The 72089-nt window shown below is 44.4% G+C and overlaps 2 protein-coding genes across 2 annotated transcripts in view; one reads left to right on the plus strand and one right to left on the minus strand.

Moving 5' to 3' along the window:
- Positions 1–2393: 2393 nt before the first annotated feature.
- On the minus strand, positions 2394–42536 carry LOC119400384 (graves disease carrier protein). The gene is made up of 9 exons (XM_037667408.2): positions 42305–42536; positions 32645–32737; positions 32413–32546; positions 31135–31198; positions 30165–30286; positions 22145–22211; positions 10728–10890; positions 6065–6133; positions 2394–4323 (listed from the first exon to the last, which is right to left on the minus strand). The coding sequence occupies exons 1-9, from the start codon at positions 42363–42365 to the stop codon at positions 4149–4151; spliced, it is 948 nt and encodes a 315-aa protein (XP_037523336.1). The 5' UTR covers positions 42366–42536; the 3' UTR covers positions 2394–4148.
- An 879-nt stretch (positions 42537–43415) lies between these two features.
- Positions 43416–72089, plus strand: part of LOC119400394 (uncharacterized) — a 35975-nt gene continuing 7301 nt past the window's right edge. Inside the window, exons 1-4 of the mRNA XM_037667419.2 lie at positions 43416–43586; positions 47273–47394; positions 61241–61609; positions 70951–71016. Of these exons, the coding sequence (XP_037523347.1) occupies positions 43469–43586; positions 47273–47394; positions 61241–61609; positions 70951–71016 (675 nt within the window). The 5' untranslated portion in view covers positions 43416–43468. The remainder of the gene's footprint in view (positions 43587–47272; positions 47395–61240; positions 61610–70950; positions 71017–72089) is intronic.

The raw sequence follows: 72089 nt of genomic DNA on the forward strand, positions 1-72089 counted from the left end.
AATATTTAGGCGAGTTTGAGTCCGAGTGAGTCTGGTTGAGTATAAATTTTGAGAGTCTGAGTTCGAGTGAGCCTTAAGGGCAAAATATCACTCAGTGAGTCTGAGTGAGCTCCACATTTTTTGCCGACCTATGCTTGCAATACTGCCATTATGTTCTAAATTGATTTGCATGCTGTCCATTTACTGTATCATCTGTTTGATACTAATTTGGTCTTAAACTGATATTTCCATGATTTCGTTTTGGCTATTAATGGCCTATGAAAGAGAAAGCCTCCCGACTTGGTACAAATAGCTTCCGGTTTCTTACAACAAGTGTATTGAGTCGTGAAGGTAGGTTCCCTTGATAATTTGCCTCCCTCAAGGCATTGCCTAGGAGAGCATTATTGACTGTTTGTCCTTACCCGAGCCTTCTGATGGCAGTGAAAGTGCATCCTAATGAACTCTTTCTGTTTTCATTTCATAGTGCCATGCGAAAGCATTGCACTCATGGCTATGAGGTCCTCAGTTTTATTTGCACATTCAGTGGACTTTTCCTTAGAAATGCTGCTTCATTGTTAAAATTTTGGCTGTTCCCTCGTTTTATTATACCAAAGGCGGCATAATTTTAACACTTGTGTCTGCAGCAGGTGTGCTATTTCCTCTCTCTTGGTGTGCATTTATACAGATAATTTTTTTTCTTGGTGACTAAAACCTTATCCAAGGGTCAAGCTGCGAGGTGCAACACAAAAAGCCCTTCAGAACATTGCAATGTTGGGCGAGCTTTGTGGCTTAAGAGTGCAGAACCGCAAGCAGAGGCGGCCGCACTTTCCTGGTACATATATGCCCAACATCTGTTCCCACTCTTGCATACAAAGTGTTTTGCAAATCCTAACAATCTGCTAGTCGGGCTTGCAGACCTTAGAGGGCATGTTAAATTTTTTACTATGCTTTTATATGCAAGAGCAATCACGTCCCAAACTGGCAGATTTCTTTTAGGGTAGGGGATTCTGTGCCAGAATTTAAATGTGTGCCATAGGAGGAGAAATGCAAATTTTTTTACCATTTGATGTTCATTATATGCATAAGTACAAAGGTACCATTGTACATTGAGAATTAAACCAGAGACTTCGTGCTCAGCAGCAGGATGCTGTTTGGCACGTGTATATGAAGGAGAGAGAGGGACTATTTGTCAGTGCAGCGCAAGAGTCCTGACCCAAATAAGAGTATGAAGTTCGTTCAACTCGCTTGCACCAGTTCACGAATTGCTGCACCTTGCCATTCATTTTAGCAGTGCAGCACTGGTGTCCTCTGAACCATGCCATTAGTTTCAAAAGGTGCAGGACAGGTGCAGCGCTGGTTTGAAATTTTCATGCACCGGTTCTGCTGGTGGTGTCGGCCTGGTGCACATGCGAGTGTGTACACTTGCAGCACAGCAGACAACTCTGCATATGCGTCTCTACAGTTTAAACGCATCATGGGCTGTGTTTGCACCTCATAAGCCATCAAAGTTTTTCGCCTCTCAAAGTTACGTGGACGGCACTCGTTAGGCATACAAAAGTAAGGCCTGCACTGTGTTGGCACCATTCGTTTCTGGTGGTGCACTGTGCCTGCACCACTGAACTTGAGCTGCACAATTTCTCAACTTCTCGTGCACCACTGTGGACTGCTTCAGGTTGGTGCAAGCAAAATGAACAGACGCATGTTTCTTCATTCCCTTTTGAGGCCCCTTTTCCATATCTCTTCGCTGTCACTGGTGAGGGTAAGGGGAAAACGATTAGGTGCCTTGCAACCTAGAGGACTGACGTTTGGTGATGCATTCGCTCGGTCTGCCCTCAGCAGTGCCATATCCACTGTAGCAAATTGACCAAGAGGAAATGAACTCAACAAATTGTGTATCTTGTAAAGTCTTTATTGCTTAGTACAGTAGGAAACACTTCAGCAACTAGTATCATACATTGGCAAATAAACAAAATGTTGTGTATCACTAGTTACAGTCATTGTGCCTTACTACAAGCAGACATTAAAATGACGTTTGAAGGGTGTCAATATATATGCATTATATTAAAAATGGGTGCAGTGAAATGTGTGCATCTGTTAAAGGGGCCCTCTAACACTTTTCAATCTTCGTCTTTTATTCGCTGGTAATGCAGACTAATAAAGGCAAAGGTAAAAACATCGATATCAGAACATTTAGTATTTTAATCACAAAATCGCTGCCGACAGCATCAGTGCGTAGTGGCGCTCGCCAAAAGCATTTCTGAAGGAAGTAATGTCGCCAAGCGCTCATCCGAAATTGGTTAAGACAAAAGTTGTACATAATCGCTGTACTGCACCAAACTCTTGGTCACATTAGTTTCGTTTTATTTGCTCTACTAATATTTGTGTTTTATATTAACACAAACAGATGCAGTTGTAAAAAAAAAAAAAAGAGAGAAGCTCTGCGACTACAAAACTGGTGCTGGCTACTTCTTTAGCCAGAGGTTTGTCTCTGCTCTCTTGTGTACCCTCGTTGAACAACAACATTTTGTGCGGGGTGTGGACTCTTGAATGTTATTCAAGAGGTGAATGTTTCTCGCCTCACCCCACTCCTTGTAGTGGGAGGCCAAATTGTTCGTTACTATGGCAACAGCGTGATCAGGCAACCATGAGACACCAACTTCAGCTATGCAGGTGCTTTGAACTCTGCCAGTGGCAGCGCCACGTTACATAGTGGGCATGAAAAGTGAGGACGCGCGATTTTGTGAAATCAGAGTTGAGGGCAGTCGGCTTTTTTTCTTCTGCTATTTTTGATTTCTACAAAATAACTTCGAACTGCATGCCGTTGTCGGTACCATTCTTGCTTTATCTATCTACCATTAATAGACTCATTCCACGAATAAAGGGGTTTGAAAAGTGTTGGAGAGCCCCTTTAAGGAAAACAGTTGCAAATTGTCTGTTGATGTTTGTATAATTATTATGCCTGTTTACCAATCTATATTAATACAACTTTTTGCACTGTCCTATCAATGTTACATCAGCCAACTTATTGCACGGTGCTATCAATGTTACATCAGCCTCTGTTTTAGCATGTCATTAGCCATTACAAAGTGTGGGAGGATGCGCTTGACAAGAACAGAAAAGAATAGCACTCCACACTTCACTTCATTGCAATTTTAATGCACAGGAAATGTGGACTTCGCCCACATTTCCTGTGCATTGATTGGTTCAAAAAGTAGTTGTGCTTCAGTACAGGGTACATGCTAGGACAATAAGTTGCATACTAATTTGAGAGTTCTGCAAATCAGGCCAACTAATGCACATGTGCTTTCATTCACTATAGTGTTCACCTGTTGATTCAGCATTTACACAGCTGTGCTGAAAGGTTCATGGCCATTGGCTTGCACCTTGATGCACATTGTTGCAAAGTAAAATAAAACTAAACTCAACAAGGACAAATTATCCTGATCAAGCAACTGAAGTGCGAAATTATGCTGTGTTAGTAGACTGAAATGCTTGTATTCAATGAGTCCCCAAGCTGTTCCAGAGAATGAGCAATGAATGCAGATACATTATCTCAGCAAAATATTTTGTGCTCCAATGCAAACATGAAAATTTCATGACTTATAAATTAAACTTCGTGAAGTTGGACAGCTCTTATATGGAAGCTCCTGGCATCTACCTTAAATGAATCTCGATGGGTTATGTGTTAAATCACAGCCGGGTTGAGTAGAAGCTGTGTAGGCATAACAGCTGGTGGGTTAATGATTAGGTGTCTGGAGTATTGCTGATACACAGAGACTTCCAGGCAAACTACTTCCTCCGATTTTTTAAACGTAAAAGCAGCAAGTGCACAACCAACTACACAGTCTTTGTGTACAGCTCGTAGTAAAACTTACTTTGGCCCACAGCTGTTACATCTTTAGGTGTACTGAAGGTTCAGAGCCCAGGTTTCACATGTGCACTTGCACTGTGCCACATTTCAGAAATGTGAGAAACGTGCTAGTGTGTGCATATTACAGAAGCTCAGACAGTCTGTACTCTGCAAGGCCTTCGCGTATGACAAATGAATCTCCTTGCCAAGAGCACCACGGAGATGGCTACACCATAACCTGCTGCTGACTTACTTTGATGCTTATGACTGGCTGGTACGGTTAGATGAACCATTGTTATTAAAAGAGCTTGAGATATGATCAGGAGTCGAGACCAGTGTCCAGACCCAGTAACTGTTTAGCAATCTCGTACGTAGAGAATGACACAGCCACCATGGGAATCGCACGCAGGTAGTTGACACTCATACCACGGTACAGTCCTCGGGAGATGCCGTGCTCACGAAATGTCAAGGCCAGCGTGCTGAACAGGCTCTTGCTGCACAGAAAGAACTTGTTTTACTGTACTGGCCATGCTAATTAGAGAAAGCAGACATGTTGGCAACATGAACCAAATGAACATAGTAGGTACATACAGTTGGTATAACTGTATAACCAGCTGTATACAGAATGTGAGAAGGGCTAGGGTGCCCACCTGCACCACTAAAGTATCGCAGGTAACCAGCTGTATACAATGGAATCTCGTTGATATGATTCTGCATAATAAGTTTTTTGGCCTATTACGTTTTTCTTTTTGCTCACAGCCAACATTACTCCCGGCCAACCTTTTTGGTTAATACGATTTTTGCATAATACATCTTATTTTCAGATTCCCGTGAAAAATGTATCAATGAGATTCCACTGCAGTACTATGCTGCAAATTGAATAACTTGTTTAGAAGAAGTTATAGGAAATAATCATGTGTTTTGTTATAGTACATAGTAGCATTACATCTGCTGAACAAAGAAAGTAGTGCTTTAAAGCAACTATTTTACAATCAGGTATGCTATTTAAGAACACCAATTTCAGTCAAACGTAGTGGCAAGCAATTGAAGCACACCGGTTCCAATTATATGCACACACACAAAATCCAAGATGCAAATATAAATGTTTTGTGATGAGTATTCAGCATGTGTAGTTTTTATTTGAAAAATTAGCATGATTTGATGTTCATATCACAGTATTAAATTTCATTAAATTCCTTGTCTTTCATTCACATGACAGCTTAGTTAATTTTTTAAACGTTCCTGTTTACAGCATTAGTTCCCTTTCTGTACAGAACTGTTTGTATAGCTGTTTACTTGTCTCAGTTATACTCATTTAACCATTAAAGTCAAAATAAGCTTTAAAGAGAGCTTGAGCATACTGAAGTCAAGCACTTTGTTTTCTTTTTCATACTTTCTTCTATTTCTTGAAAGGAAAATATCTTCTCTTCCTGTTCTCAGTGACCGTTCTCAGTGACTTAAAGGGGCCCTGCAACACTTTTTGAACATGGTGACAGAACGCTGCCAATCGGTAGTCTAGGCTCCTATGAACGTGTGAGCCAAATATAGCACTGCACGTGGCAAGGAATTTACAATTAGGTTTTAAAGACTGCTAGAAATCGCTCACTCTTCTCTCGGCAAATTCCGTGATACACTGGCCCGAATACATCATAGGTGGAGAGACAGCGCCATTGATTTGAGCATTCATGTGCTGCAATAGTTACTGCGGCCACCACGGGGTGCCACCACGTGCCCGTGTTGCACTCTATAATGCTAAAATTATACACTATACAGAATTACGCTAGTGCACTCGTGATCACGCCTAAAATGAGTCAACGCATTTGAAAAAAAAAAAAAGGGAAAATCAAGAGTTCAACATCATGACGCGCTGACATAGCTTTCCTCCACGCATTCCCCCCCCATGTAGCACGCTCGTTGGGACGCTTAAAGAGAAAGCGCTTAAAGCGTGTGACAAATTCCTGCGACTCTGCTCATACTTTACAGATTTGAAAAATTCTTGTGACAATCGATTCATGAATAAACAAACCCGACAGTGAGGTCATTCGATGATTACTTGAAAAAGTGTTGCAGGGCCCCTAGACTAGTCTTTTTTTTTTTCTTAATTGGATGATTTTCATGCCTGAGGTACTAACGGTAATTATAAAAGTGGCGTGTAGAATGACAGTACATCATAAGTTGGACATAATGTGCACACAAATTGTTCAGTCTGTATGAATACTGTGGTTATTCACTTACCTGTATTTATTCATTTCTGGGTGCATCATGCTGAGCTGCATTTGTCGACGTGCGACATCCAGAGGATAGCTGTAGACAAACAAAGAACACACAATTAGTACCATGTTTCATTGATGGTGAACAAGTGCAGCACACTAGAGGTGTGCACGGGCCTGGGCCCGCCCGAAGGCCCGGGTCCGGCCCAGCCCGTGTGCCAGGCTCAAGCAGCCCGGCGTAAATTTAGTCGGGCCCGGGCCGGGCTCTGGCTGGCAGGCATAAGTCATCGGACGGGCCGTCCTTGTTCATTTGTGTGCTTTCTTTTGAGGGTAGAAGTACACTTTTGGTGAAAAAAAAAAATATTTGTTTTGTCATTTTTTTCTGAGTTGGGCATATATGGGTTAATAAGCTGAAATTCACGGCTTTTAATACTAAGGGCTGAGGGAACAGCACAGATATGTACTAGAAGTCAAAGAACTGGCAAACGTTTCGTATATGTTTTGTTTTTTAGCGTATACATATTGAAAATAAAAGAAAAATGGGGGGAAGAGGGCACTTATCTCGAGTCATATACAATGTATTAATAATTTTTGGGGTGCCACATACCGTGACCACGATATGAACATGAGGCACATGCCTCATGTTCATATCGTAGTCATGGTGCGCCACAGTGGACTGCTCCTTTTGACCACACGAGGTTCTTTGACGTGCTCAGATCTCGGATCTGTGTTCCACCAGTTTGAAAATATAGAAGCTCTGCTTGAAACAAGGAATCCTGCCGCCACAGAAGCCATTAACAAGAATACGATAAGGGATTTGATCACTTTCCAGGAGCCATTTGAAGAAGCTACACAAGCACTTGAAGCTGACAGGTGTCCAACGTTGCAGCTTGCCATACTGCACGTGGCAAAAATTGCAAGAAGCCTTGATAGACCACGTAAACCTTCAGTAAGAACAATGGAAATGTCAAAGATTCAGTTATTCGCGCGGAATTTTTTGTGCACCGAAGTAAAATTGGCTATGTATCATAAAGTCGCCACATTTCTCTGGCCACAGTTCAGGCACCTGCACATGCTTTCTCCAGAAGAGCGCGAGGAGATGCACACACACGCAAGGCAGTTGATGGAAGCATTTCGATTTCCAACACCATGCAGCGCGTCTGAAGAGCGTCCTGCGAAAATTCAGCGCATGGAACCATTCAGTGAGTGGTGCGACATTGATGACGGCGCACATAAACGGGATGAAGTTAGCGAGTACATGCGTACTGAATCACTAAGCGCGTGCTCCGAATCAGAACGTTTTGAGTTCTGGAAAGGGAAAGGAAACGACTATCCGAAACTTGCCAAACTTGCAAGAAAGAGCTTGGCGATTCCAGCTACAAGCGCCAGCAGCGAGCGCAACTTCAGTGCTGCAGGCTACATAATGCAGGAACGACGCACTCGATTGAAGCCCGAATCCATGGACAACCTTTTGTTTCTGCACAATAATTTGTGAATGGTTTTGCACTCAGGCGGTCTCGACTTTTATCAACAATTAAAAAGAAAGCTACAGGGAAGGACGGCATGCTTTTTTTTTTAATAAACACATTTTCATTTTTCTGTTGCCATGTGCTTTATTGCATCGTTGATCGAGTCAGGCCGGGCCGGGCCTTGGGTATGACACGCCGGGCCGGGCCTGGGCGGCCCGTCCTCTATACATCACCGGGCTGGGCTGGCCCGCCTCCGGCAAGCATCAGGCCCGGGCCGGGCCGCGAAAGTGCGGCCCGTGCACATCTCTACAGCACACTGTACAGCAATTATCCTATAGGCCTTGAAGTGGTATGGTGGCATCTGTACAAAATTTACTACCTTTCTCTACAATCCTGTACAGCTTTCAGGTTTGCGCAGCTATGGTGGTGACGCAACTACACTGCATCTGCAGTAGAGCATTATTAATTCAAATTTGAAGAGATTGGAAAAGTGTCGGAGTTATGCACATGTTTAATTTCTAAGGGAATCAAGAAAACAACCAGATGCTTACTAAGTCTGTACTAAATCTGCACATTAATTTACTGTATGAATCTATAAATCCTGTTCTTACTTTGCACAAAAGCGGTACGAAAGCTGCAATTCTCATTATTCTTGGGGCACAGGACTCGTGTCTTCATTTGACACATGCTTGGCAATGAAAAAAGTTAGTTTCAGCTATTGATGCTGTCCCCCGATCTTTTGTATTTACAATGATTTGAGCAAAGTATTGCTCTAGGGTCAGTCTCTGATTAATCAGCGTCCATTATATGTAGCTAGCAAAGGCATGCACTGCATTCCTTCATGCACCTCTAGGTGTCCAAATTCTCACTTGGCAAATTAAGTCTAGCATGAGCTGGATGCAGGTAATGGAAACAATCAGTGAAAATGTTCCTCAGAACACACATTGTATGGTGCTGACACTTGCTCAGGATATTGGTGATGACCCTACTAGAGAGGAAGGAGAAACTTTCCTATGTGCATTTAACATTGAGGCTTTTTTTTGAGGTTTATAGCCTGTGGCTAAAAGAACAGGTCACTGACTGATATAAAAAAACAAACACATTTCAGCAAGAGTGGCAATGTGCACATGCTGGTGCATGTTGGATGATGATGCTTGAGCGCATTTCAGGATTTATAATGATTTCTTATTCAAAATGAGCCGGTTATTACAAAAAAAAATTTTATAGTATATGCTCGGACACTTGCCCTAAGTTCAAGGGTACATCCTCAGATTGTCTTCAATCCTTTTGGGTGTGTTGTTCATTGTTTATTAATAATAATAATTTCTGGGGTTTTACGTGGCAAAACCACAATATGATTATGAAGAACGGCATAGTGGAGGGCTCTGGAAATTTCTACCACCTTGTGTTCTTTAACGTGCACCTAAATGTGTACACAGGCCTCTAGCATTTCGTCTCCATCAAAATGCGACTGCTGCAGCTCGGATTGAACCCGCATCTTTTGGGTCAGCAGCCGAGCACTGCAACCACTGCGCCACCATGGCAGCCGATTCACTGTTTGGACGGAAAATGATTCTAGATGTAATCTTGCAGATAAATATCATTGAGTGACCATCGCTTTTGCTTCATCCACATTGTCAGTGTGCTCTACAATAACATTTGATGTCACACGGTTTTCAGTGACGTTGTTTCATCTTGTATTTAGTCACATTTTGAAGTTTTTGAAGTTTCCAGTTTTTCCAATGTGCACACCTGCACGGGGAATCCTGCAAACCACTCCAGTATACTTTTAGTGGGCCAAAGGGTCTTTTACGATAATGACTTCATTTCTTTAGATTGCTTTCTGGCAAAAGCACAATATGGATGGAATGTTTCATAAAAAATATCAATGGTGGTTCACTAATTCCACAAATATTGGGGATCACCGCATTTAGGTTTCAAGTATCCCAAGGTGTCTTCTGTTTGCTGCCACAGGTGCTGGGTTACGAACTGAAGCACTATTCTTTTGCTAATATGTCTCGAGTAGCCATTACATTTCAAGCGATTCCAGTCTAAATCCAGCTCCTCTTTCAAATAAGCACCCCGCGAAGCAATTGTTCATGTCTTGAGTGATAAGTGCCACAATGACTGATTCCATGCGCTCATCTGCACAAAATCGTTCAAAGGTTAGGTTGTTGGGACTGAGATGCCTTCTTGTGCAACGACCCCTAGCTCGTTCTCCAGGAACTTCTGCCCCACTAGCAACATGGCGTGCACAGCTAGTGCACCGGAGCTGCTTTCTCATGATAACCGTAAGGGAATGCAACATCAAGTCACCATGTGAGCATATGTCATTGGAGCATTCCCCCATTGAGCTTCCCTGTCATAACTTCCAGGTGCCCTTGCCACCTTACTTTAATTATGATCTTCATGTGCAATGTCAGAGATGTGGTGACCACATATACAGTTAAGTTAATTGCATATATCTTCATTTTTACTGGCAAAATTATTATTCTGGCTTTTTCAGAGCTGTGTAGCCACCATAATGATATTCTTGAGGTACCAAAGTGCAGCTTTGGTAACCGGCTCCAGACAAAGCAGTGCTAGCAAGCCAGTACTATTTTGTGAGTCGTGGCAAGCTCACTGTTATGGTAGACCTCACTGGGAAACAGGCCTGAGGTCACACACGTGAGCTATACCGAGAGCTATAGAAACTGACTGTCAGCGTGCATTAAATTTGTATGTGTGCGTACAGGACGAAATAAAGCTAGTGTCTAGCTTTGCACAACACAGCCTAATATAGGACATCATGCAGGGCAGGTTGTACGAGCAATATCAGAACAATGCACAATGAACATTCAGCTGTATTTCCGGCAAATGTGAAAAGTGGTTACTATGCCCAGCACTTGTACCTACAAAGGCTTCCAAATGATTCATTAGAATTCCAGTGCAGAAAAAAATGCTGGAAAGATTTTCTATGGCATCTACTTCAATATTGACAGTCACTGACACTATATATCTTGAAAAATAAATGTGAAAACAGGGATAATAATTTAAATGTTGCACTATAAAAGCCACTGACCTGTAATTTACATGGATAACGACAATTACATGGATAACGACAATTATAAGAACTGCTGCATAGTATGTAATTTCTCAGTGAACATTATACCTAAGTAAAACCAACAATTACAAGGTGAAAGCTCCTCAAAATAACAATGCATTCAGAGGAATACTCACGAAAAAGTCTGTGCAATGGCACCCGCAAAACCACCGCACAGGAGTTTGGCAGGAACGACGAGCACAATACCACCGGTGTTACCAGGGTACGGACGACCACAGGTGTTGGGAAACACTTCAAGGCAAAAGGCCTTCAAGCGCTCAAACACGTAGAAGGAGAGCCCTGCAGAGGGTGTTAACAGAGGTAAAGCACATTTTCAGTGTAATGCAACAAAAGTTACCCAAGTCAAACAGCTACACCTCTGTCAGCGATGAAAGCAAACCACCTCATGCGTTATTATATAGATTTTATTGTGACAGCAATCTGCCTCTGATTTTTCCTGTGCTGCCATCTGCGATTTTGGTAAAGTTTTGGTAGGGGCTGGGACAACCGGTATCACCAGAAGGAAAGCTTCAGAGATGACTTTTTGAGCCTTTTACGCTAAGGTATGGGCGCATGCACCAGGGCGTCGTGAAAAAAGGTGGATTATATGGGCACTGCAGGTGCACTTTTGCTATCACTGTGATGTTCCGTATTGAGTCCAAATCGATAACATTGCCCCATGTGTAGCATGTTTGATGTGAGAGAACATCCAATGATCATGGCTCAAGCGTACTGGCCATCTTTTGTCGTGCGAAAGGCCTATGCAGGGAGGTCAGGGTGGGTAAGGGGGCTGCATCGCTTTGCCAAGAACTGCACACTTTGATCAGCCAGCTGTCGTCATGCACGCTCTATCTTGAGGGAGATCAGCGGATGGCTGATATCTTTGTACGTGCTGCGTTCTCACAGCTATCCGCATCTGATGCACAGCTGATAGACTGCACGAAGGTAGCTTCGCTGGCTACAGTGGCTGTATTTTGTTGGGTTGCTCCAGATCGGATGCTGAAGGAGTTAGCTGCTAGCCTTACTTTGTATAACATTCCAATTCATAGCTAGCGCATTCATTGCTTTGCCCTCGCACGAAACTGACTTTTTTTTTGTACACTTAAAAGCAAAAAAGTTCCACCTGTTTTTACATGCATCCTCACATTATCACTATTGCAATGAAATATAATCTGTTCAAAGATCTTGCATGCAGACTTGTACACATCAAATTTGTTTTACAACGGAAGTAGACAATATACTATATATAGAGACTTAAGAAGATTGATCACTAAAGGTTTAACATTACAAAACAATGCATGGACTATTAGTGATGCTATAGCTCAAAGTTCAAGGATAATTTTGGCCAACTATGGTTATTCATTTTGAAAACAGCACAAATTATAACCCAGACAAGGACATGCCACAGTGCTGACCACACCACACCACAGTCCTTTAATCTCCTCTTGTCCGTGTCATTCATAATTTGCGCTGTTTTCAAGATGTTCAATAACTATTACCAACTAGCCCAGCTGTCAATTCTTCTATGGTTATTCAAAGGGAACACAGTTGGGTACAATGCAGTGAATCGACAAGGTGGTAAGGTATGTCCTTCTGATCATACATTTTAAATTCTCTGCATGAAGTATATGATTTTTTTATTGAGTTATAAACATCTGTAGTGTTAGCAGCTGTAACAATGCTGCTGCCCACATTTTGAGCCATGTCTGCCCTTCAACATTAAATGAGAGTGCGACATGACTGAAGCAAGCAATCTCGTTAGCCTCTCATGTGACGTCACGAATACATGAACTACAGTTTCCTAAAAAATTACTCAAGGGCTATGGCAGCAACAAGCTTGGAAGTTTAGCCAGCATAGAAATGATGGTCAGTACATGAAATAACCTAAACTTTGCCCTGGCTTCAAACAGCTTTGTGACTAAGGAAATTTATTGTTTTCAAGAAAATGTATGTTATAATGTACAGTAATTATGTATGAGCATGGACTACCATTATCTTCTGCACTTAGACCAATTAGTAAATTACTGTGAAAGTCAGGCAAATAATAAGAGATAAAGTATGGTAACAAAGACAAGAACATCTGACATGATAAGCACAAACATCATGCAACTATGCTCTATGTTAGCCATGGTAGGTAAACAATTTCGGCACTGGAGTTCTCTCTAGTAATTTTAGGAGGGAACTCTAACGAAGTATGTATGTCACACTGTCAAGCTTAATCTTAATGGCACGTATATGCATACCAATTTGTATACCTTTAAAAATAAATAGTATACGAATGCAATAAATGCAGATATTTCTTGAAACAGGTGGCACACTTCTGCTGAGAATGTGGATTGTTTGCCACATCTATTATCTGTACACATGAGTATGTAAAGAACAGAGTTATATCAACAGCGTCTTCTGAAAGGCTGCGCTCTGTGGAAGATTTAATAAATTATGGAGTTTTATCTGCCAAAACCACAACAGAATTATGAGGCACGCCATAGTGGGGGACAACAGATTAATTTTCACTGCCTAGGGCTCTTTAACATGTACCTAAATCTAAGTACAGAGGCATTCTTGCATTTCGCCCCGATCGAAACGCAGCTGCGATGGCTGGGAATCTAACCCGCATTCTCCAGCTTAGCAGCAGGACACCTTGCCTGATAAGCTTCCGCAATACTTTCCTGTGAAAGGTTTCAGAGGCCTTATGGAAGAAGACAAGGGGTGAGAAAGAATGCAACAAAGGTAGCGCTGTGTGTGTGTTTGTAGTTTTTTTTGCTTTTTTTCTCCTTGATTTTTATGAGCTATATATACAAAGTCAAGATGTGCAAACTTGCTCAAACCACCTTAATATTAATAGTACGGTAGTGACAGCTGCCGGTCGTATACTTTTCAGTAACTGAATCATGAATCGTGTAAGCACTGTACTGCACTCCCTTTTGCTCTGCAGGTGCAGGGAGAAAATGGCAGCACCTGAATGCTATGTACTAAAACACGAGCGCTATATGTTTTATATGTAGCATTTATATATGCCTTATTCTGAGTCCACCATTACCATATTGATAATAAAAAGTGTCTGAAAGAGATGCGGGAACACATTCTGTTCAAATCAAGTTACTATGTTCACATATTTATTTCCTCTATTCAGATTTTTTCCATCCTTTCCCGTTTCATCAGCACAGGGTAGCCAATGGCACATATGCTAAAACCAGCCAGCTTTAGCCATGTGTTGACGTCACTACATGTTCCAAGTTCGCTTGTTCAAATTGTTGTCTCAGAGGTAGCAAGACTAATGCAGTAGAACCTTGTTTTGTTTATTATGGGACAACAGAAAAAAAAAATATGCCACACATGAAAACGTACTGACATGGCCTGGGTTAGCACGGTGGTACAGAGGGCTTCTCTTGTATAAAAATTAATTTGAAATTGAGTGTAAAACCAACACACTATTGAAAAGCCACTAAAGCTCTCTTACAAGTTCTCTCGTACACGCCGCATGGGTTGTCATATTCCCCTTCAATGTCCTACTAAATACATGAAAGCACATTTGCTAAATTACATTTGCTATTGCTGTCCGGCGATTAGACTGCATGTTAAGCGCTTTTTTTAGAGTGGTCACTGCCTTAAATCATATAAAATGAAGCTCGAAGGGATTGCATCGAGGGTCTTGTTTTTTGTTACACACAACCATATGAAGCAAGCAGACAATGAAGCCAAGAAAAGCATAGCGGATGTTATTTGTAGTTTTTAATATAAATGTAGTAATTATGAAAAACAAAAAAATCAAAGTGGATGAGAAGAAAACGTCACAGTTTCACCAAAAGGGTGAAGCAGTGAATGCAATATCAACAAATTGGAATTTTATATTAAGTAAAGCTAGCAGCTAGCTCGTTTAGCCTCTGTCCTGACATAACTGAAAACGCTGGCATAAGGAAACGTTGCCGCTGCAGCGAGCGAAGCGACCTTCGTACTGTCTATTGCTTCAACGCAAACTTAGCGGTGAAAACACAGCACGTGCAAAGGTACGAGTAGTCTGCTGATCCCTGTCAAGATAATGCGTGCTACCACGCCTGGCCAAGCAAAGTGAGGAAAGAAGATGCTTTTAATGAGAAGAAGGAGGAGAGGTCGGCCTGGAAAGCGGGTTCTAGCCTGCTACTCCTCACGGGGGTAAGGGGAAAGGGGAAAGAAAGAGAAAGAGGGAGGTGTGATGATAGGCGACGATGGTATGGCAAATGAGTCACTGTACACACTGTTTTGCACGGGGACAGGGCACGCGCAAAAGTCTTTATGCCGCACATGCTCTAAAGACGAGCATCTAAACCTGTATCACTTAGAAATCTCAATAGGCACTTTAAACTTCGTTGGGCCTGGTCTGCATGCTCCCAAGCACCCAAAAGCTTCTCCTCCGAAAAAGGTCGGGAGTCCAGACGATCTACGACGCACTTAAGTGATTGTCTTTCGGTCGCGTACTGAGGACACACGCACAGGATGTGGTGAATAGTCTCAGACGTGTGACACACACTGCAGTTAGGGTTTCGCTCCTGCCCAATCTTGCAAAGGTATCTTCGTGTATACGCAACACCCAGCCGCAATCTATGTAGTAGTGTTTCTTGGTCTCTTCTTAACCGGAATGGAATCAGAAAAGCACGACCAGAGTCAAGTCTGTAAAGACGTTCTTGGCGATAATTAGGGTCATTCCATAAGCGTGTCATAGATGTTTTCATAGATTCAGACAGCAAGCCATTGATGTCATATCGGGAAAATTGAATTGATATGACTTCGCCGTTAGTGTGCGCCATTTTTGCTTCTGCGTCAGCTTGCTCGTTCCCAGCTATGCCACAGTGACTTGGAATCCATTGCAATGCAACGGTATGCCCGGATTGAGACGCCTCAGATAACATATTCATTATGTCACACACCAGAGGACTGTATGCGGTTCCTTGCTTCATGTAATTGCTGATAAGTTGAAGTGCCGGCTTGGAGTCACAAAATAATGTCCATTTCGCGGGACTCTGTTGTACAATGTAGCGGGCAGCTTGTCGGACGCCGGTCAGCTCAGCAGCAGTAGATGATGTCCGATGCGCTATCTTGAAGCGTTTCGTGATGCCCATGTGAGGAACCATGAAAGCTGCTGCTGAGGACGTCTGCGTGACAGACCCATCAGCAAAAATATGCACCGTATATCCGTACATATGGGCAATGTACGATAAAGCAAAATGCTTAAGTCCAGCGGTTGGTATTTTTGACTTCTTTGTTATCCCCGGAATCGAGAGTCGCACGATTGGTTTAGGCATCGTCCAGAGAGGTACTCCGGGAGTCGCTTGTGGTGCATAACTCGAGGGCAGCAGATCTTGCTGCGACATCACAGCTTCCGAGTATGCAGCATTGGGTCGTCTGTTAATAATGTCTCTCAGTGGATGGTCTCGGTGCCTTGTCAATAACCTCAGATGTACTCGCAGTGGCTCGTGTTTAAGATAAACGCGAGCTGGACAAGCGCGTGCTTCTGTAATAGTACCCCATGTAGAAGTACATCGAGGTACTCCTAGGCAAATTCTGAGGGCGCGGGCCTGAGCACTCTCGAGTGTACGGACAGCAGATGTGCAAACACGAGAAAGAACAGGAGCACTGTAACGGAGGTATCCAACAAAAAGTGCCTGGTATAGCTGTAGTAGAGATGACTTCGATGGCCCCCACGATTTTCCAGACATATGGCGAATGACATGGACAAAGCTGTCTAGTTTTTTTCTTAGTGCAGAGATGTGCTTCGACCAAGATAAATCCCGGTCGATGATAACTCCGAGAAACTTGTGGTGAGTTACAGAAGGTATGACGTTCCCATCTATCACTACAGGGTAGCAAGCCATTGACTTTCTCGAGAATGCCAGGATTGCACTTTTTGTCGGGGAGAGTTGCAGTCCGCGGCTATTAAGATATGTGGACGTTATCGATACCGCACGTTGTAGCTTCGTCTGTACTTGCAAACGCGTTAGACTCGTGGTCCAAATGCAGATGTCATCTGTGTACACAGATACCGAGATTTTGCCTCCTAACTTTTTAGCGAGGCCAACAAGTACAATATTAAATAATGTTGGGCTCAGGACTCCTCCCTGAGGCACGCCGCGATAGACGGGATGGTTGTTTGTATCACCGTCTACAGTTGTCATAAATACTGCTCTTTCTTGAAGATAGCTGGCTATCCACTGATGCATACGGCCGCCAATACCATAGTCTTCAAGAGCATTCAGGATCGCGTCATGCAGAACATTGTCGAATGCACCTTTGATGTCAAGGAAGACTGCAGCCGTCAATCGGTGGCGCCGTTTCTGGTGTTCAACGGTCGTTACTAAATCGATCACACTGTCGATTGATGATCTTCCCTTCCGGAAGCCAGTCATCGCGTCTGGATATATATTTTGCTTCTCCAGAAACCATTCTAAGCGCAACAGAACCATTCGTTCCATGAGTTTTCCTACACAACTTGCAAGTGCCACAGGTCTGTAGGAAACCATATCACGGGGAGACTTGCCTGGTTTCAGCAATGCCACGATCTTACTTGTTTTCCAATGTGCCGGCACAGTTCCAGATGTCCACGAAAGGTTGTACAAGGATAAAAGTTCTTCGGTCGCTCGAGGGCCAAGGTGGCGCAGAGTAGAATAGGTGATACCATCAGGCCCAGGCGCACTGGAGCGTTGTGAAATAGAAATTGCCGCACGCAGCTCCTGCAGCGTGAAAGGAAGATCGAGACGGGCGTCTGCTGTAGGGGGTGCGCATCGAAGCAGTGGAACGACCGTTGTTGCAGAGCCAGAGATGTGTAGGCAGAATTCTTCCGCGATCTGCTTCTCGCTGCATGACCTGATGATGGCCAATGCGCGGAAGGGACGTAGTTGCTGAGGAGAACATGGTAGAGCCCGTACAACGTGCCATATCTTAGACAATGGTTTTCGTGGGTCCAGGGTGGTGCAAAATGTCTTCCAGTTTTGCCGGCCAAGCTTTTCTAAGTGCCTCTGAATTTTCTTTTGCACATTGCGGGAGGTCCTCAGGTCTAAGATCGATCTTGTTCGCCTGTGTTTGCGTTCAGCTCGACGACAGACTGCCCGCAGCTCTTCATATACGGCATCAACAGGCTTCCTGGAATTAGATACTGTGACGACACGTGTTGTTGTCTGCATTGCGTTGGCAATTCGTTCTTCAATTTCTGTCGGAGAAACTATGGAACCACACGACTTTTCTAGCTCATCTTGAAAAGCCTTCCAATCTGTGTATCGCCTACGAATGCTTGCAACGCCGGTATACCATCGTAGTTGTACGTAAGTAGGTAGGTGATCACTGCCATATGTTTCAATGTCTGCGCACCAGGCAGCAGATGATGAAAGGCATCGAGAAGCTATAGCTAAGTCGAGACAGCTGCTGTACGTTGTGCCACGGAAATATGTCGGTGAGCCGTCGTTGAGAATATGAAGGCCATTATCACTTGTGAAATCTAGAAGTTGTCTTCCCCGAGTACTTATGACACTGCTGCCCCAAAGATGGTGATGCGCATTAAAGTCGCCTACGATGACGTGAGGTCCTTGGCTCGAGTCGATGACAAGTTTCAGGTACCCAGCGTCAAATCTTCCTCTCGGAGGAATGTAACCACCAATGACCGATATCGTGCGTCGTTTTAGCTTCAAAGTGATGGAAACGTACTCATTACTGTTATGCACAGGAATTTGGTTTTGGGAATACGTGAGGTCACAGCGTGAATTGTTCATATCCAGATAGCCTGAATGCTGAAGTCATATTCGGCTCGCATATCACAGCAACAGGAAATCGATATTTCAACATTCTCTGTTTAAAATCTGCGAGGTGACCTCGTAGATCTCGTGCGTTCCATTGAAATATAACAGAACGGTTGATCCTTTCAGTCAGTGATGGTGGTGAGGCTGCTGACGCCATGATTTTGTGGTGGTTTTTATATAGCACCAAGCACTGGTTCTAGTCCGTCTAGAATTTGCACTGCAGCCTTAGCAACGGGCGTCTTGACACCAACAAGTAACATTCGCAAGGCACGGATCAACTGCGTAAGCATTGCCTTGATTTGCCCATCCGATGACGAAGTCTCACGTTCATGCTGGCTTTCTGGCACCGGCGCTTCCGCACTCCGAGATGGCAGGGAAGGCCATGTGGTAACGTCCTTGTTGCTCTTCAGGCAGGATGTGGCTGGAGGTAGAGACCCCACTTCGGATATAACAGGAGCACGCGCTGACTCTTCAGGGAGTACAGGCTGTCGTACCATAGCCGATGTTGATCTTCTGCGATTACGAGAGCGCCTCTGGCGACGGTGCACCTTGGTAGCCGCTTCTCTGTGCGTGGAGTGATCTCGTACCATCTTCCTAAGTACGGTCAACTCAGTCTTTATTTTTGGACATTCCTTCGACCTTGACTCATGCGGGCCATCGCAATTGGAGCATTTTAGATTAGATCCCTCGCATATCGACTTATCGTGATCTCCACTGCAACGGGGGCATGTCAACCTGTTCACGCACACAGCGCTCACGTGCCCAAGTTTCTGACACTTGCGACACTGTAATGGCCTAGGAACATATGGGCGGACAGGATGCCTCACATAGCCCACTTTCACATGCGATGGCAAGTTGTTGCCCTCAAAAACTATCTTCACACATCGCGACCGTCCAAAACGGTGTATGTCTGTGATATGGGCAGTGGAGGTAATCAGCGTTGATAGATCGCTGTCATCAATATCCGTATCCACATCAGAAATCACACCAGCAATGGTGCAGCCTCCATGTACAACGAAGGAGCGCACAGGTATGCTGCCGAACTGAGTAACAGCTTTCAATGCGTTGAGGGTCGTTCGTGTATCCACATCAACAGTGAGTATGTTCCGTCTGGGATTAATACGGACCTCTCTTATTTGTCCTGGTGCTAACTTGCCAAGATAGGCAGTGAGCGCTTGCCTATTCAGTGAATTCAGGTTGCCTGTAGCAGCGACGGGGATGTAGGCGATTGTGTACGTCTGCCGAGTCTGTTGTGAGGACGGTGTATTGTAGTTGAGGTCACTCACGCTTGAAGTCCGGCGTAGTTTCCTTTTCAGCCGGCGGTTCGTGGCCTCGACATATCCACCTTCGGATTCCATGTCATCCACGTCAGAGCAGCTTGATGACCTTGGCAGAGCCATGTTCAGATGCCCAGGAGCACCAATCCGATTTGAAGCTTGCAGGTTGCCCCCTGGTCTTGACGGAAGAGGGTGTGGAGCGTCCGTCATTGCTTTCGACGTCGTACCCGCCACGGAGGCGTCGGTACGAGTAAATTTCAATAAAATGTCACAGTCGTACAGAAACAGCAACAGATCAGAAACTCGTCTTCTTCTTCTCTCCTTCAAGCAAAGTGAGGAGTTTCTGCCGGAGCCAGGTAGCCCCCTTCTGGGACACCCCAAGATGGCCAGCATGTTTCCTCTCCTCTTAAGCTGTGATCATCAGCTTCTTTCACTTGCATACAGAATATACGATGCATGGGGCAGTATTATCACCCTGAGACATTACGAGGGCGGTCCGATAAGTACTTAGCCTTCAAAAGAAAAACGAAAATTTTGGAATGGCGTCGATTTAATTCTCAACATCGTCCCCTTTCAACTCTATACACTTGACCCAGCGATCCTCCAACTTCTTGATCCCGTCAAAAAAAAAAGTTTTCTCCTGAGCTGCAAAGCAGGCTTCTGTGGCGGCGATAACTTCTTCATTCGACTCAAATTTTTGTCCGGCGAGTGACTTTTTCAAGTTGGGAAACAAGAAGAGATCACTCGGGGCCTAATCTGGAGAATACGATGGATGGGGCATCCCTTCCTAGCCCAGTTCGACCAACTTGGCCGTGGCGATGGCGCAGGTGTGAGCTGGCGCGTTGTCATGGTGGAAGAGCACCTTTTTTTTTCACCAAATGTGGCCGTTTTTTTCGCAATTCGGCGTCGAATCGGCCCAGAAATTCGGCGTGGTAAGGTCCTGTCACCATTTTACCCTTCTCAAGGTAGTCGACGAAGATCACACCTTGAGAGTCCCAGAAAATGGCGGCCATCACCTTTCCGGCCGATGCGACAGTCTTCACCTTCTTCGGAGCAGGTTCTCCGGGTGCAGTCCACTGTTTCGACTGTTCTTTTGTCTCTGGTGGTACCAGTGGAGCCATGTTTCGTCGACGGTCACAAAACGACGCAGGAACCCCTTTGGATTACGCTTAAACAGCTTCAAACACTGCTCTGAAGTGGTCTCACGGACGCGCTTGTTGTCCGGAGTGAGCAAACGCGGCACCCATCGCGCCGACCGCTTTCTCATGCCCAAAATTTCATGCAGGATATAATCCACGCGGTCTTTTGAGATGCCTACTGTCTCAGCTACCTCGCGCATCTTCAGCCGGCGGTCTGCCAATACGAGGTCGTGGATTTTTGCCACGTTATCGGCCGTGGTAGCCGTTTGCGAGGCCCCTGGGCGAGGCTCATCAAAAACCGACGTGCGACCACGTTGAAACTCGTTGAACCAATTTTTGACGGTTGCCATCGAATGAGAAGACTCACCGTGGACGGCATCTAGTCGCTCTTTGATTTCGCTGCGCGATTTCTCTTCCAAAAACAAGAATCGAATCACCGACCGATATTGCTCTTTTTCTATTTTTAACGGACACACGAAAATCACCTGCTTCCTCAAGCGGCCAAAACAAAACCGCGAGCCCTATTCGACTGGACCTTTGCATGTGTCCCTCTAAGAGAGCGTACTCAACCTCTGTATATGTCTCATGCGATAACTTCGCGCTCTCGCGGTGAGGCTAAGTACTTATCGGACCGCCCTCGTATACAGAACCTTACAGCGACTGTGATGGCAAAAATGCACTTGGAGGGTATACTTTCTAGTGCAATCAAACAACTTGCCACCGGTAAGAACTACACCCACAACCTTCGCATTACAAGTGCAGTGCTCTGCTAATTGAGCTACAATGGTAATCATTCCTTCATCCACTTTCTTGGGTATTTCTGTGTGTGCAATCCTGGGAGTGTTAGCCAACACCACTTGTAGCCATGGTGTCAAATGTGGAGCTTTACAGAAGCTCATTATTCATGCAATAGCACCATCAAGCTCCTGCACCTCTTCAGCAGACTTGTTGGTATTGTCAATGCATATACTTGCTACTACCACACTCAATATGAGATACAGTGTGATAGCGCATGGCAAAGCAGTTGTGTGTTGTAGCACGTACTGGATATGATGCAACATACTTAGTGGCAACATGTGGTAGTTAACATAGGCAACACCAACTGACGACATTATAGTGGTAGTGTTGAAGTTTTTGGATGTAACAACCACGTACAGAACCTTAACAAATTGGAGCCTGATACACTTTGCCTACAAAAACTACTAAATGGGACCAGTATTTCACAGCATAAGAGTAAGGAAAATGTAATGAACAAGAACCTAACAAGGAGGTTCTAGTGTAGTAACAGACATCCATGCAGCCTTAGAAGAAAATATGCACAGAATAAGCCTTTTCTCCATTAATGACCGCAAAAGGACATTAACAGAGTACATACCTGCATAAGGCACCATACCAAGAACTGTTGGAGAAAGACCCTTGTACAGTGCTTTGATGCCACCTTCCTGCAGCATTTATAGACATGAACTAAGTGTTTGGCAAGTAAAAATAGTCAGTAACCTATCATTTCTACATTAGTACATATGAAAGTTCTTTGGCTCTCCAAGGTAACTTTGTCAAAAGTGATTTGATTTGTCAAAAGTGATTCTGACTTAATCTAAATGACTGTTCATCTGTGGCAAATGGCTCATAACTTTTCAAGAAAAGTTTTAGAAGGTTATTTTTAGGCTAACTTGATCATTAAATGTTGTGTCTTGTATCAATAAAGTAACACTGCAAAAGTTTACTTTGGACTGAAACTTGGATTTCACACAGCACATGAAAATTGTCAACTAAAGTTTACTCTTCCTAGCCATCCGACAGAATGTTATTATTATTAACACCAAGAATTACATAATTTGCAGCCTGTTGCAAAAAGTGTAAGGGCAAATGTTCACAATCCAGCAGTACGCAAGTTCCTCTTTTGCATACCAGGACTTGCTTACAGTAAGATGTGGCTTTGATCCTACTGTGCATAAATGCTAGCAACTGTAACTCCAATGTACAGGGCTTGCATGCTCTGGCAAGTGACCTTGAAACCTTTGTAACTAACTGCAGATGACAACGGGGTTAAGTACTGAAAGCAGTCACAAGCAGCTAACAGTAACTGTGCAGGGCTGCAGGCCACCATACACCAGGAACATTGCAGCAACATGGTAAGGAAGCATAATTGAAATGAACACCTTCATGCATGCAACCATTCTTCTTAATTTCTTATTGTCATGAGAATGCATAAATAACAAGAGTTATGGAACAAGAATAGAACCATCTTTTCTTTGCTGCATTTACGAGGTCTGTTAGAAAAGTATCCGACCTTATTTTTTTTTTGCGAGCACCTGGTGGATTTGAAGCAAGCACGCTTGCATCAGCCAACCTTGAACCTTCGTGCGCTTGCATGAATTTTTTCGCGCCTGCCAATAGCGTCAGTCGCTGGGATGCAGTGTTTGAGTGAGGTCGTGCGCAGTGCTCTCGTCGGTTTTTCATTGCAAGGAAAATGACGGAGCGACTGGAGCAGCGCTACTGCATCAAATTTTGCCAGAAACTGGGCGACAGCCAAGTGGAAACCATTGGGAAGATCAAGACTGCTTTCGGTGACGACGCTATGAGCCGCACACAGATTAAGGAGTGGTACAACCGGTTTAAAGACGGCTGCACATCGGTGGAGAGCGAGCCACGCTCCGGTTGGCCATCAACATGCCGAAATGACCAGGTCATTGCCGAAGTGAACGCTGTGGTGATGCGGGACCGTCGTGTGACTATTTGGGAAATTGCGGAAGAGGTGGGCATCAGCACTTTCTCTGCATATTCCATTATGACCGAAGATTTTGCCATGAAGAGAGTTGCGGCGAAATTCGTGCCGAAACTGCTCACGGTGGAGCAAAAGCAACTTCCTGTTGAAGTCTCACAGGACATGCTGGATTTCACAAGCAGTGACCCTAACTTCATGAACGCCATTATCACTGGTGACGAGTCTTGGGTGTACGGGTACGACCCTGAAACCAAATCCCAGTCGTCACAGTGGAAGCATTCCACGTCACCAAGACCAAAGGAGGCCCGCCAAGTGCGCAGCAACGTCAAAGTGATGCTGAGTGCTTTCTTTGACTCCCGCGGTGAGGTACACCACGAGTACGCACCACAGGGTCAAGAAATCACCAAGGAGTACTACGGAGATGTCCTCCGTCGCCTACGTGATGCTGTGCGGCACAAGAGACCTGAGTTGTGGTCAACAGGAAACTGCCGCATCCATCACGACAATGCTCCTGCACATTCCTCACACTTGGTTCAGACTTTTTTGGCGAAAAGTCAGACTCCTGTAGTTCAACAGGCTCCTTACTCTCCTGATATGGCCCCCTGCGACTTCTGGCTGTTTCCCAAACTCAAGTGGACATTGAAAGGAGAGCGATTTCAGACAAGGGAGGACATCATGGCTGCAACGACAGCTGAGCTAAACTCCATTTCGAAAGAGGCCTTCTCAGAATGCTTCCAACTATGGCAGCACCGCTGGGAGAAGTGTGTGGAGTCCCAAGGGGACTGCTTTGAGGGGGATTAGATTAGGTTTCCAACGCTCCAATTATGCCAGTTTTTTTTTTCTTCCACCAAAGGTCGGATACTTTTCTAACAGACCTCGTATATTGACCTTTTGAATTGTGAAAGGGCAGCAAACAACAGCAACTAACATTATTTGATCTTTTAATTCAGCACAGTTACAATGATAGCCACATGGAAAAAGCACACTAGAAATGTGCTTTATGATCATTTGGAAACCGCAAAAGATTGTTATCCCTTAACTCTATAGGGTGTTGAACGCCCATCCATGTGCAGCAAGGTGCTTGCTTCACACGACATACACAGACTGCACCTGAGATTATTATTTAAATTATTAGAACAAAATCACCACTACATCATATTCCTTGAATGCATGCTTGGAATATATGTACTAGCAGGCCAAAATCAATGAAACTTGAGCAAAAGGTGTAGCTTGTATATACAATGAGAATTAAATAATGTATATAACAAGCAAATCGTAATTCCCCTTGAAAGTCCCCATAGAAACCAATCTATTCAAAACATTGTTTCAACGAGGTAAAATTTGCCTGTTACAAGATATAACAAACAAATTTTTTTAGGAAATAAAATTTTGAGCCAATGCCACAACAGTGCGCAACACGGATTTGAGACTGTGTGCGATGAGACAATTGTATTTAGCAGTTAAAAACTCCCGCCACGCATCCCCAAGCAATGTGTGCAAAGCTGGATGGCTCGCAATGCGCATGCTGCTGCGCCCGCAAAGCCATTCCCACCCATGTGAGTGCGGACTCTGAAGTGACTGTGTGCACTGTCAACGAACCTGACGAGATCAGCGATAATGAATCTGTTGACGAACTCCCAGGAAGAATAACATGCCGACGGTGTCCAAGGCAAGCACGGTGGACATGCTACGCTGCTACTTTGGCGTTCACTAGGGCGGCGAAGATTGCGTGAACGTAGCGGCCGCAGCTGAGCAAGCCATCATTCACACCAGGAAGATGCATCAACGTCTAATTACGGACTTCTTTGCAGCTAAGTCTGTTTGAAATAGGAGTAATGTATTATGAATTGCAAGAAAAAGCATGTTTGTGACTTTTCCTTTATATCTCCGGAATGCGGTTATTTTGTTGCGTACCGCCACATGGCGAGATGCTATTTTGCCCGCTACTTGTTTTGGGCAAGTACAGTGCCCCATATTTGCAATAAATTCTCACTGCGGCTGTAATGAAATATTGGTTATAACGAGCAAATCGTGGCACCCCTTCACTTTCGTTATAACGAGGTTTAACTGTGTGTGCATGTGTGCATGTTAATTAGTATGCCTTCTCATACATGTCAACCTCTTCAAATCTGTGGTCACACGTGGGACTTCAAACCACTGAAGCCACTTTGGAGCAGTGTTAATTCATGTTCTCTCCAAGGCAAGTAACAGTCAAATAATGGTTGAACAATTTATACCAGGGAAAAAACATAAGCTGAAATAGTTTATGGCAATGTTCCAGTTAAGACCAGTTGTTTCCTGCTATCTAAGCTGGTTTTGGGGAAAAACTAGGAATTTTATCATGAACCAGTCAAATTTGTTGGCCTCACTCAGTTCATTTTCATTAGCATTGTTAAAGGGGTCATGAAGCACCCCTAGGGCTGATTGAAAAAACACATCCTGCGGAAAGCTGACACGGCTATGAACTGCTCTGCCAAATATTACAGTCGTGCGCGCCGCGTAATGGCCACAAGCGGAGCGCGAAGTTGCCGTTTCCCCAGGCACCCTCTTTTCAAACAGAGGCCGGTTCTCACTCTCGTCGGTGGGCGGGGCGTCTGTCCGCTGTACGTCGCAGAGACATAGCACGCTTATTGGCCGATAGCCGACGTAAATCGAGAGCGGCGTTCGGATCAGATGCGCTTCTTGCCGCGGGGTGCCGTCACTTGCCGGCGCCCTCCTCAGTACACGGTAGCCGCACTCGCGCAAGCGAATCACAGCGGGAGAGCGATCGCGTTTCATGACGCGCGCTGGCGTAACTTCTTTCCCCCATGCCATCCCTCCCTGTCTAGCTTCCAGTGCGCTCGTCGGCACGAGAAAAGAGAGAAAGCGCTGGGAGCGTGCGCCAAACCCCCGTAACTCCGCTGATTCTTGACGGATTCGAGAAATTTTTGCGGCAATCGATTCGGGAGGCAGTACACTCCGATACTGAGGCCATTAGATCATTACTTGGAAAAGTGGTTCATGACCCCTTTAAACTGTAGCATGCACAAAAGATGAAGGACATAGGCATTGTCAAGAAACAGGTGCCAACTCTTCCACTCTTTCCCATGTCCTTTGCTCCTGTGTGCATTGCAGTTGGGTGCACATTTGGACACATTCGGTTATGGCTATCTCTTTAAGAGCAGAAAACAGCGCTAAGCGACGAGGCGAAAGAAAGGACATAAACCATGACGCCATCTCTTCTTTGGTGCTGTCATTTGGCGCAGTTTTCTGCTTTTAAAAGCTCCAGTAACAATGAATAATTGCCAACTCGCCTGACGTCCAGTTGTAACTTTATTAGCTAGCAAAGCCAGGTGAATGTACAGACCAGTTAACTCAATGAACTGTTTGCAATGGCTGCTTTATTTATTTTTTTTGGCACAATTGAACTTCTAACTGGCTATTAATGTCAATGGGACAATAATTCATAACAGTTAAACATTTTCATCTGGGCAGCTCAATAAAAAAACTAAAACCTCAAGCAAGTGCCCCATGCAAGCACCCCATTCTACATTTTCCTACGAATTGTCCCCAATTACACAGCAAGTACATCCCCCCCTCCCTCCCTCCTTTAAAAATTCACTCACATTCATTGGACCACCTAACCACGAAAGCTTAGCCATCACAAAACTGCTTTTCATCCTTGACGACTTTCCGCCATGTTGCAACAATGTATGCACACTGTGCAGAGTTAATACAAAACTGCTGTGAACTAAACCATGATTGCTATTGATGTGATCATGGAGGTGATCACACAGTTTTCAAGACGTGTAGCTAATGTAGTTCTGTGTGTGACAATAAATACAAGAATAAAATTTATAACAAGATGCAAAGCATTCCGAAATTCTTGTTCTTGTACGATTCCACCAATGGCGATGCTGGCTCTGCCACTGCATTTCGGTTGTACGCTAGTGCTTTTTTGCATCACATGTTTGGGGCGATTCACGCTCTCCATGCTCAGAAGATCATTTGAGCCAACTGGTATGTGGCCAAACATGCCCAGTAGACACTAACTTTATGCAACTTATATAAACAGATATGCTGTAGCCAAGGTTGACCAATTCACACAAGTTGCTAGGAAATTCAACCCTAGTCTATAAAAACTTAAAAATGAGAGAGAAGGAGACAGGCAAGTATGAGAGGAAAAAAAAAACTCCAGGCCTGCATAGAACATGCAGCACAGTCACAGCGATAGCTGGAGCAGCAGCCTTTCTGGAGCCACTTGTAAACGCTCTTGGGGAGACTACTGCAAGTACAGTTGCCAGATACCCACTACACCATAAATCATTAATTTTGTGAAGTACAGGTACTACCCACTATGCCATTATTCAACATTCTGCGGAGCAGCAAGGTACCCACTGTGCCTCCGCTAGGCATTATGTGCACTTTGTTGATGCTGTGGCTGACGACAATGAAGAATTACGGTTGAGCTCTTTGTAATGGGTAAGAAGCTTTAAAGGGGCCCTGCAACACTTTTTTAGCATGGTCAGAAAACGCTACCGATCAGTAGTCCAGGCTCCCGAGAACCCACGAGCCAAACATTGTAGCGCAACATGCAGCCTGGGATTTACAATAAATCCTCAAAGTCAGCTAAAGATCGCTTCCTTTTCTCTCGACAAACAATGCAATTCACTCAAAATCACTGCATCTTTGACTCAAGTTCCACGCCATTGGCTGATTTGAACATGACGCGCTCGGTAGTTACTGTGGCCGCTGTGGGAGGCCGCCACTTGCCCGCGTGCGTGATCGTACTGAAAGTATGCGGCAAGTTTGAAAAAAAATGTGCTCAAGGTCACGAGGCACGCGTGATGTATTTTCTTCCTCTGTGCCATCCCTCCCTGCTTAGCTTCCAGCGCTTTCGTCGGGACGAGAGAACAGAGAAAGCAATTTCAGCGTGCAACAAATCTTTGTAACTCCGCTCGTAATGGATGGATTCTAAAAATTTTTGCGGTGGTCGATTCGTGAAGCAATACCTTCCTTTAGTGAAGCCATTCCATGGCTACTTGGAAAAGTGTTGCACGGCCCGTGTAGATCACCCACTCGTAAGCAATTCACATTGTGCAACGCCGCCTGGTTGTTATTTTACCCTTCTACCACACCATATTACACCTGTTAATAAGATTCCTCGCTCAACATAACACCTGCATAGGGTCTTTTTGCGAAGGTGTTTCAAGCATTGGCATAGCTCTGTGGTAGAATACTCAAATGCCATCCAAAGGGCCTGCGTTCAAATCCCACCCGATCATGGATATTTTTTTCTCATTGTGTGCGATAGCAGTTACAGGCCCCGGCGGCAACAGAGGCTGTGGTGGACAACTACGCCACCAAAATCGGTTGCTGTAGTGATCTCATAACAATTTTTGCTGTAATAAAGGGTCAAGAGGTGGACAGGAAATCGTGACTGCCAATTTCTCCAGGATGGGTCAGTCTGCAGGTGCAGTCTATGTGAAGCAGAGGCAAAGGGGTATATTGCATCCGCCAAATGGCCTTAAAGGACCAAGCACTCTGCATCGACAACCCCCAGGGTCCCTTTTGTCTTGGGACACAACATAGCCACGCACGGCCATGTACAGGAGCATCCAACCCCCATGTACGTGGTGTCGCAATACACCACCAAACTGCTAGCGCAGATGCCCCTGCAGCGGTGAAAAATATGTTAAAGGTGTACTTGCTGTGGTTTATCGTTTGTCTTTTGGCCTCTTAAAGACTTTGTGCTGCACCTTAAATTGATGTTCTGCACTTAATTTTTGCATAGCTAAAATTTCGTGCAGATGTTTACACTTCTAGTTCAAAAAGTTTACGAATTAAATTACTAAAACCTATGATGGTTATAATTATTCCTGTATGCTCTAGCAAACATGTTTATATTGGAACAGCCCATGTTACATTTACATTTAAATGTAAACATTTCGACAGAAATCTGTCTGGCTGGGTGGAATATTTAGGAGGTTAATATGGCTCCAGACAAGTTTAAGAGAGAGAGCCCGACGTTTCGGGACCGATTCGGTCCCTTCCTCAGGGGTGACTGGTTTGTTAGCTACATAGGTGAGAGCAAATGCTTCCCAGAAAGATTACGCCAACATAAGAACGACGTCAGGAAGATGGAAATGCAACGCAGCGCTCTTGCAGAGCACTGCGAAAAGCACGACCATAAGATCGACTTCAACGGCGCTTCTGTTCTGGAAACAGAAAGGAATCTGGGAAGGAGGCTCTTGCTCGAGTCGTGGCACATTGAAAACACGCCGGCAAATGTGAACCGGCCCCTGGGAACAATGCCCTCGGTTTACATTCACAGCCTCCGAAACGTGAGGGAAAGGGAAATCCGGAGCCACGGTGGAACAAGTCGGGGAGAAGCTTCCGTGACCAAACCAGTCACCCCTGAGGAAGGGACCGAATCGGTCCCGAAATGTCGGGCTCTCTTAAACTTGGCTGGAGCCATATTAACCTCCTATACATTTACATTATATGAAAAAAAAATTACAGACATGCACATACAATTGCCCTTGCATTTAATACAGCCATTGTGGATACTGCCTTCCAGAAGCCATAATAACTGTCATATAGCTGACCAGGTTCTTATAATTTGTAGGGAAACTGGCTCAAAAGCAAACAAAATGAACAAATTCCTAATAAACAAATAAAAATGGCATACCGTCTTGACAATTGAGGTTACAACATGAACAATTCCATTGTAGATGTGGTGGCCATTTACTTGAAATGCCAGTCTTGCCCTGACCATGTCCAGTGGGTAAGTAGTCACTGCAGCAGTCACACCTGTGCATGCCATCGGGAAGTCTTTCAACCAAAGGTTCAAACACAAGCACATGTTGGAGTAGCTGCTGCAAGCATGTGAAATAGGTAGTAACGAAGTTGTTTGTTGTGCTGCTATCTGAGAAACACTTTTGACTGCAAGAGGAATCAAGCCACAAAAATATGGCCCTCACATTTTTAGCTGCCAGTGTACACGGAACACCTATAGGATATAAACTGATACAAAGTGCTAATGCGGGCTTCTTGGTACATACTGAACTACGGGTAAACAGCGCTACAACGGGACAAGCTTGGTCCTGTCCCTTCTTTCTTTGTCCCGTTGTAGCGCTGTTTACCCGTAGTTCACCTAAAGGATCTTCTGGGTATTCACAGTGAAAGCTGCTGTGCGAGTGCATGTATCAGGTGTTCTTTCTTTTTTTCCCTCCCTTTCTGCCTACCCCAGTGTAGGGTAGCAAATCTGGTGCAACCTGGTTAACTACCCTGCCTTTCCATCTCTATAGGTAGCAGTTGTTTGTACATACTAATATGACTGACTGCTCATACCTCATGGCACCATTCCATAAGTTTCTCGAGCAAAGTTGCTGTGTACTGCTAAATATACTATTGAAAAAACATCAGATGGCAAGCATCATTATGCAATCATGTGCAACCATGCTGAAGGCATACGCGAGCCTGTAGCTGCTTGTGCAACCAACTTGCTCAGTTCATTCCCAGTACAAGGTCAACACCCTTACTTCTTTGTTGACATCTTCAAAATTCTGACCAGTGCAACTAAAATGAACCACACCAGCACAAAAAAAAATGAACTGCTATCATGCATACGCTTAGTGGTGCATTATTACTGTACATACCTGCACACGAGCCTGCCACAAATTTGCTCGCATGTGAAGTATTTTCAAAGGTGTTTCGTATAACCTAAAAAGGATAAGACATTATCATAAAGGCATAAGAATAAGGCAAAAGATTATAAAGAGGCAGCAGTCACATACAATGATTTAGGAATTAAATTATCCTTTTTATGAGAAAGGATAACCATCTGGAATAAGAGACTGCTGTTTGTAGAAGACAATATAGGCACTTTAACAATATAGCTAGAAATTTTATAGATTCTCCTGTGACACTTCTAATAGATAGCTCTATTTTACAGATTAAATGATAAAATTAACCCTTTGCGGTCGGAAACATTTACCCACCTTCCATCGATTCCCGATCCGAAACTAAAGAAATCAAAGCTCACATAAAAGAAGTTTACTTACGCATTTAAAGATGACGCATAATACAATGAGAAAATGCGCGCGTGAATCAACCACGAAAGAACTTGGAGAGCAGTGCCCAACCACGGGCCATTGCGGTCGTGTTGCGTTGTTGGGAGGGGACCGAGAAATGACCGCAAAGGGTTAAAGCCTCTAACAATAAGAAAAATATCTATAAAAAGTGCAGCTTTATGAAATTAAACTATATAAAAGAGGAATAAACAAGAACTTTTATATTTTTCCCACCCTACTTCATCTGTATGCACTGTGACCACAAGTTTGGAATTATTGAAGTGCGCTGTCGTACTGACATTTTCCACAATTCATTTTTCCTGCATAGTTATACACAATGGAAGGCTGCCAAAGGGTACAGGGTTCAGTGTAAAACATGCTCACAGTTTCAATTGTTTTTATATTCCAATCTACTGTAAGCCCTTTCATTTTTCTGCAATGTGAGCATGCCTATCAGAACCTGTTGTCACAATGAAATTTTGGTGCTTGTATTTCTGCCTTGCAGTAAGATTATCTACAAGTTTTAATTTTTTTTTTGCATATGCTTCTTTTCTTCACTGAGTCCACCCTGCAAGAATACTCTTGTGGTGCTCCAGGTACTTGTATAGGTAAACAAAGTAGAGTAATTAAATAAATTAGTAAACCATTCTCACAAAGGTACTTCTGTGAGCTCTGTATTGATGTAGGCAAAGTTTTTCTGATTGTGAACATCATAATAAGTACTTAGGTGGGGTCACTGGTGAAATAAGCACAAAAGACTTTAAAAAGCAGCTAAGAGGTAGTTTCTATCACTTCAAATATTAAAGTGCTCACAAAACAGCTGATACATTAATTAGCTTGTTAACAAACAAGAGAAAAACTTACTCGTTTGTATGCTTCGAACGAAAGAAACTGTACGGCAGCATAGGGGAAAATACGGACCATCTGTGCTCCATTGCCTTTGTACAGGCCAAGAAACTGCTCTTTCTGCACTATGCCCTTGAGGCCTGAGAATACACCTGCAGTTGATTTAGAAAGAGTGTTAGCAAGCAGACAATAAGCCAGATTCCTTTGGTACAACAAACGAAGTTATTTTAACAAGTCAAATTAAGTGTACCATAATGCTTGTAGTGGCACTGGTGACCCTGAAGAAGTATCTTGATTCTATCCAGTGGAGCTACTGTTGTCTTAGCACACATGCCGGCCACACCTAAAAGAAATGAAAAAGAAACAGAAAATTATGCAATCACCACTGTAAAAAGACGAAGGCATTTGGCCCAAAGACCCCTTATGCTCTTGAACATGAAATTTTTTTATTGAACCACTTCTTCAATTTACGAGTTCTGAAGATATACAACTTTATATTCAGGATAAATCTTCTGCAATTTGATGTTAATTTCAAACAGTATTATAGGTACAGGTGGATAAGGTGCCTCTGCGCCTAGCTGATGTAAATACAAGAGCATAAAATATACAGGGTGTCCCAGCTATCACGCAGCACGATTAAAAAAAAAGAGGAACGGCGTTACGCGAAGCAAAAGTACTGAATATTGTTCCTAGTACACTGGAGTAGCCACTGCTATTTTTTTCGTTAATGAGGTTTAATTAATTAGTCATAATTATATTTGTAACTCGACAAGTACTCACCTAATTGTCAAAATGTCAATGAGGCGTATGTAGGCATGTTCAAATGGCATCTAACTGCGCTACTTCCAATAACGTGCTAATCGCGCGCTCATTTTTTCCGCTTGATCAAGAAAGCCCGCGAAATATGAAAAGTGACACGTGACTAGACTGTTGCGCGCGTCGGGAACCAGCGCCCTCATACAGGCTCCCTATGAGGTAGACAGTATCAAGAAAAAATGCAGAAAGAAAAAAAACGCATCGCCCTATCTGCCACTCCCCGGCCTAAGAAACGCACCGCTTGGTTTTACAGAGTCAGGCCATAATCAGAACATCTGCCGCGTTATCAATGAGAACAGTCGGCCGTGAGATATGGATTGCGGCGTGCTATCGAACGGAATGAATCCCAGCACAATTGCACGCATATCGTTGGCGCCCGACCTGTACCCTTGCCAAAATGCGGAACGCTGTCTCTCGCAACGGACAACAGGCAAAACGGTTGTTTGCAGTAAGCTTATTTGAGGGCGCTGGTTTCCTTTGCGGGTGGGAGCGTAGTCACGTGTTATTTTTCATTATTCGCGGGCTTTCTTTATCAGCCGGAAAAAATGAGTACGTAATTAGTACGCTGTTAAATATTGCGCAGTTAGATGTCCTTTGAACATGCCTACATACGCCTCATTGACATTTTGACAATTAGGTGAGTACCTGTCGAGTTACAAATATAGTTATGGCTAATTAATTAAACCTCATTAACGAAAAAAATAGCAGTGGCTACTCCACTGTACTAGGAGCAATATGCTGTACGTTTGCTTCGCGTAACGCCGTTCCTCTTTTTTTAAATCGTGCTGCGAGATAGCTGGGACACCCTGTATATACCATTTCTGAACCTGAACAGTGATAAATGAGTCACAAATGTGGCTTCCTTTACAGAGGTATTAACTGAATTTACTCCTTTGTGAAAGCTGTCCTAAAAGTGAGTTTATTTCTATAGGCCATCATCAAAGAAGTACAGAACAGCTGCTGTGACACACTCATCCTATTGGCATGCTAATAACCTTTATAGGGGCACTAATGAACAAAAATAATATTTTACGTCAGAGTGAAAGGTCAATGCTTGAGGACTTCTAAAAGATCAATAATATGCAGAGAAGCACTTTAGTAATTGAGAAATTGCAGTGGTCAAGAAAGTGCAGGACACGATTTCAGCCACCACTGGGATATTCTGTAACAAGAGCCCGATGATGTAGAACGTCCTCAGTGCAATTAACAACTAGTGCTTAAACAACTCGTGATTAAAAAGAGCATTGCAGTGCATTACAAGACGGAATAAAATGCAACTTGTATGTTTCAGTTTGATTAATGGAAAAACTAGGCAAAGCTTGCACTAAGTTGCACAAGCTTGAAACAGCGAAACTGGACAATTCTGAAGTATAATCTGGTTGCTTCTAGGTTGTTGCTGGGCTTTAGCTAGGTTAGTCACGACACTGATGTTCAAGCTCCAGAATCAAGTGTTCGCAACTCTCATAGATCTACGGGCACGTCCTCATTGGCATAGGGCTTCCATCGCTTCGGGCTCTTCTCGCAGCCGCCTTTGCCTTTCCCGTTTCCCTAGTATGGCAGCTTCACACAAGTCATGTTAAGCCTGAAGTAAGAGCACAGCTGGGTGGCCTTCTTTCTTCCTTTTCTTTATCTCTGCTTTTTTTTCTATCTCTTTCTCTCTCCTTCCATGTCTCGCTTTTTCTCTTTCCACATCTTTCTCCGTCTTTCTATCTTTTTATGTCTTTATTCCCATTATTTCTCTCAATTTTTCTTTCTTTCAATAGCTTTCTCTCTCTCTCTCAGTGAACCAGTAGTGAATGGTGAGATCTGGCCACTTTCTGTTGCACATACCCGTGATAATTGCCATTTCTTGGGCTAATTGTTGCCTTCTTCATTTTTAGTGGACCAGTGGCGAGTAGTGGGATTTGCCCAATTTCTTTGGCACATGCCCATTCATAATGATGATAGTTTTCTGATAGGCCGCACAAATTACAGCTAGCTTAAACAGCTTTGCTGTTAAAAGACCTTATTGGCGCTGCCCTTGAGAATGATGCAAGTTCCATTTTTGCCAGGCTGTGCTCCACTGTGTTGCAGCCCCAGCTGTTGGGCAGTAAAGGGCAGGCATGGAAAATGCTACATTACACAACCGCTCTCGGAGGCGAGCGGTCTGAATTGCACTAACGATATGCAGACCACTAAAACGCAATTTCCTTTCAAACTATGCATTCCTTCAGCACGAAACAAGCACTACGAGGTTTCTGGAACACTATTTCAACGATCCACATCGACTTAATATTTGCCTTTAGTGTCCCTTTAAGGATGTTTGCAGCAATAAATATAGAAATTACCTGTTTTGTCATATATTAGCACCGCCCCATGCATTCTAATAAACAGAGCAAAGATGCCTCCCTGAACGAACATCATCCATGATATACAGTGTTTTATGTTCAAGTGACAGTTGGGCATGCACATAAATGCACACATGCGCACATGCACACACAGTCTTGTATTACACATTTTCCCCACACAGATAGTCTATTCGTTTCCTCTTGTGTGCAGCTTATGCTTCTTCCTTGTATTGCCTACTGTATGTTTAGGCTAGCTGGTTGGTATATGGGGGCTTAATGTCCCAAATTGACAACTCGGGCTATCAAAGAGACCATGATGGAGGGCTCTGGATAATTTTGACCACCTGGCTTCTTTGAATGTGCACTCTCATTGCACAGTACATGGGCCTCTAACATTTCGCCTTCATGCGACTGGTGCGGCCAGGACTGAACCCATGTCTTTTGGGTCAGCAGCCAAGCACCGAAACCACTGTGTCACTGCAGTGGCTGTACATGTTGGGTCTCAGAGTACTCAGTATGGGTGTAGGGGTACTAAAGTACAGTCTACTCTCGTTACAACGGACCATCATAATCCGGCAAAATGAGTCCGTTTTATCCGAAGTCCGTAATATCCAAACTTCGCGGGGGGGATTGCGTTACCGTGTGACGATCGCTCCGATTTCGCTCAGCAGCAGGCTAGTTCTGCTGGTGAACGCTGAGTGCATTAGCAGCAGGCTAGTTCTGCTGGTGAACGCTGAGTGCATTCGCCAGCATGTTTACAAAAGACTTAATCACTAGCAACGGTTATTAACAAAATTGCAGCGCAGTGCCGTTACAGTAGATGCAGGGACGCCATGTGGCTCCTGCTCAGCAATGAAGCTTAGCCCGATAATAAAACGTTTCTAGTAGGCTTTTTCATACGCTCCTTTTGATCGGCTTCGAATAAATTCTTATTTGTGAGGACGGGAAGGCATATCTGCTGAAGTGGGGACGCCTATTGCCGGGAGCGCAGCCCCCCCCCCCCCCCCCCTTCCCCCTCCGTTCCAAGGATCGCCGGACGGCCCCAAGTTCATCTGAGAGTTCTCAATTGAGCAGCACCAAGGCACCTCTCGCATTAAAATTCTAATTTGACAGCAGAACTCACCTGCTCGGAGCACCGGAACGTCTTGCTTTCAAAACATAGGTCGCGATGTCTAACAACGTTACTGCAATGAGTGACGAACATCTAATACAAATCACAAACTTTTTATTTACAGTTACTTTGAAAAGAAATTAGTGATCAGCGATTGGCGAGCACCCTTAACGATGCTGTTATCACTTTGCGCCGCATTTCACTCAGCTGCAACACTTCAACACTGCGATGTCCGCCTGCTTCTCACCGTGAGCGACCGCGTTTACTATCTTGAGCTTGTCGGTCATCGATATTTGCTTCCGCTTTCTGGAGGCCATTACCTCAAAATTTGCGAACAGACAGAACAGTCATGCACGGGAACACAACGACAAAATAGCGTCAACTAGCTACGTCCGTGCATAACCATAGTCGCCAACGTAAACGTGCTCTCAGACTGGCTTGGCTGGAGGCTTGGCTTGGCCGGAAGCCACCAACGTTGCCAGCTGCCATTTAAAATTACCGTGGCTTTAGCTCGCGGAGAGCGGCGTCAGGCTAGTGAAAGAAACCCACGTGACTGGTATGGCAAATTGACCCGCCATCTATGGAGTGGGATCAGAGTTAAAATCTGCGTTCCGTCTCTTTTCTCCCAACTCTCTTCAACCCCCTCTCTGGCGGGATCAACTCCCTCTCCTCCGGGAGGCGCGCTTTCCGCCGCCTTGCTGGCGCCGCCGCGCCGACTTTGAAATCCGTTGGAAAGTTTCGTGTCTGGCGTTGGTAAGGCGCGCGTTAGCCGTCGTCGCTCGTCCGTTTGACGGTGCGCGCTCGCTGTGTGCTTGTGCGACGCGATGTTTTACGACTCGGGATGTTTGTGCATAGTGCTTTGTTGCTCGAATACTTCCAGAACAAGTCCCGGAATATATGTGCCGGCCCCCAAAAGAACAACAGGTGAGCGTGCCCTTTGAGTTGCGGCTTTCATTGTGTCAGTTTGAATTCACGTCCATACCGAGTAGCTGTTCTCTGCAGTGGGGCTACAGTTATTGTTTTCAAAAATGACTGATTCGAAAAGGGCACGATGCTGCGTTTAAATCGTTATACGAACAAGCAGCGGTACATGAAGCCCATGCGACGTAACTATATAGTTACAGGCTTACAACTATCACAGAACCGCGTGCTTGAATATGTGCTTTGCATTTATCTCCGGTTAATTACTCGCCATCGCCTATAACCGCGTTTCTAAGGCTGTAGGTAAATGTATAAAAACTTGTGCTGCTCTGGCACGAACAATCGACGGCGCTCTTTATCTGATTGGAACTTGTCCCTTTTCTTCAGGGCGGAAGCGTTTTTAAAGTACTCCGGAACGCCACACAGCTGATTGGTGCGCCCAGAGAAAAGCTGAAGAATTGCAGAATCGGCGCATTTCAAGAAGAGATGCCATGAATCCTCCGATATCATCTGTTCATTTTCTTCGCGTTTATCATCACTAGTTTTATGAAAATCAACGTTTTTGGAAATGTAGTCAATAAAGTGCGGCCAATATTAGTTGTGGTATATGTGGAGTTCGTTTTCACATCTTTAAAATGATCTTTACATGATTATTCTATTTTTAGGTATTCAACTGCTTTCATTGTTTTTGCATTGCAGTGAATGTTCAATTTTGTTAGTTATGATAATTTTGTGCAATATCGTGCGCATATATCAGAAGCTCTTCTGCACTTTTGTCAGTATAAAAATTGTTTTTTATTATGTGCCCTAATGTTATGCTGTTTTTTATTCCACTGTTCTTTAAGTTCTTAACTTTGCCGATACCTTTCGTGTTGTTTAGTGGTCATGAACACGTCTATGTGAATCTCCTGTTCATCACTTCTGTTAATCTCCTGAACCTCTGTCGCACCACATTTGATGAAAATGTTGATTTTCGGAAACGAGGACAATAAAACGAGACCAAAGATATTTTGTGTTGTGAGTGCAATTCATTCTTTTGCGTTCTGGCACATGCTGCACGACTGCAGTGTGTTCAGAATGCTTGATTGCAAATTGCGTACATTCAAACGCGCAACGAACGCGCGGCGCAGCACGCGCAAGCGGATGCAAAAAAAAAAAACGCCGGCGCAGCACGCGCGAGCGGGCGGGCGAGCGGGTTCATGAAAAAAAAGTGGGGGAGGAAGCTGCGCAGCACGCGCACGCAAACAAAACAAAAAGAATAAAACACGGCGATTGCGAGAGAGCTAGGAGAGGAGGTGCGAGGCGCGGCTGGTGTTGCCATGACGACGCATACCGTGTGCGCCGCCATTCTGCAGTTTGAGCTTCTGAATCCCAGCCGCCAGGATAGTAACTGAAGGGACGTTTGGCGCTGCCAGCGCTGACGTCATGAATTAAGACGTCCTATGGGAGGTATACGGAGTAACCTCCCCCTGGCGGCGTGGTGAAGTCTGTTATCAGCCCGCGTCAACATGGCAAAAGTCCGCTTTATGCGCCCAATTGCGACAAAAAGTGCCGGTAATTTCGTCCACTGTAGCCGATAGTCCGTTGTATCGCGGTCCGTTAAAACCGAACTTCGCTCCATTAATTTAATACACAGACCAAACTTAGGCTGAATAATGGTCCGTTGTATCCGAAAGTCCGTTGAATGCGGGTCCGTTATAACGAGCGTAGACTGTACAACCCATAATTATGCAGCCATTATCACACCTGCCAGTTGTGGTAAAGCACATACATAATGGCTTTAAGCTGTGCATTTATTAGGAAAGTGGGCCATATACGTGGGTTGGCCCAGTATTTCACTATCTCTGGAATTGGCCCATGCTCCGCTAAGATGGGAAGCCTGCTTTACCTCTGTCACTGGCTGACCTAGTGTTACGTTATCTTTGGGGTCGACCCACACTTAGTTTCTGGCCATGGACGGACAAACAGATATTTTTTGGACCAACTTACCGAATAATGCTATGCCTTTAAATATTGCCACCATAGACATGCACAATTCCCTTCTAACTTGAATTACTTATATGCATAGCATGCAACTAACTTTTACTTGCATACCATGATGCAATGCACTAGCATCGCCTTTGGAAATGAATGTCCAAGAAGTGCACAAATGGAGCAAACAAAAGCAGGATAGGTTCAGTTTAATGCATCCCTGTGGGTATGACAAAGCTGTTCTTTTTTCCCCTACCCGTACTTATACATATATCTTGTGCATACAGCACTTGACCCTTAGCACCCTTTCTTTCTGAAAGTAACCATTTTTTTCCAGCCATTGCCAAAAAATTTAAATGCAGTTATAAGCAATGATCAATGCATGGGGAATATGGTTAACCTTAGACGTCACATCCATACACCTGTGCATTTTACATTACTGCAAATACCATATCTCCAACAACCTAAGCACCACCTTGACCCTTCTCAGAAATCAACTACATACCAGAGAGAAAAAATAGAAACATGGGATGTCAGTGTTCACATCAACGTCGCCATTATAAGAAGTGCAACAATGCAAACAAGTCTGATAAAACAGAACGACTATTCATGACACACTAAGAGCAATAGGAGTAACCATAAGGGACTGTATGATATACTCCCTACTAAGTGACAGCATAATTAAGTGATGAAGAGTGTTGCGATGGCAACCAGCAATTTACCCAGGCAATAATACATTTCCCCTAGCACTCCAAGATGCTGTTTTATACCAGGTTGTCCAAAAAAATATTTTGCTATTAATCCCAAGTCTGCTTCAAATTTAAACATGTTCTTTAATTGGTATTGTATAGGCATGAACAAAGTGGGCAGGAAGTGTTGGGATAGTTGGTGAAGAGATGTCAATCATTTCTGGGGTTTTACGTGGCAAAACCACAATATAATTATGAGGCACACTGTAGTGGAGGGCTCCAGGAATTATGACCACCTGGGGTTCTTTAACATGCACCTAAAGCTAACTATATGGACCTCTATCATTTTCACCTTCACTGAAAATGTGACCGCGATCGATCAAGAGATGATAAACATTGATGCAAAGAATAATAATGCTACACATTAAAAAAAAAGGCTACGAGACACATACACATACCACTCCGTCCTGTTGCCTTTTTTTCCCCCTCCCTTCTTTTACATTGGTGCCACTTTACATTGTATCAGAATGTGAAGACTGCTGGCAGGCTAGTTGCATACTAGACAGTCTAAAGTCTTTCATTATTTCTCTGTATAAATGCTTGAAACACAGGCCAGCTGCTTTTTGTCTCCCTTAAAGGGAGAGATATACTTTTATTCTGATAGATGATGAAGGTTCTATGAAAAACCAGACAAGAAGAAAACACTGAAAAGAGGCAACAATCTCTGCATTTGTCAGTTTCATTTGATTTGACCTTCATAATATGACACAGTTGCATCTTTTTGTGTAGCTGCAGACGCAAACAGCCTTGTCTTTTCACAAGCTGGCAGAGGTGCTGCGTGCACACTGCATTGCAGACTGTTTGATGCTATTAAAATAGCAGATTGTATTTGTAGCTGTCAGAAGTGTAGTGAATGGTAGGGTAGCCAGAAGCATTTGATCACTTTTGGACGTGTTGCCTTATGTCACTTCCATGAAGAATGTGGGCAGCGAATATAGAACTGCAGAAAAATTTGTAGGGCTAGGGTAGCCTCAAATTAGTTGATGAATTATGCTTTGTGTTGTTCTTACGGGACTATGACTGTTTAAGTGTTATACGTGACAACTAAGCCCTCAGCAATAAACCTATTTATAAGCGTATTATCTTGTCACACTGATCGGCTGAAGTGCTTTCAATTACATCCATCACTAGGTGTGACGCACATCCTCAAAGGTAGTATGGTGGTACATGCCTCGCATGCAATTTGTCACAGCTATGAGGAATGTAATTTTCATCAGACTTTCACGACAATCGCCGCGCATGACTGGATGCATGTTTACTACGGAAGCACCATTTTTCTTTGCACAGCTACATATAAACCTCATTTACGCAGACAGCCTGACAGCCTGAACATCTGCCTCCATTTATATGCTGCTTCCTTATGCAGTGGGGCACGCACGAGCGCGAAAGCTACAATTCTTCGGCGGACTTGTTTAACGCTGCTCGTGCGCTAAAATGACGCGCAGCAACTTTCAACGAAGTACGTCTGACAAAAAAAAAACAAAAAAAAAGTGGGGGGGGGGATCTATCAGGTCGCGCGCGCTTACATATGCCCAAATTATCGACTGTGCCTTAAGGTCAATGACATGTACAGTTTATTTGTGTCATCCGTAAAAATGGGTGCGCGCGTTGACCAGCTGAGTTCTCGAAAACACAGAGTTCTCGGAATATTGTTTTCAGCTGCCTGTTCGCGTCTCGTAGCAATAATAATCGCAATGTTTTCACTTGTCTGTGGCACAAAATTCAAGGAGGAACTGAAGCCCACTGGCACGCTGACACAACTTAGCCGGCAGTTCAACGAACGCGCGGTCAAAAGGAAACGAGCTCCTCTGTATTCTCCACAAAAGGCACGCGGTTCTAGCACGCATTCTAGCTGCCTGGCCCACTGAGCGCCTGCAGGAATTTCGGCTCACCGAACGGGGTCAATGTTACTTTTCGGGTAAGGCCGTGAACTTGAAGTTCGAGGCCGCCGGCGTAAAACATGCAGGATGCAGCACGCTTGTCACACGTCTTACGAAACTTAATAGAATACTTACCACCAGCAAAGAAAGACTTGAGCAAGAAGTTTGGAGAGCGCAACTCAGTTTTGTCTGACATCGCAAGCCGAGCCGTGGGACCTGATGTGATACACAAAGCAAAGACTCAGGAAAGAAGGATAAAATGCATCTTTGACCGAATGAGAGAGGCTGTTAAATGCTGAAGGCAACAGGCTGGCTGGCTAGCCACCACTCGGCGCGTCTGCTACTTCCTCCAGCTGCTTAGGCGCCATCTATTGCAACCCTCTTGCCCGAAATACGTCCAAATAACGTGGGTATTTATTTTTATTAACTATAAATAACCGTAGATAAATATCACTTTGTTTAATTTCTTAAAAATTGGTGTCTGAATCATCATAAAAGGCGCTCTCGTCGGTAGCGGTTTACCTGGCGGCCATGATGCTTGCGTCGTCTGCTACAGTTCGATGCGACGATCCCGTATTTAGCAATTTCGTTTTGTCTGCTATGCTAAGTATATAACAGGCGAGCGTTAAACGTAGATACTGCAACGTACGGATCTATTACTTTCTAGCTCCTTTACGGTAGAGACTTTGGTGAAAAGGGAAGGAAACGGCGTTGGATCGATCGTTGAGATTTCCAGATGGGACCACTGTAAGTTCTGTCCACGTTCTATCAGAGTCCTTCAATGCAGTGGCCCAGTGCCGGTGGGTCCATGCAACCCTTTGGACCAGAAAAAAAAACAAGAACGAAAAAAGTCCGAGCTTTTATGGGTCATCGGTACTAACGACAGCGTCACCGCGTCGACCTCTTGCCTTTTTAAACTAAACCTTCTAGAACACTGTAACTAAAGTCCTTAGAGTTTTCACAAGAGAAAAAAATCTAGGAATTTTAGAGTAAACCACGAAGGCACCATAACTCCATAACGAAGGACATACATCACAGACTTTCTTACTATGAGATGCATTTGCAACCTTTGCAACCAGCAAAACTAAATTCGGAGCCAAATACATTATTAGATGCATTCACAAAAAAAAAAGTATTTCATAGTTTGTTACTTCGAAAATATTGCTTGTTACGCCTAAAATCGTCTACATACAGCTGCATATTCATTTACTTGTTAAAAGTCACCTAGAAGCACGGCATCCGAGATCGGAGCTCAGGTTGCTTGTAGATTGTGTAGATGGTGTTGTAAGCGATCACAAAATGGATGACGCCGCTGAGCAAGTAGTTCGCCGGAGAGAAATTAGAAGAAAGAAGATATTGGAAAACTCTGATGCTCGATGGATGAAAATTATGGGTCAAGAGAAGCACCGTAGTCAAGGTTAATGCTGCTCTTGTTGTGTACTTTGACGTGTTGCTCATTAATCGGATGTTTTTGCCTTTGCGATCGTGTAAGCCTAAGAGGCTCGCTCCAATGAATCGCCGCGTCGCAGCCGAGTTAGGACAGCTGTAGAGATGCTTGGCTTCCTGTGTTCCTTGCTCTTAGGTCGTATTCGATTCCAGAAACATTCTTGCACGCGTTTTTGTTGTAAAGGCTGGTTGGGTGTTTTGTACGGACATTGCAGGTCACAAATGGTACGGCTGTTCGGTCATCTTTATTTTGTGTGTGTGTGTGTGTGTGTGTGTGTGTGTGTGTGTGTGTGCGCGCGCGCGCGCGCGTGTGTGCGTGTGTGTTTTCAGTGCGTCTTTGCAGCACTCTGAGAAATTATGTTATACAGTAGAGGTTACAAACACAATGAAATGCCATCTAAGACTCGTAACGGCAGTGCGCACGCAGTGATGCACATGGGGTTACGTCTAAACAGGTATACTGGTCTTGTTACGATCCCAGTATTTTTTACACAGATAAATACCTTTGTTGCAGTTTTAACGTGTTGAGTACTGATTTTCAGGAGCAGTGGTGGTGTGTGTTTAGTAACCTAAAATCTGCTGTTAATGTGGTTTTAAATGTAGAACTTGCTATAAAGTTATCAAATTATAGCAGAAATAATTAAGACACGTGTTAAAGTTTGGATACATATGGTTGAGATTTGAAGTTGTATTCTCAGAATTAAAAATAATTCTTAGCCAGATTCCACTCTCTTTACTCATTTTTACGCATTTTTGTGCACTAGTCATGTGGGATCAGTTCAGTAGAATCTACCATGTTATGTGTCACATGTACAGCCTTTGCCCAAAGCTCTTAAAAAAACGTATGGGGCTTTAGGTTCCAAAGCCGTGATCTAATTATGTGGCTGACCCCAAATTAATTTTTTGGCCACTTAAGGATCTTTAATGGTCACTAAGTTCACAAACTTTTCTGCATTCTGGCTTGTCTTATTGTGTCCATCATGGCCAGGATCAAACCCTGAAGCTCACCAGCACCATACCATAACTGCCAAAGCTTCTGCACCAAGTGCCACAAGACACGAAAACACTCTTATGTGTGAACTGTGGTCCAACTATGTGCTCGGAAATGGAAAAACTTGCGAGTGCTCGAGTTCCTTTGATGAGTGGGGGGCTGTTGTCACTTTTTCAACATTAGAGCACTTAGATAGCTACAGAGGCCTTGCAGAAGGGTGGGGACTCTATTCTTGACCGATAACTTTCTGGAACACTTTTGTTATATAACATCTTGCAGTGTCTTGCAGGAGCAATAAATGACCTACTTGCTGTTTTAGTCGGCAAGCATCCATTGAAAGTTATTGATCCAGAATGCAACAGTTCTTACTACTTGTGCACTGGCCTCAAACCATTGGCAGTGTGCACGGGGACATCAACAAATGAAACATGATATTGAAAGTGCATGAACTTAAGTTGTGTGCTCAAAAGTTCCTGGCTAATTTAAAGCGATGGCTTTAAGAGTGAATGTGGTAGTAGCACTTTTACCATCTCCCAAGAGTCGTAGGTCTCACTGCATACAATAATATGAAAAAGATTTTGTTGTTTTCTGTATCTGGCATTCCCCCCTGCCATTAGAAGAGACAGGGTTTGGACAGGCTCTAGTGCAATTTATTCAAGACGAAAAATCCTTAGAACATGGGGTGTCGCTGAAGCCAACGTTTCTACAAGCGTACTTGTTGAAACGTCGGCACCAGTGACACCCCGTGTTACAAGGATTTTTCGTCGCTTAAAGATTCCATCTTTCATTGAACTCCTTGGCTGGTGATGCACATCCACACTGCTTTTCGTATATTTGTATGACCATGCTCAGTTCCCCCAGTCGTAAGACCACGCTAATAGTGGCTTCAGTTTTAATAGTTCAGAAACTTCATGAAAAATTCAAGCATGAAAAAGTCCAATTGGGATTACATGCTTCACATGAGCCTAGATGATATATTGACTGATGTGGCCTTAGCTGGCATCCTAAATTGAAGATTTTAACCTTGTGATTCGGCAGAGGTGAAAGTTGATTCTGTGGGTTAGTGTCACAGAAATAACCGAACATAGAAGTTGAGGGTGTAGCCAGAAATATTTTAGGGAGGGGGGGGGGGGAGGCTTCTGGAGACCACTTAATTTTTTTCTTTTTGTAGTTTTAAATATTGACATTATTTGTCTGGAATGTGCAACATTTTATAGAGGCTAGAGTGTTGGCCTTACAGAATTAGCATAAATATGTTAACGTGAAAGTGCACATGAATGTCTTCCAGCTGCACACTGTGCTAAGCTTTAATATCTAATATCCCTGTCACAAAGCAAGCGTAAGGTCATTTCTAGCGAATGACATTTGCCCAAAATGTCATTTCTAAGCTGTCACATCAAAGAATGTAATCACATTAGTTGACAAAATTTTCATAATTATGAGTTTACAAAATGCATTTGAATTTGCTTGTGACCGACTCTGCATCTTTGACATCAGGAGCTTGCTGGTCAGTTTCAGAAACACTGCATGCTTTTTCATTTTTTCTTAAAGTATACTTAATCTTCTGTATGTTTTATTACTGAATTATTACTTTACTGGCATTAAATTGTATCACAATGCATAATTATAGCAAGTTACAATCCATTGACTAGATGGTGGTCTTTGGCCATAATAGTACAACTTTAACTGTGTCAGACATGTTCGTTGTCTCCTGCAGTCTTTCTTGGAGGACAAAATAAACTTTTTCCTTGTGCCGTTTCCCCCTCTCAGCTGAGGTAGCTGACACATCTGCTGTGCTCTCTGCCATATTGCGAGGTTGCTTTTTGGCTTTGCTTGACTCTACCTGTGTTTGCAGTTTTGAGAACTTTTTATTTAAAATGGTGGGCAGCACATTTCAAAGCAGTTTAGCATTATCATGCAATAATAATTGGGTAGGATAGGTATAGTGCCATATTTGCCTTGATTTCTTTGATTATTGTCATCACTCTTTCCAAATAACAGTTGTTTTCACCGTGTGACAGGGGATGACAACATTGAGCTCAAGAGATGTAATTAATGGACCTCTTTTGGGTCTGAACAGCGCCTCCAGTTGGGCATAGCTGAAAACGAAACTGGTGAACTGTGGCTAATGAGTCATCCGCCATGCGATTACAGAGGCCTGGCTTTGCTCATTTTTCCAGGGATTACTTGCTACTTTGCGATTCCAGGTGTCACTTGGTCGCTCCTCTCATTGCCCTGTATCCACCAAAAAACATGCCACCACCGTGCATGTGCACACTACCCTCCTGAAGAGGTGCATTGGAAAGTCCAGCAACTGTCGAGTAAAATCATAACAGTTCATGTAGACATAAGAGTCGTATACTGACATCACAACTCTTGGGAGTAACGCGCGTTTAATATTCTCTTTGCCATCGTGTAATAATCACTTGCATTTATTTTTTGACCATTTGTTGTTCACATGGCAAACGCAGCCTTTCCCTCAGAGTGCCAATATGTAAGCTTGCCAATAACACCAGTGATTGTTTGATAATGCTGAAGGTATAGAAGGCGTGCTGTTTCTTTGCAGCTTTGAGGTCTGCAGACATTGTCCTGGGCAGGAGATTTTTTTATTAGCCGAAGCTGCAATGAATGAAAGCGTCTTGCACTTTTTTTTTTGTCATTTGTAGATGCTCCAAAAGAGGCAAGCATTCCTGCACAGACACAAACAAAGGACCAACCCCTGACATCATCTGACACTAGATGCACAAGCTTAGGAGAGCAAACGAGGGTGTCCTATTCACTGGGTGATGTAAGTGTTGCACAGAAATTAGCGTTCTTCTTGCAAGTGTGTTTTTTTAAACTCTAGTATGTGCTGGCTAAGCCTAAATGCTTTTTTAGTAATGATATAGGTATAGTCTGCCTAACATTATGACGTGACTGTTCCTATTAAGTGACTCGGCTAGCACGATGCTGCAGTTTTGAATTGCAGACATCCTCGCCCACCAGCACTAGGAGTGGTTGTAGGAGCTTGAGAAGGAAAGCAGTGGTGGGGTTTTATTATGCAACATGTGGCACAGAACTGAAAATGAGCAGTGGGGTTTTGAGTTCTGGATGCATTGAGTGTGATATTGCAAGAGCTGCATTGTGCACCCTACTCTTAAAACCATATATATGTTTCCTATTGGACCTTCTCAGAAACATGCTGTGTCATACTCTCTTGTGGCCTCTAACATGGTGGACTAGCACACATTTTTAAACTCCATGCGTGCATTGGTGTTGGCAATTGTACTTGATGTGTTAGCATTTATGCATTATTGCTTGTTTAAATCGTTGATTTTGAGTTAGCAGCCATGCAAACAGAGGGGTTCATTTTTAGCAGCATGTAATTAAAAAAAAAAAAAAGGCCAACAGATGAACTTGTTTTGCTTCCTGGCTGTTATAGCAGTGAAATGAAATATGACTACTTTTTACTATTCCAAGGGATGAAAATGTGTGTGCAATGAATCAATCGCCAGGGCCAGGCAGGGCATCTTGAAAAATTCTTGCAGCGCACACTTCACTTCATTGTATGCAAAGGTTGGCTGGCTTGCCTAGCAGCCATCCATGCAGTTTCTTTTTTAGGAAAATGCGTGCTGGCAACTCCTGTACACAATGTTAAATTAGTCTGTGAATGATGCTGTGGAGTAGGGAGTTCATTCTGGTGTTCTCCGATGGGCTGTACTGTTCTTCCTTCATTTGTGAAAGCACTGATGCATGCAAGTATAAACTTGAAGTCACTGCAAACCTTGATAATTGCCCATAATCAGACAGGCTCTATTGTAAGAACTTTATTTTTCCTCTCCGATTGTGTGTGCTGCTATACATACTGTATTGACGCGATAGCGTTAATACAGTATGTATAGCAGCACACACAATCGCACAGTAGGGTAGATCGACCAAAAAAACGAAATTTTTTAAATTATTATTTCATTACTAAAAAATAATGCACACTCTGAGGAGCAAGACTGTGCATTGGCAAGCACGTAGGGGTGCTCCAAGCCATTTAAAAATGGCGGAATAGTTCCTAAAATTTAAAAATGTGGAACAGTTCCCAAAATATAAAGCTGAAATGAGGACAACCTGTTTACCCTACCATACCTCCTAAAGAGCTCGTTTCACAGAAATTTCGGTGTCAGTGTTGGTGTCATTGGTTGTGAACGAAAAATAAGCATCTTCTTCATGACCGAAAAATCGAGAAAGATGCAAATAAGATAATGAAAAACCAGTTCGAGTGAGAATCGAACCCAGGCCATCTGCACGGCAAGCAGGTGTTGTATCATAAAGCCACGCTATTGCTTGAAACAGCTTTGGAAAAAAACACTGTCATGTAGTGGAACGAGTCTCCTTAACGCATGTGATATTGCGTGGCAGAAGCGTAGAATTGCGCCAAGTGTCAAAACATGTGAATTGTGCAACGAGTGGATGTTTTCGTCATAAGCTACAAAAGCATCAACAAAGTGAGCAGCTGCGTAGGTTCGCGTGTTGCCTTACGGACGCATAGTGGGCAATTCGGAACTGTACTTGCAGTAGCCATTCTAGGATAGTAAAACATGCAAATTGCGCAACGAGTGGGTGTTTTCATCATCAGCTGCAAAAGCATCAACAAAGTAAGCAGCTGCGTAGGTTCGCGTGTTGCCTTACTGATGCGTAGTGGGCAATTCGCAACTGTACTTGCAGTAGGCATTCTAGGTTAGTTTGAAACGGCCAGTGTTATGCGCATAGTCGCTCGTTTCCTTACGGTGCGATTGTGGCATGCACCAAGAACTGTAGCCAGGCTAGCAATTGAGAACGCGATGTGCATGGGGCCCATTTACGCTTTCGCTTTCTGCTCTTGAAGGTGAAGCTCAAGCGTCCTCCAATTTTTTTACTTGCATGATTTGCTCTCTCACGTAATTTGTGGTGCCCATACTTTATGCTGCGTAGAAAGAAACAAGAAATTAGGCTGAAACTGCTTACTGAGGAATTTAGAGTACAACTTTGTTAATATGTACCCACTTGCAAGGGCCCCTGACTAGGCTCCATTGCAAATTTGCAAATCACTGGAAGTTGTGAGGTGCCATTGGGGGGGGGGGTTAGTCAGATAGTTTTTAAATTTGCGCATTATTGGACCTTTTAAATGAAATTAGACGGCTCATTACTGTGCCTCCAGGAAGTGAGCTTCACTGCCAAAGGAAGCTCTCTCCCTGTCTTTTGGCTGGAATTCGCAAACACTGCATACTCCCGACTGCTGGAGGCTGGGGAGCTCTTCTATTTTGACATGGCAAGCCCTGGCTTCTTTTTGTTCTTCTGTTTTGCTTCTCAGTGCAGTGGCAGAGCGTTCTGCATTGGATGAAGAACCGAAGTCATGTGCCATCAGTGACGTTCACAGCCTGTCTGACCAAACGCGCGCGTCACCACAGACTGGTCCAACAAGTGCAGCTGACGTAGATACGTGTGTGTTAGCTTGAGCTCTCTCGAAGCATGGCTCCCACAAAAAGAAGGGTGTGCGGCATTCTGTTTTAAATTTCAACCATTTTCATGACACACAGGTAGTTCATAATTGGGAGACCCAATTTTTACCGACTGATCCACACGCCGCACTTGTTTATTTTGCAATGGCCAAATCCAGTGAAGTTTAACCTTTTAAGGATAACAAAAAAAAGGTTAAAAAGCTTGTAAAAAGGCCCAAAGCCTTTTTGCGTAAAAACAGGGTGTTTAAAAAAATGTGTCCAAAATCCTCAAAATCAGGAAAATGTGACATTTGCCAGCTGCCTTCACACATGCTTTTTCTGTAGCAGCAGGCATCTTAAGATGGTGAAAGACATCATTTGGGACAGTAATTAAGTAAGTTAAATTGAATAACTTTTTAATTAGTGGAGTTAGGCGGTTATGTCAAATGGGAGAATTGAATTTGTTCATTCGAAGAACACATCGCAGCTTTGAGATATAGAAGAAGCTGCCTCTAGTAATTATTGTGGCGTAATGAATTTCAACCATTTTCAACGGCGAAACCGAAACCAAAGCACCGATGAGCGCAACAAGCAGACGGCCAGAATGACGTCACTGTTCAAGACAACGATTACAGAGGTGTAGGACACTCACTCATTCTGGACGTCTCAGAAGAATATGGCAGTAGCGCTCTTCCGCATTTTAGTTTCGGTTTCACCGCTGAGTTTGGGTGAATTTCATTACTTCGCAATTATTATTAGAGGCTGTTTTTTCGAAATCTCAAAGCTGCAACGCGTTCTTCGCATGAAGTACTTCAATTCTCCCATTTGACGTAACTGCCTAACTCCACTAATTAGAAAGTTAATTAATCTAACTTTCTTAATTACTACCCCTAATGATGTCTTTAGCCATTTTATTATGCCTGGGGCTACAGGAGGAGCAGTTGTGAAAGGGCCCCTAAACCCCCTCCGACATTTTTCCCAAACATTTCAAGTAAACAAGCGCATCACGTGCAGAATGCCGTTGCAATCAACGATGCCACACACCGCAGCGCTACAGGTCGCGGGCGCGCCACAATTTCGAAAAAACAATAGCTTCTCCTTTCCTGCCCCGCCATTCCCGCCACTGACATGTGTGACATCACCAGTGAAACTCGATGACGTTATCACTTTCGATGCTTGCGATTGGCCGAACGACAACCGACGACTTCCGGTTACTCTGCAAACAGCTGTTCGCGCGCACCTTGCTGTTCTTGGTCGTGTTGCCGCTTGCAAATTGACATCTGCGTCCCGTAATGCAACCGCCAAGTCGCTAGCGTAATTACACATCCACGCCTTGCGGTTTGATGAGCTCCGTGAACTTACGTAATTAGTGTTTTGCGGTGACTATGCTTCCGTGTGATGGCGGCTCCTCATCTCGAGCCGAGGTGGTCTGGCACGGCGTGTCACCGGACGGGTCCATCACGTTGGCGATCCTTTGAAGGCGTGCGCGCAACGCAGGGTCCATACTAGCATGATTCGTAGGGGCATGAGCCGGCATGGCAGCAACAGCGGTTAGTCAACGAACAGTGCACCCAGATACCACACAGAGTTGACGGCGAGCTGGAGCGTCGGAGTCGCCGGAGTCGCGGCAACCGGAAGTAGACGCTGTCTCGAACAGCGCGTCAGCGGTGACATATGCCACGCGAGATGAGGAGGGGCACTCAGCTGACTCAGCGAGGAGGGCAAGGCGGTTTTGGAAGAGGGTAGCGTAGGAAAGAGGGAAAGAAGCGATCGTCGCGTTTCGATCATCAAACGCGTGTAACTCCGCTACTACGGCACCGTTTTGAAAAATTCTCACGGCTACGTGTTCGTTGTAAACTCGAGCACAACTTCCTCACCTCAACTAAATTTCGACCGCTGGGTGGTTTAGGGGCCCTTGAAGGCATCGAACAAATATAACCTTTCCCTAATTATTGAGAATTTTGGACACATTTCTTGAAACACCCTGTATAAATTAGCAAGAATGTACAAAATAAATTTGTCAGAAAGGTGCAGTGGCTTCATTGCACGTTACTGTCATCCAATGCCAGTTCAAATGCTCACGCTCAAAGAGTGTGAGCTCTCACAATCCCCACTTTTCCCCCCACCACGGCGGTCTAGTGGTTATGCCGTTTAACTGCTGACCCGAAGGTCGCAGGATTGAATCTCGGCCGTGACGGTTGCATTTTTGATGGAGGTGAAAATTTTTGAGGCCTGTGTACTTAGATTTAGGTGCATCTTAAAGAACCCCAGGTGGTCGAAATTTCCGGAGCCTTCCACTACGGTGTCCCTTCCCAATTGTACCTTAAGATACTTCTATATGTTTGCAAAATTGTTATTATAGATATATATGATGTAGAAGTAAACGCCTGTGCACAAAAATATTTGCTTGAATATTTCTTAACTGCCACCAACTTTGTTAAATTTCAATGGAATGTCTGTTAATATCTGAAAAGTTTTGTGTTTCTTGCTCAAAGTATGTTCATTCCAAAACAACTTATTGGTGTTGCTTTAGTTGCTTACCATGACGGTTCTTTATACAGTGCGCTGTCAGCGCTTCTTGCTTATCACTTTTGTAACTCATGGAAGTGGCTGCTCTGCTTGCTGGCCAGCTAGTGGGCTGCCATCTGAGTATAAGAACTCTAATAAGAAGCTTCGCCACGATGGCGCAGATACCGGTGTGGAGCTTTACCTTGTCCGTAAATGTATTACTGTTGACACAATAGTGGATCACCGGACAGTGTATAGCAACAACAATGCTGGTAGCGACTTTTTTGTGACTCATGATGTATACATAGAGGACATAAAAGTGCAATGACTTTACATATTCTACTTATCTGGTGGCGTGTAAAGAATTCGCTAGCGACATACTCACGAATTTGCAATCTTTTAACAATTATTATTCTACTAGAGGACGTACGTAGCCAAGAAACGTTTCAGATTTATTGTATAGTTGGACAAAGTGTTGCAGGACACTGCCGCTAGTCACACTGTTGCCATTTATAGCTCCGATTACCTTGTCATTAGTGCGATTCAAGATGGCTCCTGGAGGAGTGTCAACCTGTTTGTTAGCATGGGAACAGATAGGACGTGCGGGCGTACGGCCCGTGCAACTTTCACCGGATAAAGTCATGAGCTGCAATGAAATGGATACGAGACCAAAATATTTTCCCAAAGCATGGAAAGTGCTAAGTTTAAACCACCTAATTATTTGCTGTGGTGTGAAAGGTTATATTTCAGCGCCGTTACCATGCGTCAACGATGCTTTGCGAAATCCTGTGCGTGCGATGGAAAACTGCACGAACTAGAATTGGTGTATGAACTGAACGGCGCTCCGAGGTAGTACGTACCAAGCCTGCCTGATGGATTTGCTGCAGTAGTAGGCTGCTAGCGAGTAGCGCCATCGCTGCTGTACGGGACCGCATGTTTAACGTGGTGATGGTTTGCAAACGTATTATGCCATCGTTATCACTTACGCAATCAGGAACGCGGAGTTACTACGTCAACGGAACGCAAGCATTTAGGAGGGAATACAGCGCAAGAGAAGACGAGGACAAGGAAGGGCGACGCACTCAACACTCTGTGTGCGTCGCCCTTTCTTGTCCTCGTCTTCTCTTGCGCTGTATTCCCTCCAATGTCTAACCAACACGCCCAAGCTTCGATACTGAGCAAGCATTTAACATCCCATTCAATAGCGCTTGTGTCACAGCCACGCTCAGACTCTAGTCGTGTGCAATTCACTTCATTCGGATGTTGCAGGTTCGGTCAGCACGATCGAAACATGAATAGCGAAAAGAATGCACACGTATGTTTTTCGCAACGACGAATTGCAATAAATTCATCGAGCAACAATGCCGTTCGGAAGGCAACAGCGAAGTGTAGGAGGAGTTAGCCGAGAGGCGTGGATTGTGGCCGTGACTGTACGTTTCATCACTAACCATTTCGCTTCGCTGGTTGAGCTCAAGCATGTTGGCGGCATGCAGCGCACCATAATATCCACAATAATTGCGCTACATGCAATGCACAAGAAAACTGTGCTTTTATTTTGATCTCGCTCAAGGATATTATACACAGTGATTCCACTCCTGCTCCAACTGCGCGAAAGTGCGCCAAATTGTATTTACTGCGCCATCCTGATAATATCGACGAAATTTGCGCCAAACTGCGCCAAAGCCTCGGGTTTGGGGGCGTCTATCACCGGCAATCGCACCGCCGGTGCGTCAGAACATGTGCAGCTCGATCTTGGGGCTGCCAATAAAGTCGCAATCATGGACCAAGAATTATTCCGCTGAATAAATAGCGCTCGCGCGTGCGTTCCGAGTAAGCCACGATGCCATGCACGGTGCCGACGCAGCTTCTGTTCTGCAAGTCGGCTCGACAGCAAAACGCGCTCTCCGCAGAGGCTCGTGACATCTAGGCCTATCGGTAGCGAGAAAGTGCGACAGCGATTCATCCGCGGACGTCGTCTGTTCCAGAAACGCTGCTGATAGCTCGTTTCAAGCGTCGCACGGCACGTAAGGAAAGCAGTGTTCAGTAATAACTACATGAGTGCCGCTAAAATGTCTGTCACTTCTGTTTCTGGACATCGCGGAATGAAATCTGGGATCGCTCGCAGTAGATATATGGGACAATATCGAATTTTCCTTGCTTCACGTTTATGGAAGAGCACGCGAACGGTGGAAACGCGTTGACACTTTTCCTCAGATATACTTTATCCATGAATCTTCATCCAGAACAGCTTTTTCGTAATTCCTTCCGCCAGCACGTCTGAGTTTGTAATCACTCTGCGGTAAATAGCCCCTAAAAGGCCCTGCCCTTTCGAGCTCACGTGCTAGGGTTCCAATTCGAATTTTTTGCTTGCTTTTTTAAAAATGTCATCTCATTAGTAAAATCATATCTCCTGGTCGGAGCAGCCGCAAATGCGCAGCTGTCATTAGCGGGCCCGTCGCTGACGGCCCACAGTGAAGCAGCTACGCCATGTTACACGTCCGCCCCTCGCTTTCGGGGATCAATAGCTAACGGTTAAAAAAACTCAGCTTCGCTTAAGAGCGAAGCAATGAATGCGATACCAAAAAATTGTATTGTGAAACGAAGTAAGACTAGCGGCTAACTCTTTTGGATCCGATCTCGCGTAACTCAACAAAACGCTGGTTTAAGGGAATATGGCCCTTCCAGGAACCGAAGCGTTTTCTTGCTCTGAGTTCTCTAAACGCGAAGTAAGCGTTGAGAGCACAGCAAGTTTACAAGCCGTCTCCTGATGCCTCGAGATAGCGCGCGCGCAAGCGACTGCGCCCTTCGAAAGATGCGGTCCCCCGCCCCCCTTCCGCTCCCCTGGCGTCCCTTCATGCTCCTTACAAAAGACGGGCGGGGCGTTTCCTCTCTGTTTGATCAGCAATCGACGGCAGGCCCGCACGCGGGAAGATGTTATCTCATGCGCTGTCAGTGCGGCGGAGACAGACGGCCGGCTAGTTTAATCTCCGCTTCAGCCGCGTTCGTCGCCAGCGCTCGCGAGCTTTTACCCGCGGCTAGAATGCGCGTAGTGATGTTATTAATTTGGACTTTATACGGAAAATTACGGCAACGGCGACGGCAAAAATCCGCCGAGTGTGTCCATATAATTGCTATCGCAAGGGTCAATGTACGGGGCAGATTTCGCGCCCCCCCCCTCTTACGTGATTGGGGGGGGCGCCCCCCCCCCCCTGCCCCCTCTGTGCGCACGCCTATGCTCCTGAGATTATTTTTTCCATGAGATTTGCAATGAATCGAAATATTTCTAGCCTTCATAAGAGCCCCATAATAATACTCAGGTGCTTCAATGTTAATGTAATATGCTTCTGTATTGCACTCCAGGATGTAAAATTCGCTGCTCCAAAGTGCTCCCAGATGCAAAATTATCTGCTCCAAAGTGCTCCAAGATGAAACTTTTGCTGCTCCAAAGTGCTCCAAAACGGAAATTTTTCTGCTCCAAAAATTGCTCCAAATCAGAAGTCCTCGGTAGCATCACTGTATACATTCAATACAATGAAAGTGACTTACGAGCGTGAAAAAACATTAACGCACGAGGGGACGTGAAGTTCAGCTCGCTCCTCGTGAGTTAGCAGCTGATCGTTCATCGTCGCTGTCACTCTCGCTGCTTTCACAGCTTTCTACGTCCAGTGAAAAATCCTCGTCATCAAGATGGTTTCTTTCAACATCACTGCTGAAAGCAATCTGAAGAATCTCCTCCGCCGAACGACTTAGACCAGTCCACGTCACCATGTTTACAATTAGAGAAACGTCTGGCGCGGAGTACATTTTAATCTCGAACCGGTCAACAAGCAAATCGCTTGCAGTGTGCTGCCACCTATCAGCAAACGTACAAAAACAAGCGGTGCAGCGCTGGCTATAAAACCAACACACTGGTGAAGGACGGCGTTGAGAGCGTTCGCTCCACTAAAAAGGCGTGGAGCGGACGCGTCCTCGAATAACTGAAGTGTCACTCACACGATTCATAACAGCGCTTTCCGGACAAAGGATAGTGGCCCTATTTTAATGTATCGCTAACTTGAGATTGCTCAGTTATAGAAGAGCACATCGCGAGCCCATGCGACCTCCCGCGTACAATGTTATGGGATTCATGCACTACAAAAACACTCACGAATACTATATATACAAGGTGGGTTTCAACTGAAAATGTCAGATGATAACATTTAACTAACCTACGTTGGCTACAGAAAACCTCGTGAAGCTGATATGTGTACGCTGTGGGCTATCATTCAACGCGCGAGTTGCCATGTATTTTCACGAAAACTTCGCGCCTTGCTAGAACGAATCAGATTTCTCGTGTCACGGAGGGCCCGGTTTGTTCACTGATGCAGCATGCAAAGTCATGGTGTTCCTTTCTTGCCAACGCATTAACACTGAGGCTAGCACAGCCAAACAAAGGAGCGACTGCGTAGTGCTGCAATTTTGTCGTCTACTAAACCTCCTCGAGAGGATGCTCCTTAATTCCGCTTGGCGGCGCGACAGTCTGTGGACATTGCGAATAGAAACATAGAAACATATACAGGCGACACCCATGATAGCAGCGACAATTAAGCATGATGTATTGTCATCTTAGCTCTTAAAGTTAGGCAATAGAAACTTCCGTGGCTATGAAAAATAGCATAAAACTACTGGTAGGGATGCTCATGAGAAAAACGGAGCATTTGGTAGGACATTGTTTCTCTGATCCCCTTCCTGACATCATTAAGATGGTTCCTAATAATTTCCATTATTATAATCCATACTCAATTTCGCGATTTTAATTTAAGTGGTAAGTAGAAGTTTTGTTACTGTGTATTTCAGGTATGCCCCGATTATTATATATTTGTCCTCAACATCACCTTGTATATAAGCGATCGCCTATTTGCGTATAAGCCAATCTTGTCACGTCTAATTCAATCTTATATCCTTAAAGGGACACTAAAGGTAAATAACAATTTATGTCAGAATAAAAGCTCATTGTATGACAATGTCTAAAACGGCAGTATTATCAACAGCAGTGCCCTACTTACCAAGAAATTAAGTTTAATATATCACACGATGAGCACCACGAGTGGGACATTTTGGAATTGACCCCGATGACGTGTGAGAGTCTGAATACAATCACTCGCTAGTAATCAAACTGGCTGCAATAAAACAAGGGCCTTCCGTGCATCAAGAGACGCAGGGATGCAACAGCTGCGCCAATTGCGCCATTTTGATACAATTTCGTTTTTCTGCGCCGGTAACCGCAAAATTTTTCGGTTGCGCTAGCTTTAGCCTCGTTTTAACGCAAAACGAAGCCCGTATTGGCGACCTAATGTTGGGAGAAGCACCAGAGGCACTTTCATCCAATCCAATTCGACCCAGTGACGCTTGACTCAAACAGGACGTTAATCTGTTCCGGTGTGTTTGCTGGTGGCCGGTGGGCCTAAATGAAGTTTTTACTGCTGGTTCAAACGCTGCTTTACAGGGTCGTTCAGCATGAGCAAAGGTGAACGCCCATTTAATGTGGAAGCACCGCATAAAGAATGTTAGCTGACAAACGAGCCGTTTGACACGTGCTGCAAATCTTAGTGGGGATGTCGTTATTGTTTGGTGGATTCCGGTTCAACGCTGCCTTTGTTCAAATAGCAGTACTCACGTGCACGAATTCGCGGGTTGTATACAGTAAAGTCTTTTTAAATCTACTGACGAGTAAAGTTTTTAGAGAAGTACTACACGCGAAAACCCTGACCGCCTTAGCCGAAAGACTTCATCAAGGTACTTGCTCCCCCCCCCCCCCCCCCACTTGCGGTGAGGCCGACACCACAATGTGCCGAAAAAGGCCTTCCGTTTTTTTGGAAATGTGGACATTGGTCGACTAATCATTTTGACGTCGACGCGAGTGCGGTCACCGCTTTCCTGGCGCGAATGTTTCATGGCAGATACCAACGAGCACGTCAGTACGAGTTATCGCCAGCAACCTTATCGCGATCAGGATCTTTATATCTGCTCGGTAGCACGTGCGGAATAGCGCTATTGGTACTGTACTGTTAATATATTGCACGCATAATATAGGCGACGAACCCAAGTATGCCGTTGGCTGACGCCACCTGAGCGGAAACGCAGATTGCGTGTCGCTTGCAGAAACGAAAGCAGCTCACCATTGTTAACCCAACGAAATCTTTGCCGACCCGGGAGTGATGGCGTCCGCTTTGTTGGGAACACGCTGCACGAAACTAGGAAAGGTTCGGCTCTACGTGGCGACAGGCACTGCGTTCAATGAAACGATGCCGACTTTCGCTGTGCAAGCTCCCTCCCTCCCTCCCTTTCTCTCTCTCTCTCTCTCTCTCTATATATATATATATATAATAAAAGTAAGGGGGAGGACGCATTTATGAAGATTGTACTTATTGGCTGGTTTGTCTTAGACGTTGCATGACATATAAACACTGGACTTAGACTTTTCTCTTGAACTATATACACATATGGCGGCTCTCTTTAAAATGGACTTTCTCCTTGAGATCTTCTTAGCAGGGCGGAATACAAAATTCAGCGCATCGGTGCTGAATGAAGTGGATTGCAACAGTGACGTGATCAGCCAGTGGCGTAGGCCAGGTGTAAAGGACCTTGGTGCAAATTCACCAATGCACAAGGCCTTACTGGTTTCCGGAGAATTCACTGGCATTATTCAGCATGTTATGCACTGAAAACATGATTGTGGTGGTGACATCGAAATGTTTGCATATATTTTTTTGTTACTGTTCCAAAAGCAAGCTTTGTTTGTGAAGCTGCTCCAAATTTGGAATTTTGAGCTCCAAAACGGAGTTTTTTTTTCCCGTAACCTGCTCCAAATTTGGATTTTCCTGCTCCAAAAGAGAGATTTTCCTGCTCCAAAAATTGCTCCAAATCCTATTTTGGCTGTTGCATCCCTGAGAGACGTAATAAAATGCTGCTTGTTCGTTTCTGTTTGATTAATGGAAAAAAGAACCTCTTTGGCGTTGCCGTGGGGAACGGTGCGCGTGGTTCAAAAGTTCCGTTTTCGCCGAACTGCGCTTCGCCCGGCGTCCTGCTTCGCTCACGCGTTCGCGTCTCAGTGGTAGTTTCGGTATCGCGTACTGCCGCGTGTGTTTTGCACGCTCGTGAAAGTCGCTCTGACAGAAAGTTCGACAAAATACCGCATGCATGTGACGTTGCTGGATGCCCGAATGGTGCACGCCGCCAGTGCATGCCGCCGCGCAGTAAAGGCGCGCAACGTTGGGCACGGCAACAGTGACGTGCGAAATACCGCTTTCAGGCGGGTGAGTTGAAGTGCGCTAAAGCGATGCGGACCACTAAAACGGGATTTTATTTCAAAATAAGCACTTCCTTGGCATAAAAGCAGCACTACGAGGTTTCTGGACCGCTTTTCAACGATCAGTGTCAACTTAATATTTGCCTTTAGTGTCCCTTGAAGATTCTTCAAACCGCTGATGTGTTAAAGCCACGAGGTGCAAAGCAACTCTATTCTTGCATTCTTCAGACTTCGTAATGAAGCACAACGCAGGAAAAACTTCGATAGCGATACTATAACGGCATCATAATTTGGACGATAGACACCGCATGCATTTGAGTATGTGGCACAGGACAGTGACTATGAGCAAGTGTCAATGCACTGACACAATTAAGAAGGGGAAAAATTAAAAAAAAGAACTAAAAACAAAGGTCGGCTGTGTGTAGACGTTCGCGTGCTTGTTTTTGTCGAGACGGCGCGAGTGCCACCACGTGCGAGTGCTGCACCATAGGGATGCACAGACCTCATTGCCTGCCTTCGCTGGAAAGCTCTGGTGGAAAGATAAAAGAATGTGGCTGCCTTTAGTTTTATTCAGGTGGATTAGTGGTAGCAGTATCAGCTTTCAGCTGTCAGTTCAGCCAACATTTATTGTGTCACATGGCAGCGTTGCGATTAAAGTATCTTGTATCTAAATGATACACAATACATTACTTAGTGTATTGGAAATACAGGTACTGATACACACATCTTGTGAGCCATATCGCAGTACAGGTATAAGATACCCGAAGAGTATCTAAGATATGTGTATCTTCAATACTGCCCAGTACTTCCCTGTCCCCCCTTTTGTGTATTCACAATCACAGCAGTGCGTAGTTATTCCACGTTCACGGTGTTCCCATTGTTGGGAAATGTGGGTGTTTATGGCTGATTTGTTGTTGCGTCACTTTATTGCTGCTTATCATTGCTTGCTGCCACTTTCGCTCAGCCGGTGTTGCAATTATGATTGGCATATTTTTTGGTTAGAATGAAGTTGTAGCACTTGCATCTGCTATGATGCCAGGGGGGCGCTGGCAGCAAGAAGGAAGAAAGGTAGTGTGGCTTGAGCTCCACTGATCAACTCTGCAGCTTACTTGCCGGTTGTCTTCTGCGTTCAACAAAGTTAAAGCATGATATCTTATCTTGACATTATTGAGGGTGTGTTTGCATGAAGTTTTCGTATGATTTGCACACCACCTTTCTGAAGCCATAAAATAAGGAAACAAGTGTACAAATTACTCAAGTCAATATGGTATGTGTTGCGTTGATATTTGTGAGTGCAAGATACATGTCTTGTTTAATATCATGGTTGATGCTGCAACAGCATATGTAGGTTTGTGTTATGGTAGAAACCCTAACAATGTATTATTGTGCAGGCAGCATCTCAGTTCTTGTCTGAAGACATCTCTGGGACTGTAGGTGGCAGCACCGTGAGTGGCTCCCGGCTGTCAGAAACACGCACGAGGTCTTTGGATGAAACAGCAGCAAATGGAGCACCACGACTAGCATGCTCGCAACGGTCAGCTTCCTACTCCTTCCCCAAGAAAGTGTCAGATGCAGAGTCACGGTCTTATGCCCGTTGCCGGTTGGACACTCGAGGTGCAGATGAAGGGACATTAAGCTGGCTTTTAGAGCTGCTGGGCCCCTGTGGCCCAAGCCTGGTGCGAGCCTGGCTGTTGGGACTTGTGGCTACATGCACACGGCTCTGGCTGGCTGTGGGTGCTGCTGCTCTGGGTGGCCCACAGGTGAGCCTCAACAATTGACAGTGCTGCACCTAAACTATGTTTCACTATTGCTGGGTCATCTGTCGGGCATTGCCACTCATCAAGCTTTCTCCTTCCTTCACATCAACTTCGTAGAAGGGGCGGTGGGAAACATACTCCAAGGAGGGCACCTAGCATACCGTATTCGTGCTACCTTTAGTAAACAGATAACAATGACAGCATCAGCTGTCAACACTTTCCTTTCTGCAGGAAAAATAACACTTCTTTAGTGGTCCAATAAATATATATCTGCCATTAGCAGAACACGCTTAATACTAAAATGCTTGAAACTACTTTATAAAGGAAGAAATTCTGTTAACGTTATGATAGTAACAGTAAACGTGTTTATTAAGAGTATGAAAAACTTATTTATGCAAAAATTTGTAACAAAACTGCAAGACGGGCAAGAACATCAACTTCACAAATACGTAACAAATGTTTTTGAGACTATACATCTTTTTTTCTTTTTTTTTCATGAGAGATCCATGCGATATATCAGCAAATTTCTACCTTTTATGTTCACTGGGAAAGAATCAGCAGCTTTTGTGAAGTATGGCGCGACTCATTCGAATACAGTCACGGGTACAACACCTATGTTTACAACCAATTGTCTTCTCTCGAAAAACTCAACTTTTCGTGCAGTAACTGACAAGTGACGCCAACACGCTGGACATGTTCAAATAAGCACGAGGCAGCAATGAAACTATTATTATGCAGAGAGGAAAATAAAACTTGCTGGAGGATATATCTGTTGACGTTCAGAGCTGGTTCAACATACTTCTGCTGTTTGTGCTACTGAAGTCTGGCAAACTGATGTTTTCATGTTGGTTAGTGATGCTATCAGTGCCCAAAACATCATGTGCAGATCATGGGCGTCGGCAGGATTTTGTTTTGAGAGGTGCAAATCCGTGTTGCATGCGGTAGGGGAGGGGGGAGCACTTGCATGGCTTGGGGGCAATTAGTGTTGTTGCTTGGGGGTCGCAAGTGCCCCTATGCACACCTCTGTCGACGCCCATGGTGCAAATGCATTCGAATGGGTAAAAATGCGCCATTCCGACAAAGTTGTAGTGCGCAGTGCCGATGTCATCTTGGGAACTACATCGGCTTATGTTGGCGGCAGTTAAAAAACCCTCACAGTGCGTAAAACAAACCTAAGAAGCAAAACGGCAAAATTATTATTTGTTTTACCCACTGAATGATGCTATTTGTCGAGGTGCACATCAAAACTGGGAAATTTGAATTTGAAGTCGTCAATAGCTGGCTATATCAGTGGGGAAAAAGGGCATGCAGTAAAGTATTAAGCAGCACTCTTTCAGCTTTCCACATTGTGTTGCTTTTGTTCATCGTTAGGGCTGCAGGGACTGACGACATGGAACTTGATCTTATATTTCAAACCTACAACCTGCGAAATGGCATGAAGGGTGCCTTTAAGAGTAGCCCACTGCTTTTGTACTATTGACATATCTGAACAGATGCTTAGGAGGTAGCAAATGTAGCTTTTGTTGCTGTTATGTTAGTTTCATGAGTCTTGCTTTGACTTTTAGCAGCAACGCACACCCAGTATAGTGTGAATAATGGCATGCCCAATCTGCCTCCTTGGGTTGCCATTTCTTGGCAAGTCTTTCTTTCCCACAGCCAGTGGGGACATCTTGCCTGAAGCATGACCAGTTTTATGCCCAAGCCTGACATACGGCATCAAACTGTGTTATGTGCTATCCGAGTTCTCTTGTGCTTCTGCATGGTATTAGTCATATAAGTACTTGCCTTGTTAATTTGGAAAATCTGATATGATCCTCTGAATAATCCAGAAAATGTCTGGTCTTGTAAAACATGCATTTTTATGTATAACACAAAAGAATGAAAACCAGCACTAGCGTCCAGTGGAATTGGAGTAGTCCACATCGCCGTAGCAGTGCGTGCTCTATGCATGTAGTGCCCGCCGCTGACACGTTCTCCCAGCACAGTAGCACTGCCTCTTCCACCAGTATCAGTGGCTGGACGGGGGTCCCACGGAAACAGGCTATGGCAGGATTCATCTCTCCTGCAGCTTGTGCGATGCTCTGTTGGGCTATGTTGCTTTTAATTGTGTTGTGTGACAGTATGTCCTCACTGTTTACTTCTTTGTTTCTGAGTGCATTGCAGAAGCACACCGAAATGGCATGCTGTTGCGTGCCTCTGTAGAAGCCTCGCAAGAAAAAAAAAAAACCACAGGTATACTGTTTTACAAGGTGCCATTAGACTTAAGGATGAGGCAAAAATAACTTCCCATAATCTGGTGGAACAGATAAGCCCCTCAAGACTCATTGTGCTACACAAAATTTTGCAGCTACCACTCAAAGCTACAAGAATTCATGAAAGGCAACAGATGTGGGCTCAGGAAAGGTGCTGTGCCATCCATTTTTGATGATTATCTCAGCCAAAAGATTTATGACAGAGGAGCTTAGCAAGTGTAAACAAGTGAATACTTGCTATCACTGTGCTACAGACAAATTGTTCTCAAGCTGTCATGTCTACTACATCAGTCTTGCTGCCATCTTCAATTCCTGTCCATTCAAGGGCTGAGGAAGAAGACGTTCCCATGGACGCATAATTTTCTATATATAACCAGGCGGACTTGTGCGACACCCTGAAGTGTAGAAACGAGCTGCACTTCATTGCTGCATGATCAGAGTGTCCCAAGTGGATTACAGAGCACAACCAAGCGTGCTAATCATGGGAAAAGCAAAATGGAAATGGAGGGGAAAAGACACAAATGTCTTGACACCACCAGCGCAAAATGTAAGAAAACATGGACAGACAAAGAAAGGTACACACAACACAGGCGCTGATGATGTGTGTTGTCAGCGCATGTGTTGTGTGCATCTTTTGTTTGTCTGTCCATGTTTTCTTAAGTTTTGCGCTGGTGGTCACAAGATTATGTACAACCAACTAGCCCACCAGTACAGCCTAAGCAAGACCAGCAAGTTTGACAGATACTTGACATACATAAACTGAAGCTGGAGTATTTGGTGGGAAGGGGAGGGGGTGTTCCTTGTGGATGATATTTGCTGTTTTCAAAGAGAAGCCACTGAGAAGCAACCTGCTGCATTGTTTCTGCTTGACCAGATAAGAAAAGACCACCTTGGTCTGGGTAGAAAACTCACCAGTGTCATTCTGAGGCATCTGTCTGCAAAAGACTTATGCAAAAGGAACTTCTGTAGTTGCCCAGCAGAAACACTGTTTCCACATGATGGTATTCGAAATTAAGAAATGAGCCTCCCAAGGCTGGTTGAAACTTGTCTCAGTACAGAATGGCAGAATTTGCAGGCACCACAGTCCAGGATGCTCTCTGTTTACTCCTTGATTGTGCTCTCTGAACCCCACTAGGTGGAGAAGGGGTCATGAAAGAAACATTGCTATCCACCCTTTTGTAGCACAACGCTACAAGGAAATCCATATGGATTTCCCAGAAAGAAAAGCTTGTTAGTTGACGAAAAATTGAGAGGATAAATTAAAAACATGTAATAATAATAAAAAAAAGAGGTGACCTAACTCGTAGGTCTGGCACTCCCATGCCTCCAATTTTTTACAGAATGGGTGTCCTCAAGTAACTCAAAGTTTCAGTCTGGCAGGCGCCTGGCTAGAAGCACGCTTTGACCTATTTTACCTGTATGTACCCAGCGGCAGCAATTATCCGCCTCCTACAGCAGCAGTTCATGCTCGACCATTTCACCAAGGCTGTGGTGACATATCCTGCATCCAGAGACCTTCGCAGATCTTTATTTAGATCTTTTTCTTGATGGATACCTGTAAACTAGAGTGTGCCAATTTGGGGTGCTTCTCTATGCGTTAGAAAAACTAAATTTCTGAATCGGCACTGGGAATTGAGCCCACTAACTCGTGCGTTGGGAGCTGACGCTCTCCTATTTTGCCATCGCTGCAGGTATTGTTGTGGTTACATCATTTTAGTGAAACTGCTCCTGTGTTTTGTGATTAGCAGATATTGCGTGTCCTGCAGAATCCCAGTAGTCTACTTTTTCACCATAGGGCTCACTGGTGTTCAACTTCATAAGCTAATGCCCTTCATCTTGAAGAAAGTGGAAGTGTGTGGGCTTCATATCACAGGGCTGGTTACTAGTAACCACAAAGTAAATGTGTATGCAATGAAGCTCTTGGGATGTGGCTGTCTGACATATAGTATCAAACATCCCTGTGACCCAGCGTGACCCTCTCTCCTTAGCTTTGATCCACGCCACGTGCTGAAAAATGGCCACTCCCAGTTCAAGGCCTATATGATGTTCACATCCTAAAGTTGTCCACATGCTTCAGAAAGACTTGACAGTAGGACAATTGCACTACCTCAACTGCAAACATATCTTTCCTCACAATATTGAAAAAAATTAACCTCCAAAGGGCCATGCAGGTGTAACTGCTGCCTTGGAGCATCTGAAAAACAAGCTTGTCAACCTTGAAGTGTGTCATTTGCATGTGCAGGCCCTGCTGTTGCATTCATAAACAGGGTGTTTAGCAAAGGGGAAGACTGGGAAAACCAGGACGAGGCAGGAAATTTTGAGCCACCGGGAAAAGTCAGGGAATTGGCAGAGAATTCATACGGTTAAGGGAAAATAGCTTTCTTGGGGACCTCCCATATCTAGGCGTGCAAACTCTCATCCCAGTGACAGTTTCCTCTAAGTAACAGCTACCAACCCCAAAGACTGTGTTTCAAGCAGGCCCATAGCCGAGGGGGGGGGGGCTAGTCCCCCCCCCCCCCCCAAAAAGAAATCCTGGCTACGGGCCTCGTTTCAAGGTACGGTGAATGAGTCAGCAAGAATCCGTGGTAGTGAGGCCGGTGAGGTGTGGGAGTGAGTGCCGGCGCATCATAGGCTCTCATCCGCGCAAGCTTTGCCTTGCCCCATGTAGTGCATGACTCGATGACACACAGCCTTGCTTTGCTGTCACGAAGTTGTCAACACAGTACACACATAGAAAAATGTCAAAGTGGCCACTTTGCTGAGAATGTCAAAGTGGCCACTTTTAACATTCGTTTGCGGTCAGGATTAAGGTGGGTTGCTTTAGCCTTCGCACCAGCCCTTAACACTGTGTGGGCATTTGCCAAACGAGCACTGAAAGAATATCGCACTCATGAGAGACCCCTCACTAGCCTTGTGGAACATGTAGTTCCTGCTCCTTTTAACCCCTTAAAGGCTTATGACGAGCTGAGCTCATCATGACAAAATGTCACTTTTCCTGGCTACGGGCCTGGGTATTACATGACGGTGCGAAATACGATGAATAAAGCATTTTTATAAGCTGTAAAACATTTTCGCAAGTTCTTTTCTGTTTTGAACATGTTACTGAAGCATTTCATGTCGTAAAAATTTGGCAATTTTGGAACACTTTTATGTAATTCAATTGGCATTTAAGGGGTTAACTCCAAGCAGTTAAAATGCAAGGACATTGGCAAGTTGCACTGGGTAAAACTGATGCAGCTGATTTTTGTACAGTTCATGCTTCCTCTTCCTTCAGACTATGGATTCTTTTTTACTGACCATGATGCCTTACAAGTACTTCGTTAAAAAGTATTTTTTCTTCTTCTTCTTCTTTCTTTTTTTCCAAAAACTCAGTCAATGGCAAACATAATAACTGCTGCTAACATTTCTCATCACAGCATACTGTACTTTACTGCAAGGGCAACACCAGAAACGCATTTCATGCTGTTCCATCTGTAATGAACATCTGCGTACACTCCCAGATGATGTCACACAATAGCAGTGGTGACAGCCATCAAAGCGCAAAATGCACAGTGAGGAACAAATGATAGAAGCCATGTACAGGGTGCCCCAGATATCTTTAGCCTGGGTTTAAAAATACTCCAATGCGACCAAATGCATTTTTCTTACCATCGTATGGAGTAAGTCAGACTATTTTTTTTGTTCTGCTTAATTGGTTCATTAGTGAAGATTAATTAATTAACTTTGGAAGCAACAAAGTTAGGTAAATATTTCCTATGGGAAAGCCGTAGATTGGTCTGTCGAACACCCAATTAAAAAGTTTCTAACTTTATAACTATCCATAATTGGTGTTTTTCAGATTACTGCGGATGCCCGCGAAATAAAAGAAAAAACCACGTGACATACGCGTTTGCGCGCCGCAATTGCAGTGCTCTCAAACTTCGCGCGTACGAACTAATATCGCTTTTAGCCGAGTGTACCGCTGCCTAAAAGACGACAGGTGGAAGGCGAAGACATTGGTTGGGTGATTTACGCCAGCGATATCACTTCCGTTGCGGCGATTCGTGATGGCGATAAGCACTGCAGACGCAGTGAGTCTCGTTCGCGCTGCCGTAAGGAACGGTTGCATCATTTCGCGATAGCTGTAAGGAAAATGAATATGCCCGAAAAAAATAACTTTTTGAAAACTCTGACAATGGCGGAATAACGGACACCTCGATGGCCATAGACCGTTTTTTTTATTCGTGTTATGTTTATTTGGCAACATGCGCTTTCACAAAACGTACTCAAAGAGGTCACCTTGTGTTGTGATACAACACTGGGACCTTTTGAGCAAGTTCGCTGTCGCTGCTTTGAGTACGACTGGTGAAATGCCACGGCATACTTCAGTTATCCTCTACTGCAAGCCTTCTGGGGTTGTCGTTTCCGTGTTGTAGACGCGATCCTTAATGTAGCCCCACAAAAAAAAAAGTCAAGAGGGTTAAGGTCGGGCGACCTTGCCGGCCACTGTACGGGCCCGTTTCTCCCAATCCACTGCCCTGGAAAGTTCATATCAAGCCATGCACGTGCTTCGCTAGAGCTGTGGGCTGGCGCCCCGTCATGCTGATACCACATCGCACCAAGCCGAGCCAGCGGCATGTCGCAGCGGAAGTCTTCAACAGGCCCTTTAAGAATCTCACTTACGTACCTCCGGCCAGTCAGTGTGTTGTTGAAAAATACTGCACCAATAATTTTGCTGTCATGTACGCCACACCAAACACTAAAAGACCATTGATATTGGTGGCAGTACTTTCCGAGCCAGCATGGATTTCGGTCACTCCAGTAGTGTGCTTTGTGGAGATTTACTTGAGAATTTCGGGAAAAAGTGGCCTCGTCAGTCCAGAGTACCTTGTCTAGAAAGTCACTGTCCTGTTCCACTTGAATCAAAATCCAATTCACGAAGTCGAATCTGTTTTGGAGAGCCCTGGGCTCCAGGCATTGATGCAAATGCAGATGATAGGGGTACAGTCCAGCTACTTGCAAAATCCTCCAGACAGTTGATTTGGACACTCTGGTCTCTGCGCTCACGCTACGTGTGCTAGCGTGTGGATTCATCGCCATATACGCCAACACATTGGAGCGCAGCTCGTCACTTATGGGTGAAGCTTTTTGCCATTTCCTTACAAAGCAGCCATTTTGCTTCAATGGTTCATAATTATTCACTATGGTCTTCGGGCTAGGTCGCGTGCCAGGGTGCCAGGTGCGAAATATTCTTGCATCCTGCCGTCTCTTTCCACCTGCAGAGCCTAGGGCAAGAACCATGTCTACTTTTTCTTCGTGCGAATAAGGCATCGCAGTCGACAGAACTTCGCTTCAACACCTGACACACGAGTCTGTCGCTTTCCGGAACTTCTATGTCTGTCAATCGCTTTATGCAGCGCGAGCGATAACGGTTGATGATTTAGATCGCACAGCCACCTGCTGCTTCACAGCCCTGTCGCTTCTAAGCGGCGGTACACCCGGCTAAATGCGTGTTAGTTCGCACGCGGAAAGTTTGAGAGCACTGCAGTCGCTGCTAGAGCTGTGCACGGGCCGTATTTCCGAGCCCGGCCCGGGCCCGCTGACTTTGTCGAAGGCCCGCCCGGCCCGGCCCGACGTACGAAAACACAATCCCGGGCCCGGGCCGGCCCGGCCTGGCTCGGCTTTTTGAAGGTTCGCTGCGAAAACAAAACATCGTTTTCCGGTAATTTGGCATATTATTGAGCATGTCAAATATGATCAAGCAACACACGACGAACAGTCTCTATTGCACAGATTACTACAAATTGTCGTGCAAAAACAGCAAGCAGTTCAACGATTCCGGCTTCAACGAAGTGCGGCGCTTTTGACCATGCAAGCGTCAGCTTGCACGAAGGCGATCTACGTCGGGTCGCTCGTCACTGTCGCGTGCATTTTCACTCATATGGGTTTTGGCCTTAAATCTAACACGAGCAGTCGTGTGGCGCCGTCACTAGCTCAGGTGGTGTTACTTCTCTGTTTGTCGGAGTGCAACAGAGGCAGTGCTTTACCTGCTCCCCTTTTGTTTAAAGTGGCGAATGGAAAGGAAAAGCGGTAGAGGGCCTTCGCGGAAAAGGCGCTGTATGCGTGCTGGAAAACAATTTCTGCTCATTCTCTATATTTCGGGCTTCAGTCGGGCTTTGCGCTGGGCCCGAGGTGAATATACGTCGGCCCGCCTGAGCCCGGCCCGCAGGCCGGGTCGGGCTTTCGGGCTACCCGGAGCCCGTGCACACCTCTAGTCGCTGCGCGTAAGCGCGTATGTCACATGGTTTTTTTTTTTTTTTTTTTTTTTTCTCGCAGGCACCTGCAGTAATCTGGAAAACACTAGTTATGAATAGATAGAAAGGCAGAAACTTTTTAATTGGGTGTTTGGCAGACCACTCTACGATTTTTCTATAGGAGTTATTTGCCTAACTTCGTTGCTACCGAAGTTCATTAATTAATCTTGACAAATTAACTAATCAAGCGGAACGCAAGAATTAGTCCGACTCACTCAATAGGATAGTGAGAAAACTGCATTTGGTCGCGTGGTGTTAGGGCGCATCGGAGTACTTTTAAAGCCTGGCTAAAGATATCTGGGGCACCCTGTATGTACATATATGTGCCTCTGAGATGCCAAATAAGTCGTTAAAGAAGTGCAGCGCTGTACTATAGTACTCATATTGGTAATGGCCTATAGTTGTCCTGCTAGTCTGCCGGGCACTCAAAGTACAGAAGAGTTACTGGCCATAGTCACCAGTGGGAACCACACAGAAACAACAGGAATGCTAAATGCTTTATACCTGTGTCTGTTCACCACCGTGGCTGCTATTACGAATGCACTGTTAGAGACTTCATTATCATCTGCCTAAATGGATGCAGCGAAAAGTACCTTAGGTTTAACTCTCTGCACATTGGCCACATGGATAAGTTTGTGCAGAACGTTTCATAACGTCGGCACACAGTGATGCCTATACATATTTTTTTGTGAGACAGTGTAACAATAAAAAGGGCAAATTGCTTGCTAATTCTAAATTATCTAGTGCACTTAGTGTTGTATTAACTCTGCATATATGTCTTTTTTTTTTATTATTGCAGACAATGCTGCTTCCTTTCTGTCTTTTGGAAACGGCGATGTATAGCTACAGCAAATTCAGCTCGAAAGTGAGTTCCTGATGAAGTAGTCCTTTAGCGTGGCTAGTATTCTAATCTGTGATATTCTGGATACTATCACTGCAATTCACTTAATTTGATTGTGAGTATGTACTTAACTAACAAGCGTTAGGCACAATCTGTGTTTTGAAGTGGGGGTGGCCAGTAGAAAGCAGCCCATCCTGAAGCAAGCATTTTCAATGTTGGTCGTAGTTTTTCTGCTTGGCCACTTGTGATCTTTTTGCTTTGCAACTGTACCTGATCTTGCTGTTGTAACATGAAAGACCTTTTGTGATATCACCGAGCATCACAAAAGCTTTGTCGAATTATTAACCCTGTAATTCCCCACGTATTATATGTTATGCTTACTTTTGTTCTTTGAAATTCTGATATGGGGAACTTAATGCACAAGTAGTAGTATGTACCACGTTTTTGTTCTCCGGAGTGTGTTTCAAGTTGTGGATTGTGCAGCAAACCAATTAATGAATAATGGCTGTAGTGATTGTTTTAACTAAATATTTCTCTTATCGGCTGGCTTTGTTGCTTTAATGAAAGACAAACGTTAGAAAGTGCAGCTATGAAAAGGCACAACAGATTTTTTTTTTTTCAACGTAATGCTTTTCGCAAATTCACCGCATTATTACCTCAAAGCAAAATTGTTTATACATTAAATAATGTGCATTATGATAGAATATTAACCCTCTGAGGGTGGAATTTTTTTGCCAAATGCGATCCACCAGGGTCGATTTTTTTTTATTGCTGATTTAAATTCTTCGGCTTAATTTTTTTAGGTTGACCATAAAGTGACAAAAAAATTGTTTGTTTTTACATACACATGGTTTATTCATAAGTAACAGGGGAAATTTTAAGAAAAGCTACCTTTAAAAAATGATGTGTTGTAATAAACATAGTTCACAGACGTACAAAAATAAGTGCATGAGGTGGCATCAAATGGAAACACGGAGGGAGAAAAGTCACCTTTGATCCAGTAAGTAGGGGTGTGCGAATAGTGGATTTCAGAACCGAATCGAATACGAATCGAATATTATTCGAATAGTTTTCGAATAGTAAGGCAGCAATTTTGA

Source organism: Rhipicephalus sanguineus, chromosome 1, assembly GCF_013339695.2.
Source record: "Rhipicephalus sanguineus isolate Rsan-2018 chromosome 1, BIME_Rsan_1.4, whole genome shotgun sequence".
Classification (NCBI taxonomy): Eukaryota; Metazoa; Arthropoda; class Arachnida; order Ixodida; family Ixodidae; genus Rhipicephalus; species Rhipicephalus sanguineus.

Bases quoted from the DNA above. Each gene is read 5' to 3' on its own strand.
- LOC119400384 (XM_037667408.2), bottom strand. From the start codon at position 42,365: ATGTCAGACAAAACTGAGTTGCGCTCTCCAAACTTCTTGCTCAAGTCT. The intron at 31,199-32,412 runs GTAAGTTTTTCT...TATCCTTTTTAG, and splicing joins CGTTCGAAGCATACAAACGA to GTTATACGAAACACCTTTGA. The intron at 4,324-6,064 runs GTAAGTGAATAA...CTTTCTGTGCAG, and splicing joins CCAGAAATGAATAAATACAG to CAAGAGCCTGTTCAGCACGC.